Here is a 72,089-nt window from a genome sequence, read left to right as displayed (position 1 = left end):
GGGTCGGATGAATCACGTTTTACATCATGTGGATGGCAAGATGTATGTGCATCATCTGAGGAAGAGCTGGCACCAAGGAAGAAGACAAGACATCAAAGGGAATGTGATGAGGCTGTGTTCTGCTGGTGAACCATGGCTCCTAACATTCATGTGGATGTGTCACGTACCACCAAAAATAAAATCCCCGCTATAGCAGTGGTATTCCCTAATGGCAGTGCCCTTTCCCAGCAGGATAATGCCCTTCCACATTGCTGCAGAAATTGTCAGGGATGGCAAGGGGAACATGATAGAGAGACCAAGATGATGGCTTTGTAATGGTTGCATGGGCCGAGATGTTTTGCTTGATACATGTGAAATGGGTTCCTCTTGGTGTATGACTAGAAACAGATGTAACAGGAATCCCAGAAATAATACGATCGACAGGCAGGAATCAGTCCATCTTATAAAACATAGCTTTACCGCTGGTGCTGATGAAATGAATGTACAATAGGAATCAGGCACAAAGCTTGTGTGTGATATCAGAGGGACAATCATAACAGGTTCAGGTGGCCATACATCACTTGTTGGCATTGTTTCAGCAATACTGCAGGAATGGCCTGAATACTCCATTTCCTCTGTCCTTTACTGACCACAGCACACTGCAGTGTAATACCCGTTCCTTAGTGATGGCCATTATGATTCTTTTCAATGACCTGGATCACTTGGCTTCACTCACCAAAAAGAGACAGCTCTTTTGGATTCCAAATGGATCCCTATTAAAAATATGTTCTCCCCAGGTGAAGACACATTAAAGATGAAAATAACGTGACTGAAACCCACCTACCCGCTGCCGCCGAACACAGTCATTTTACACCCAGAGAGATTTTCATTGATGGCTCTCACTGGAGTGCCGTCTCTCGTCGTTTACAGCAGGGTTCGATGTATATACTTGTTCAGAATTTGAGTCCCTCACAAGCTAGAACCTTTCCTTCTGTTTAATTTTTTTTTTAATGAGATTATGTTTCAATAAAAATGTTATTTTTAATATTATCTCACTTCTGATTACTGGGTGGTTTATGTAAACCTGGTTGTGTGGTAGACTCCCATATCTGGCCTACATGTTGCTTCTTCAGCCCCGCTTTGCCCTTGCTGTTTCAGGGTCCCTACAAACCCCCACAACTCCATCTCCTGGGCGCTCGCTGCAGCTGAGATCTCCCTTCTTGGTCGTTCCAATTTCTAGACAAGTATGGCCGTATGAAGATCCAGACTGCCACTTATCCAGTTACGGTTGCAGGCTTGCTACCACAAAACTCTCCTTCCTTGCTGATACACCCAGTTTGCAGATAAACTCTTCTCTTTCTCTGTTCACTCCAAACTTCTAATTCTAACTTCTTACCTCCAAAACTAATCCTACCATCTGGGTTGGCCATCTCCAACACCTTCTTTCCCAGCTGTCTATCCTTCCATACTCCCACAATAAACCATATCCATCAGCATACAGCATTTCTACACATCATACACTTACATAATAGTGGTTTTACTATTATGGCTGCTTTGGAATTATTGAAGTTAAAAGAGAGACCAGAGCAAGAAATATTCATCTCCATCATCATCATCATCATCAACAGAAGAAGACGTCATTGTCTTATTGCATGAGGGCTATGAAATCCCATGCATGGAGTGAGGGAAGACAAATGATCTGTGTTTGGTCTCTCACAATTAGATTTGCAGTTAGGAAATGAGTGAAGCAATGATTCTGGCAGTCAGACGTTCATTTGACAGAACTTCCTCAATCCTCCCTGCGAATCTGGGATCTGTCAGTGACAATGACATGTTGTATGTTACTGCCCTTGGTTCCCTGCCAGAGTCCAACACAGAGACATTTACTAAAACTTGTATACCCAGTGTGACCAGAAAATAAATATACATGCAATACAGGTACATAGGCACTAGAGGGCAGTATACACCAGTCACACAGTGGACAGACATACATAAAGGCCAGGAGTGCAATCAACAATTAGGATCCCTTCAATTGGAATCGGCACATAGAGCAGCATTATTATATAGTCATTGTCCGTAGGATGGATACAATGGGTAATTGCCCGTTTGGTACCAGGGACGCGCGCCACAGATTTTCCACATGTAAGATGAATATTATCTAGGACAAACACATGGGCAGCAATGTGACCGAGACAACAGAGACATGATGAAGAGGACCGTTCGATTTGATTCACCTTTCCGGGAATTATTATGTTATTCTGCATTAGTTTATGCCAACCTATCGCCACTTGAAAACATATTTTCCATCCTCTCGCACTTTTGATGGTGACAGAATGTATTGAGTCTCAATATTTGCGATTCTCGCCTGGGTTAATAGAAGGTGATTGAGAATTTTGATTTGTTCAAGAGAATAGATTATAATGGGCATCCGATCAGAGCAAATATACTATAGGGGCTCGATGCCACATTCTGATTGGGGTCCATCTAGGGAGGGCAAATTACACTGATCTAGGTCACTGGACTCCATGGAAAACTTTGGGTAAGGGATGTCAAGAGCTAAAACAAGAGACCTCACTAAAGAGGATTCTGTACACCAGCTAAAGTTTTGTTGAGGAGATGTGCACATTAAAGGGACTCTGTCAGCACAGCACAGGATGACTCTTCAAACCAAGCGCAGGTGCTCAGCAGAGCACAGAATGACTGTTCAAACCAAGCGCAGGTACTTGGTCGGTCGACCAAGCGCAGGTACTTTGCACTCCCATAAAATGCTCCATAGATTATACCCCCATAAAATGCTCCATAAATTATGGCCCATATGCTGCCCCATAAAATGTCCATAGATTATTCCCCCATAAGATGCCCCATAGTTTATGCCCCCATCTTCTGCTCGATAGATTACGCCACATAGAATATGCTTGTGGCACCCCTGAGGCTCAGTCGCCACAGAGGTACTGCACCTCCTCCTGAAGTGTGGTGCCCCACCATCCAGGTAAGTTGGAGGCTCCTGACCGCGCTCCAACATCTGCATCCCACACAACAGAGTAGTTCAGCAAAGTCACATTGTGGCTCTTTGCTTGTAGTGTAGCAGAGCACCTTTGGTGGTTCCCTGCTTGGAACACTGAACGTGCTGGGAGGCGGGTGGAGTTGAGAATACATAAAAGAGCGGGAAGGTTTAGAATTACAGGTCAGTCAGACAGTAGGGAGTCTGAGAGAGGAAGCCACTCAGAGAGGACTGAGGAAAGAAGATCCCGGAGAGAGGGATGGAGGAAGGAGGTGCTGCAGCAGACCTGAGTGACCCGGGTCTGCTGGCACGGGAAAGGAAAGAAGGAGAAAGACATTGAACTGAAACCTGATCTTCCATAAGAGAGAGAGATTAGTACGGAACAAAGGAGTAAAAGGGAACAGAGAGGACGTGGGTTAGGAGAGAACCCTGCCTAGATGTTCTAAGCGCAAGGCCGGGGCCCGGTCCCCGAGGTTGTATGGATGCTAATAGTCCTGCAGCAGACACCGGTGGAGTAGTGGGCTGTAAATGCACTACTCCCATCTAAGACTTGGGGGCACAACAGCAACTTGGATAGAGAGCCGGGACTCAGGAGTAAGGTGTCATGATCCAAGGTGGATCTGACAAGTAAATGGACAAAGTGAACTTTTTTTCCTTTGGCTTGGTGCCAAAGTGGGTTGATTGCCCCCGGTGGCCATTAGAATTATTACACGTGGTGTTGTTTGTTCTAAGTTGCCCCGGTGGTGGTGAGTGGTATTACACTTTAGTTTTAATGTGCACGTATTACAAATGAGGCTCTATAAAAGAGTTTCAGGTGTGTTTGATGATCGTGGGTGATATTGTGAGTTCGTCATTTGGGAAGCAAGCCTGGGTGATGAAGGAGCTGAACAAGAGTCCTGGGCAGCCCAGCCAGAGGGGTTGAGTCAGCTATGGAGTCTGCAAGGAGTGCTGGCATGGATTGGTGGAGTCCAACGATGGGGTCTGCAGGAAGGGCTGGCATGGCGTGGTGGAGTCGCCGTTTATGGTGTCAGCAGGAAGTGCTTGCATGGCTTGGTGGAGTGGCGACTATGGTGAGAGTTGCACTCAGCATGCTGGACTTGGTTGCTGAAAACTGGACTCAAGCATGCTGGACTTATTGGCAGAAAAGTTGGACTCAAGCATGCTGGACTTTTTGGCAGAAGCTGGACTCATCTTTGGGACTCTGTTTACTGGGCAGCTGCAACTGGTGGTGGACTCTGCTCCAAGGCTGCACTAGGGTGATGGATCTGGTTATGGTGATGGATCCGGTTGGAGGAGAAGATGCACGCAGGTGGTGGGCTCTGTTGCTAGGAGCGTACACAACAGAGCAAAGCTAAGTGGTGTTCCTGTATTGTCATTTTCCCTTATGTGTGTTTAGTGCAGTGGTGGGATTAGTTTCCGCACCGACCAATTCCCTAGTGAGGGTTTAGGTGCAGGGCGAGTCAGGGTTTGAGGTACGCGTGCGTCGCCCGGTGCGGAACTGGCATGGGGAATGTTAGGAGTGCAGGGACACTGGCTCAGGGGAGTACAGGAGGTCTCCACATCCCTATTCCCTATCGCAGGGCCCACCATTGTTATTGTTACCCAAGGTTCCCCTTTATTATTTAAATTCGCCTTACTGGAGGCGGGGTTTCCAGACTACTGTATATATAACGTCTATTACCTAAATTCGCCAGTTGGAGGCGGTGTATCCAGCTGCACGTTTTATTATTTAAATTCGCCCAACTGGAGGCGGTGTATCCAGGGTCACGTGTGTCATATGGGTTTGCCTTGCAGTACTCGCTGCGTCCAGACCCACATGACCGTGACATAAGGAGTCCCCCGAAGCAGGCTACAGCTGTCTGCCGTACAAGTAGAGTTCTTGGGAACATCTGTCAGGAGGCACTCCAGTGTAACTCAGTACTAGGAGTACTTCACACTTAAAGGCGCTATAGAGGAGATGTTCAGAAAGGCACATGTTGGCGGAGTGTTGGAAGGGAGCACTCCATCTTGCTTGGAGGTTGACTGAGTTCCTGACCCGGAGGACACAGCACAGAGGCAGGCACCTGTGTGTACTACAAACTGTGAAGCTTTGGAACTACAAGCCCTGGTGTCCTCCATTCATTCATGCGCCAACGCACCCGGCACCGCTACATCTGGGTACTGGCTTCTACACCGATTGTGCCTCTCCTCTAATTCCACATCTACACTGCCCTGGGGCTACAGCTTCACCTGTGGGGAGCTTCACCATCTTGGCTGCAACACACCACCAGCCCCAGAGGATCTGCACGCAGCGTCGGCTTAACACCTCACTTGCCGAACACCACAGGTGGCATCACAAGCTATTAATTTAACTACATTCCACCACCATTCAACTTCCCCTATTAATTGGGCACCCGGGGCCACGGACCGGGTCACCGCTGCTGTGACACATCCCGCTGACACCGGCCCGGTACCGAGTATCCCCACGGCCCTGGGAGGGCGACCCATGCCCCATATGCTGTTCCATAGATTACGCCTCATATGCTGTTCCATAGTTTATGCCTCCATATGCTGCTCCGTAGTTTATGCCCCCATATGCTGTTCCATAGATTACGCCCCCATATGCCGCTCCAAAATTATGCCCCCATATGCTGCTCCATAGATTATACCCCCATATGCTGCTCCATAGATTACGCCCCCATATGCTGCTCCATAGATTACACCCCCATATGCTGCTCCATAGATTATGCCCCCATATGCAGCTCCTTAGATTATGCCCCCATGTGCTGCTCCATAGATTATGCCCCCATATGCTGCTCCATAGATTATGCCCCCATATGCTGCCCCATAGTTTATGCCCCCATATGATGCTCCACTCCATAGTTTATGCCCCCATTTGCTGCTCCAAAGATTATGCCCCCATATGCTGCTCCATAGTTTATGCCCCCATATACTGCTCCACAGATTACGCCCCCATTTGCTGCTCCATAGTTATGCCCTCATATGCTGCTCCATAGTTTATGCCCCCATATGCTGCTCCATAGTTTATCCCCCCATATATTGCTGCTGCTGACGCTTCAAATAAAAAAAAATGACATACTCAATTCTCGTTGCTGGGGGCCCGATGCCGGTGTCCTGAGCAGGCGGCGACAGGTTCTGATGTCACCACTGGCTCAGGACCCCAGCACTGGCGATATTTACCGATCCCCGCTCCATGGCTGCGTGCTGCTCAGTCCTCTCCTCCTCCGTGTCCTGTCAGTGACGTTCAGGCAGAGGGTGCGGCGCGCACTAACTACATCACGGTCACGTGGTACCCCTCATTAAAGTCATAAATATGCACATATTTATGACTTTAATAAGCGGTACCATGTGACCGCTGCAGGAAGGAGCTTGAGACCGGGAGAAGCAGGGGGGCTGCAGAGACCACACCAGGAGGAGGTAAGTATGACCTGACACCACCGCCCCACCTCGACCCCCTGGTATATGACTCACGTATAAGCCGAGAGGGAAACTTTCAGCCCAAAAAATGGGCTGAAAATCTCGGCTTATACGCGAGTATATACGGTAATTTATGTTTTAAGAGGGTGCAATCACTTTTTCACAGATGGCCCTGTATGTTTGTATTTTTTTCCCTTAGTAATAAAAATCTTCATTTAAAAACTGCATTTTGTGATTACTTGTGTTATCTTTGTTCAATATTTCAATTTGTTTGGTGATCTGAAACATTTAAGTGTGAGAAACATGCAAAGGAATAGGAAATCAGAAAGGGGGCAAACACTTTTTAACACAATTGTACCTTTAAGTAAGTACTCAGAGGCATTTGCCAATAGTTATTTCTGAGCGTATGTAGGGATGTGGACTATCTTACCCTGTTTCTCTGTGTCGACCCCTGAAGACAACAGACGCACTATGTGAATACCGTCATGCGCTTTTATATGTAAGAGTGAATTTAATCTAATGTAATGTATTATGGTGATATACAGAATATAAAGTGTTAGAGCATAATGTGAATATAGCATAAGACAAGCTTAGGACAGCATAGGATATAGAATAAGGGTAATAGCTTAGCAGGTAGATAGGAAATGGTTAAGGTTAGGATTAGCCCAGTGGGAGGGTACTAGTGCTAATAAGGAGGGGGCACTTAATGGTTAGAGCAAGTACAGTGTCAGCCAGTGAAGTGTGGAGTGGGTTCAAGTTCAGGTGGGCTGGTGGGTTGCTAGGGGCATCATGTGTTGCTTGTTCCAAGCAGTAGGAGTCATTACTGGGATCCCGTATGGTCGCTCCTATCATGCCCAGAGTCTAAGGTCTGGCATAGGAGCTGCTGGACACATCGTGCTCTCTGGATCACAGGGGAAGATGGACAAGGACCCGCATAATAATTTAAAAAAATAGCGTGGGGTCGCCCTATATTTGTTAACCAGCCAAAGTAAAGCAGACTACTGCGACTAGTATTTCAGGCTAGTAAGGATCCTATATCCATGAACCTTACCAGACTGATAATACCAGGCCACAGCAGTCTGCTTACCTTGGATGGTTAGCAAAAATAGTGGGATCCCCTCCAAAAAAAATAGCATGGGGTCACACTATTTTTGTTAACCAGCCAAGGAAAAAGCAGACAGCTGTGGCCTGGTATTCTCAAGCTGGTGAGACCCATGGATTTTGGTCCTCACCAGTCTAAAAATAGCAGCCTGTAGCTGCCCCACAATTGGCACATCCAAAGATGCGCCAGTTGTGACACTTTACCTGGCTCTTCCCACTTGCCCTGTAGCGGTGGCAAGTGGGGTTCATATTTGTGGGGTTGCTGTCACCTTTGTATTGTGGAGTGACATCAAGCCCATGGCTCAGTAATGGAGAGTCGTCTGTAAGACACCTATCCATAACTAATCCTATAGTTACATGGGAAATAAAGACAAAGCCAGAATAAAGTCCTTTAATTGAAATAGTGACACAGACTCCTTCAATAGATCTTAATTAAACCATACTTACCACATCGTCTATTCCACCGACGCCCTCGTTCTCCTGGAAGAGAAATAAAATAAAAAAGCAAGAATATACCATACCTGTCCGCCGAGAAGATATACATACTGTCCCACGACGAGTCCAGCTCTGCTACATCTGGATGCCTTTGACTGAACGGTGGCATTATGCCACCATTTAGTCCCCAGAGGTCATGTGTGCTGCAGTTCTTGTGAGCAACTGATCGTGAGAACTTGGCTAGTGACCGGAGATAACCCCGTCACCGGCGGTTACGTGCATGGCAGTTCTCGCGGTCAGCTCAGCTCATCGCGAGAACTGCAGTGTAGCTGTACTGCTGGCCGAAACAACGTACACCTTTATTTAAATTAGTACACATTATTATTATTTATTTATATAGCACCATTGATTCCATGCTGCTGTACATGACAAGGGGTTACATACAAAGTACAGTTATCACTTACAGTAAACAAACTAACAATCACAGACTGATATAGAAGGAAGAGAGGACCCTGCCCTTTCAGGCTTACATTCTACAGGATGGTGGGGAAGGAGACAGTAGGTTGGGGGGTTGCAGCAGCTCCGGTGTTGGTGAGGCGGTAGCTCCGGTAGTGGTGAGGAGGCAGCAGGGTCATTGCAGGCTGTAATCTTTCTTGAAGAGGTGGGTTTTCAGGTTCCGTCTGAAGGATCTGAATGTGGTTGATAGTCGGACGTGTTGAGGCTCAGAATTCCAGATGGGGGATATTTGGGAGCAGTCTTAGGTGAGGAGCGAATAAGTGTGGAGGAGAGAAGGAGGTCTTGGGATTACCGGAGATTATGTGAGGGAAGATATCATGAGATTAGTTCAGAGATATATGGAGGAGACAGGTTATTGATGGCTTTCTAGGTCAGTATTAGTAATTTGAACTGGATACGCTGAGGGAATGAGAGCCAGTGAAGAGATTTGCAGAGGGGAGAAGTGTAGGTGTAGCAAGGAGAGAGATGAATTAGTAGGGTAGCAGAGTTAATGATGGACTGGAGAGGTGCAAGAATGTTAGCAGGGAGGCAACAGAAAAGAATGTTGCAGTAGTCGAGGCGGGAGATGATGAGGGAATGCACAAGCATTTTAGTAGAATGAGGGTCAAGGAAAGGACGGATTCTGGAGATATTTTTGAGCTGAAGGGGACAGGAGGTGGAAAGAACTTGGTTGTGCGGTTTGAAGGACAGGGCAGAGTCAAGGGTTACTCCGAGGCAGCAGACCTCCGGTATGGGGGAAAGCGTGATATCTTTAATTGTGATAGATAGATCACATGCATAGTAAGCTGCGTTCCCACACTTACAATGCATGTGACTAGAAAGAAAATGCAGTTTTACCGCATCTAATGATAGTAAATGGGTAATTTATGCATAAATTGACATGCTGCAGTCTGGAAAGACGCGCCGCATGTGCATCTCCGCAGGGAAGCTGGAGGCGTCTCAGGAAGTATAGTGGAGATGGGAATTTATGAAATCCCATCCACTATCCTGTAACACCTGGACGCTGCAGGTTCAATGCTGTGGATGTATGGAGCATCCAACCCGCAGGGTTTACTGACTATAGGAACATACCCTTAAAAGGAGGAACCTGTGAATTGCTGTGTCCTATCCCATTTGTACCCACTTGATGATCTTGGATAGTTTAGTAAAAGTTTGACTGTTTCAAAGTTCCTAGCGTCCCATGCATTATGTTCGGCGGCTCCTGAAGATGGAAGCCTGGAAGCAGCAGAGGACTGCAGACTATAAGGCTATGTGCCCACAGTAGTGTGGTGCCCCTGATGCTCAGTCGCCACAGAGGTACTGCACCTCCTCCTGAGTTGTGGTATCCCACCATCCAGGTAAGGTGGAGACTCCTGACCACGCTCCAACACCTGCACCCCACACCACAAAGTAGTGTAGCAAAGCACCTTCGGCGGCTCTCTGCTTGGAGTATAGCAAAGCACCCATTGGTGGCTCCCTGCTTGGAACACGAAACGTGCTGGGAGGTGGGTGGAGTTAGATTGCATTACAAGGAGCGGGAAGAGTTTAGGATAACAAGTCAGTTGGTTTGAGAGTTGGAGAGAAGAAGATCCCTGAAGAGAGGGATAGATGGATGGAAGTACTGCAGCAGATCCCAGTGATCTGGGTCTGCTGGCACGGGAAAGGAAGAGAGAGGGAGCAACATAGACTGAAAGCCTGATTCTCCATAGAGGGAAAGATCAGTACGGAACGTGAGGAGTAAAAGGGAACAGAGGACGTGGGTTAGAAGTTCCAAGCGCAAGGCCGGGGCCCGAGGTTGTATGGATACTAATGGTCCTGCAGCAGACACCGGAGGAATGGAAGTAGTGACCACTTTATTTCCACACAAGACTTGGGGGCACAACAGCAACATATTAGTGAGCCGGGACTTAGTAGCAAGAAGTCCCCGAAGCAGGCTACAGCTGTCTGCCGTACAAGTAGAGTTCATAACATCAGACAGGAGGAACTCCAGTGTAACTCAGTACTAGGAGTACTTCACTCAAAGGCGCTATAAGAGATGTTCAGAAAGGCACATGTTGGCGGAGTGTTGGAAGGGAGTATTCCATTTGGCCTGGAGGTTGACTGAGTCCCTGACCCGGAGGACACGGCATGGAGGCGGGCACCTGTGTGCACAGCAGACTGTGAGTAAAGCTTTGGAACTACATTCCCTGGTGTCCTCCACTTATTCCTGCGCCAATGCGCCAGCACGGCTACATCCTTTGCGCCCGACACTACACCATCTAAGTGTCACTTCACCTACTCTGCCCTGGGACTACAGCCCTGCCTGTGGAGGGCTATAACATCACTGCTGCACCACACCATCTGTCCCAGAGGATCTGTCTGCAGCATCAGCTTACATCTTCATTGCCGAACACCACAGATGGCGTCACAAATCACTTATAAACTTTCATCACTATAAGCACACTGCAACAACCCCCTTTACAATGGGCGCCCAGGGTCACGGGCCGGGCTACAGCTGCCGTGACATCTCCCATTGGAGCTCATCGGGCCCGGTACCGAGTATCCCCCAGCCCTGGGTGTGAGGGCGACCCAGTAGCGTTTTTAAACGTTCAGGAAACGGGTCTCCTTCCCAGAAAACGCGCATTTTTTTCCGCGCGTTTTTGATGCGTTTTTTTCCGCGCGTCTTTTGGACTATTGGAAATAGCCAAAAACGCAGACCTAAGCGGAAATTAATGAACATGCTGCGTTTTTTACCGCTAAGCGTTTCCTTAGCAGTAAAAAACGCATCCATTGGCACAAAAAGGCCAAAATGCATTAAAATGAATGGGATGCTCCTTTTAAGTGTTTTTGATGCGGTTTGACTCTGAAAAACACATCAAAAATGCTTAAAAAAACGCAACGTGGGCACACAGCCTAAGTGGGTGTGATGCACCCCACGCCCTACAGCACACTAGAACTGGCACACCTATTGTCTGTAATGTGCCACACTTTACACATACATGGACGAAGCTGTATGTTTGCACTGGGGTTTGCATGTGTGCAGGAAGCTCAAGAGCTGTTGATACTCAAGAAAAAAGAAGCGTGTACAAAAAATGGACATGATCACCATGAATAAATTTCAAATATTAGAAACAATACATTTTATTAAAGCATGATTACACAGGATCACACAAACAAGGTACAGACCACATGTTAAAAAAAATTAAAAAAAACATTGAAGGTAGAAACCATAACACTAGTGATGAGCGAGTATACTCGTTGCTTGGGTTTTCCCGAGCATGCTCGGGTGGTCTCCGAGTATTTTGTCGTGCTTGGAGATTTCGTTTCTGTCGATGCAGCTGTATGATTTGTGGCTGCTGGACAGGCTGAATACGTATGAGGAATGCCTGTTTGTTAGGGAATTCCCACGTATATTCAGGCTTACTAGCAGCCGCAAATCATGCAGCTGAGGCGATGAAAAACTAAATCTCAGAGCACATCAAAATACTCAGAGATCACCCGAGCATGCTCGGAGAAATCCGATCAACGAGTATACTTGCTCATCAGTACATAACACTAGTGACAAGTGAGTATACTCGTTGCTCGGGTGTCCTCTGAGTATTTTGGCGTGCTCGGGGATTTAGATTTCGTCCTCTCATCTGCATGATTTGCGACTTGTAGACAGGCTGAATACATGTGGGAATTCCCTAACAAACAGGCATTCCTCACATGTGTATTCAAGCTGTCTAGCAGTCGCAAATCATGCAGCTGAGACGACGAAAACTAAATCTCCGAGCACGCCAAAATACTCGGAGGACACCCGAGTAACGAGTATACTCGCTCAACACCTGAAGGACCGGTTAGGTACCTTGCAGCTATCTCCACTGTGTGTGCACCAGACGTATCAAAAATAACGCAACGTTGAACAAATGACAATCAGCCAATAGTTTAAATGAAGTAAATTACCCAAAAACAGACAAAATATTCAAGTCCAGTTGATAAAGCTGTACTGAGAGAACCCCAATAGAGCAAATGCAAAAGACCCTAAACAATGGGGTCAGTTGAGCTATAGGTTTAAATATAAGGACTATAGCATATGGTTAGAAATGGCCCAGAAATAGACCTGCAGTCGAAAGTAATGGCATTGACCTTACTGATTCCAAACAGGTACATATTTTACAGTATACGTTGCATTTCTGTTGCTTTCAACAGTCGCCCTCAGTAGATATTTTTATACATTATATAAGGTATACACAGCACATTTCTAAATACAACCTTAAAAATACAGCCCCTGGATGATTATTGTGCCTGCCAATAAATGGGAAAAGGATTTGAAATATCTGCAATTATTCTCCATCAGCGACTAAAGTCTCTATAGTGGTCAGGAAGAGATGTGGCCACCTGACCTTTACAGATCCGAGTCCTGGTAATGGACTGTCACTAGCAAGAATTGCTATACTAGATGCACAACATTTTACTTCGAGGTCTTTACTCTCAATTTTCCATAAAAACAAAAAAAATGGTACTAAATCCTATATGTTTCAGTGAAAGACAACTAATGGATTTTCCATTAAATAATATAAGAAAATATAATAAGTCTTAGTAATTCCCTAAGTAAAAACGCGTGGGGACATGGGGCACAGATTCGCATATTGCAGGGCCTAGAGTCTTTCTAAGATTAGTATGGCTATGTGTATTGCACTTTATCCTGGTAGTTTTTGATAGACATTGATTTTGTCTCTTTTGAAAATATTTCCTGAATTTATAAGCTACCATCTGTCTATAGAATTGATTTTAGGGATATAAGTTTTGTTGGACGTATACGACTATATAGTATTTTGGTGTATCTTATTATTCCTTGTGTGGGCAATGTCCCGGGTGCTTCATATATTTCTGATTTTGGTATGCATCCAGGATACCTGTGCTGTACTTTAATTATAGGATTGTAGTAGTGTCTTTAGGGTGTTCCGATGTTGAGCGGAGGCGCCACATCGCAAATATTAGGGTGCCAACCTCCGCAGATACGTAGGGACATGTTAGGGGTTATCAGGGAATTTTAGTTTCCCCACACCTTGCCTTGATATTTTCTGCACCATATTGAGCATATATATACCGTATACTTATATCATTTATAAAATTATATATATATATACATAACTCTATAATTTATTGTTAGAGTGTCTGTGGAAAATTTTCCAAGATATCATTAAAAGTTATATTTTAGGGGTCTATTTTTCGCTTTTTGATTTTCTGTTAAGTTATTGAGGCCCCACTCTATATTATATTATGTATTTTCCCTATCTCCTTATGTAATAGGCATACCGTGCCTCATATACCAGCAAAAGCATTTTCTGTAGCTGAAATGGAGTCAACCAAGTTCTAGTCATTAGCCCGGAGGCTCAGAGCAGAGGGAATGGTATATGTGCCCAATGCATCTCTCCAAGATGACCCTCCTACCAACCCCTGGACTACCAGTGGTCCTACAGAGCTGAATATAGATGGGCTTTTTGGGTACCTCCATAATTAGCAAAATCAATTGAGTATCAATCTGTTCAAAATCGAATTGTTACAAGTTTCCCCCAAATTTTTCGGAGTTTGGTTGATTCTGAATTTTTGGGGGATTCACTCCACCAAAATCCATCACAGCGGTAGCTAGCATTTTTTTTGTCTTCCTTCGAGGGCCCGAAATAGTTTAAAATAATATAATGCATTATCTTAACCACTCCTACGTTCTCACCTGTCCTTACGTTGCCTTTGCCAGCTCTTCCAGCTCCGACGCTCCAGTCTCCGGTTCTTCCAATGCTCCTGTCTGGTGCTGATGCTAGTGATTGGACTCACAAGGTCACGAGGAGGAAGATGGCCCACATATTTGACGATTGAAGTCTATTCCCCCATCATGTGTCCACATCTGCCCTCAGCACAAGAAAGAAGCATTAGAAGAAGCGCGAAGACGGCATAAGGACTTCATTTGGACCGAATCGAATCTGCTGATAAAGTTAAGCGAATTTTGAGAGATTTGGTCATCTCTAATTCTGAATGTGTCTGAAGTTGCCTGATACATAGATAACTCGGAATTTATAATACATACAAAAAATGTTCTATATGAAGTCTGCACTTATCCCAAGAGGGACTTACACCCCGAATATGTGTGATCCACATTTGATGACGATCCTATCCTGTCACTAGACTTCATTGTTCATCGCATTACCACCTTGTCACACACTGTCCTTCATTCATTTTCAGGCTTGGAGTTGACTGCTGACCTTTAAATGTCACCTATGTTAAATTACATGTTGATGAGGTGACAAATGTGACCTTTGAGCAATGGTTTTCTAGGGTTGTGGAACTGAGCAGGTTAATAGTGCGATGCCCTGCAGGTTTCATCGAGTGGATGAAAATCGTGTTGCTGGAAATCGTGTGGGTGGACAATGCATGAGCACGAAGGTTAAATGGCTGATACTATGCACTATACCATTTTTTAGAATACAGTGCGATGCTCTGCAAGGTTATTGTACGAAGGACTGATGCTCTGTAAGATTGCTACATGAATTTTTTTGATTAAAGGTGGCCAAGATGGCTGTTTTCGGAAATGGGTACAATGACTACTTCAAAGCAAAAAAGTGTTAGTGGAAAGCTTAGTGCAATCTACAGTGTTCAGGGAGGAATAGTGATGCTCTGCAAAAGCAGCGTTAATATTGAGATGTGCTGCAGGCAGGCAGAGCAATGTCTTTTTAATGTAGGTAATTATTGAGATGAATATGGTGAGGTGGTTCCCAGTCATCGGAGCGTAGACATTGATCTGTGATTGGGGCATTGATCGGGATATTATACGAGAGCAGCTTAGTCATAAACTCAACATAATGAGACAAGCTTCGCTGCAGCTCTCTATACCATCCCGCATTGTCATATATCATGATGAGAGGCACAGACCGCAGATGGAATGGAGGCAAATTTACGTCAGGATTTTTTAAAATGCTTCTAAATACTTGTTATAGCTATGTTATAGACATAGAGGCTGCAGTTGCATCCAGACCCACTGACTAAAGGGGTCTAAACACCCCTCGAACACATAAGAACACTCCAGCATTGTAAGTGACATTTGGTAGGAGGAAAATCTTTTAAAAATTGTGCACTGAATCCCAGATACTTCAAGTTACACCTTCAGAAAATTAATCAATATTTTCAACCACAAAAATCTGAACATTTTTGCCATGCCCCTGAGGAGCCAAGCTTTGGGAGATGTTTTGAAAAGCCATGCATCTTTGCACACTAGATGATCGTATTGTGTTGTCAAAATCAGGACAATTAGCAAGAATGCTCTGGTTATAGGAAAAGGTTAGGTGGTGGAATGGAAGAATAGACAAAAGCTAGATTTGTCTAGGAAGGTAATCTCTATAGGACATGTCATGTGTCTTTGAGCATTAGCAGTAGGAAGTTCTGACCTTTGACCTGGAGATACCTATACCAGAAACTGTCAAGCTGTCTCACGAACACAGTAACTGCTCAACATTCAAACACACAGTGTGGACAGTAGTGTGAGCAGCCTCTTCTTACCTCAGCATCCCTGGTGTCTCCAGTATTAGATCAGATAGACATGGTGGACAGCAGTGAGCAGCCTCTTCTTACCTCAGCACCCCTGGTATCTCCAATATTAGATCAGATAGTCAGGGTCGACAGCAGTGTGAGCAGCCTCTTCTTACCTCAGCACCCCTGGTGTCTCCAGTATTAGATTAGATAGACAGGGTGGACAGCAGTGAGCAGCCTCTTCTTACCTCGGCACCCCTGATATCTCCAGTATTAGATCAGATAAACAGGTTGGACAGCGGTGTGAGCAGCCTCTTCTTACCTCAGTACTCCTGGTATCTCCATTTTTAGATCAGATAGACAGGATGAACAACAGTGTGAGCAGCCTCTTCTTATGTTAGTGAATCGCCCGCCAGGGCAGTGGGGTTACTCGGTATCGGGCCATTGTCTCAGAGGAAGGTGTCACAGTGGCGGTGACCCGGTCCGTGGCCCTGGGCGTCCATGCAAAAGGGGTGAAATGTGGCTGAATAAAGTTTATAGGTGGATGATACGTGACGCCACCTGTGGTGCTCGGCAATGAAGGGGTTAAGCCAACACTGCAGGCAGATCCTCTGGGACAGATGGTAAAAGGCAGCAAGATGAAAGAGCTGTAGTCCCAGGGCAGTAGTAATATGTGTTGAGGAAGAGGGTGCAGTGTTAGGCATAGAGATATAGCAGTGCTGAAGGGGTTGCAGGAAGAAGGCAATGACACAACAGGGTGCAGTTTCCATTACCTTTACTTTGCTTTGTAAGTGCAGTCCAGGATCCAGATTACAGATGGTACAGGAGTTGATCAGCCTGGGAGCAACTTAGGAATCTCTCTATGCAGATGGGTTTTGTAGTCTCCTTTCTAGTGCTTATCTGAGGCACTTGCAGTACTGAGTTACACTGAAGTTCCCCTTGCTTGCTCTCTTTAGAACTCCCCTCGTATGGCAGGCAGCTGTAGCCTCCTATTTCTTCTGGCTCACACACGTTACTGCTGTGCCTCAGAGTCTTAGTTGGGAACAGAGCATTTACAGCTTCTCGTTCCTCCGGTTTCTGCTGCAGGACCATCAGCATCCATACAACCTCGGGTACCGGACTCCGGACCATGCGCTACAGCTAGAAGTGAGCCTGAATTCTGCTCAATCCTCCAGCTCCTCTCTCCCACATCCACACTCTTTGCCTTCTTAACACGAACTGAACTAACTTCCCTTTCCTGGCCAAAGAGAGCAGCTCCTCAGCAGTTAGGTTCAGAGTTCCCTCTGCTGGCCTGGAGTGGGAACTGTGCTGTGTGCTGGATTTACCTGATAGAGAGACCCTTTTATTGCTTCCAAGCATGACATCACACTCCCTAGGAGGAAGGTAATGCCACTGTGGCGACCATACTCCTGGGGGTGCCACATTAGCACCTCTGGAATCTACACTATTAGTCAGATAGACATTAAGCACATCAGTGTCAGATGCTTCTTCTCATCTAAGCACTCTTGGTATCTCCAGTGTTAGATAAGATAGGCAGAGTTGACAGCAGTGTGAGCAGCCTCTTCTTACCTCAGCACCACCGATATTTCCATTATTGGGTCAGATAGATATGGTGCAAAGCAATGTGACCTGCCTTTTATTACCTCAGCAACTCTAGTATCTCCAGTATTAGGTCAGAAAGACAGTGTGGAAATCAGTGTGAGCAGTTTCATTTTACCTCAGCACTCCTGGTATCTCCAATATTGGGTCAGATAGACAGGGTGTATGAAGAGCTGTTCTATCTAACATCCAATAATGGAAGGAGTATGTAACACAGGGATACCACGACACATAGTGGTTTCTCCTATTTCAGAAGTCAGATGATCCCAGCATTTGTCTATACACATGGCTGCACTAGTTGGATCTGCTTTTCTGATTTTTTCCATTCCCCTTCTCATCTCTTAGGTTGAGTAGTTGCTTGCTATACCTTGGAATTGGTTTTGGAGCTGTGAACCGTGGAAAGAGAAGTCATTTAGGAGTCATCTCCAGAGATTTCTGTTTGAAAGTTTGTTTGGTGTCTTCCTTCTCATTATCTCCCTTTTAGTTTGCTTCTCCCTTCCTCTCCCTATATGTACCATTCCTTAGCCTGGATGCGCTGAGAGTGATTTCAGTTTCCCTTTGTGTCTGTATTATAGAGCAGGACTAGCATTCCTGCTGCCCCACACACTAGCCAGGGCCATGCTCAGGGCAAGATAGGGATGGGAACACTATCATCGCACGGGGTGAAAGAACACATCTAGGGATGGCAGGGAGTTCAGGGTTGTGCAGGGCAAGGTTCAGGGGTGTCCCTCTAATCTTTCCTTACTTGCAGTACTTCCCTTCCCATCTGTCTCGTAGTGCACGGTTTGGCTCCTTGATTGAGCGTAACAATATGGCACAGCTGCAAACCTACCAAGACATGGCCGTCCACCTAAACTGGCATCCCAAGCAAGGAGCGTACTAATTAGAGAGGCGGCTAAGTGGCCCATGGTCACTCTGTAGGAGCTGCAGAGATCCATAGTTCCAGACGGAAAATCTGTCCACAGGACGGCTATTGTTATTATTATTATTTATTATAGCGCCATTTATTCCATGGCACTTTACATGTGAAAAGGGGTATACATAATAAAAACAAATACAATAATCTTGAACAAAACGAGTCACCAACTGTTACAGGAGGAGAGGGGACCCTGTCCGCGAGGGCTCACAGTCTACAAGGGATGGGTGAGGATACAGTAGGTGAGGGTAGAGCTGGTCATGCAGCGGTTTAGTGAAACGAGGGTTACTGCAAGTTTTAGGCGTGCCAGAAGAGGTAGGTTTTCAGGTTCCTTTTGAAGGTTTCCACTGTAGGCGAGAGTTGGATTTTCGGGTAGAGAGTTCCAGAGTAGGGGGGATGCACAGGAGAAAGCTTGTATGTGATTGTGGGAAGAAGAGATAAGAGGGGAGTAGAGCAGGAGATGTGAGGATCGGAGGTTGCGTGTAGGTAAGTACCAGGAGACGAGGTCACAGATGTATGGAGGAGACAGGTTGTAGATGGCTTTGTAAGCTATGGTTAGGGTTTTGAACTGGAATCTCTAGGCAATTGGGAGCCAGTGAAGGGATTGACAGAGAATAGGTGGATTAGTCGTATACTGCACAAATCTTACCTTTAAGGAAGAGTGGCAAGAATAAAGCCATTGGTAAAAGAAAGCCATAACAAGTCCTGTTTGCAGTTTACAAACATCCACATAGGGGGACGCAGCTAGCAATGTATGTGAAATATAGGAGAGGATATATAAAGTAACAGGAGGAGATATAGAGAGGATATATGGACCATTTCCTTAAAGGGGTTGGCTTCTCACTGTTTTGTACAGCAGAATGTCTTGGAATGCTGCTAGCTTTGCAATGTACATGGAAGTGGTAGAGGGGATATATACTTGCCATGTACTACGAGATATTGGGGAGTTTGGGTGAAGTAATCAGACAATAAGTCATTACACATATGTGGCGCCCCTGAGGGTTCAGTCGCCACAGAGGTACTGCACCTCCTCCTGAGGTGTGGTACCCCAGCATCCAGGTAAGGTGGAGACACCTGACCACACTCCAACACCTACACCCCACACCACAAAGTAGTGTAGCAAAGTACCTTCGGCGGCTCCCTGCTTAGAGTGTAGCATAGCACCCCTTGGTGGCTCCCTACTTGGAATACAAAATGTGCTGGGAGGTGGGTGGAGTTTAGTATACATAAAAGAGTGGGAAGAGTTGAGTTCAAGTCAGTCAGTCATTCATTCATTCAGTCAGTGAGTGAGGATGTAGAAGGACAGAGAGTGAGACAGAGAAGATCCCCGGGAGAGGGATGGAAGAGGGAAGTGCTGCAGCAGGCCACAGTGATCTGGGTCTGCTGGCACAGGAAAGAGACAAAGAAAGGAAGCTTGATTCTCCATTGGAAAGAAGGATTAGCACGGAACGAAAGGAAAATAGAGGCACTAAGGAATAGGGTTGGAAGAGAGAACCCTTCCCAAGTTCACAGCGCAAGGCCGGGGTCCGGTCCCCGAGGTTGTATGGATACTAATGGTCCTGCAGCAGACACCGGAGGAATAGAAGTAGTGACCACTTTATTCCCACACAAGACTTGGGGGCACAACAGCAACATAATAGTGAGCCGGGACTTAGTAGCAAGGAGTTCCCGAAGCAGGCTACAGTTGTCTGCCGTACAAGTAGAGTTCATAAAAACATCTGACAGGAGGAACTCCAGTGTAACTCAGTACTAGGAGTACTTCATTCAAAGGCACTATAAGAGGAGACGTTCAGAAAAGTCACATATGTTGGCGGAGTGGTGGAACGGAGTACTTTATCTTGCCTGGAAGTTGGCTGAGCTCCTGACCCGGAGGACACGGCACGGATGCGGGCACCTGTACCTGCAACAGACTGTGAGTAAAGCTTTGGAACTACATGCCCTCGTGTCCTCCACTTATTCCTGCTCCAACCTGCCCAGCACTGCTACATCCCTTGCGCCTGACGCTACACCATCTACATGTCACTTCACCTACATTCCCCTGGGACTACAGCCCTGCCTGTGGAGGGCTATAACATCACTGCTGCACCACACCATCTGTCCCAGAGGATCTGTCTGCAGCGTCGGCTTAACATCTTCATTGCCGAACACCACAGGTAACATAGTAACATAGTAACATAGTTATTAAGGATGAAGGGAGACTTTGAGTCCATCTAGTTCAACCCATATCCTATCTTAACCTGCCCTAACATGTTGATCCAGAGGAAGGGAAAAAAAACCCATGTGGCAAACAGTAAGCTTCACATTGGGGAAAAAAATTCCTTCCCGACTCCACATACGGCAATCAGACTAGCTCCCTGGATCAATGCAATATTAAGAAAACTAGTGTATATACCCTGTAATATTATACTTTTCAAGAAAGGCATCCAGTCCCTTCTTAAATTTTAGTAGGGAATCACTCATTACAACATCATATGGCAGAGAGTTCCATAGTCAAACGGCTCTTACAGTAAAGAATCCGCGTCTGTGAGTATGCTTAAACCTTCTTTCCTCCAGACGTAGAGGATGCTCCCTTGTCCCCGTCACAGGTCTAAGAGTAAAAAGATCATTAGAAAGGTCTTGGTATTGTCCCCGCATATATTTATACATTGTAATAAGATCACCCCTAAGCCTTCGATTCTCCAAACTAAATAACCCCAAGTGTAATAACCTGACTTGGTATTGCAGACCCCCCAGTTCCCTAATAACCTTGGTCGCTCTTCTCTGCACCCGCTCCAGTTCAGCTATGTCTTTCTTATAGACCGGAGGCCAGAACTGTACACAATATTCTAAGTGTGGTCGCACTAGTGACTTATATAGAGGTAAAATTATGTTCTCCTCATGAGCATCTATGCCTCTTTTAATGCATCCCATTATTTTATTTGCCTTTGCAGCAGCTGCCTGACACTGGCCGCTAAATGTGAGTTTGTCGTCCACCCATACACCCAGGTCTTTTTCAGTGACTGTTTTGCCCAGTGTTTTACGATTAATCACATAATTATACATCTTGTTCGTTCTACCCAAGTGCATGACCTTACATTTATCCCCATTAAAGCTCATTTGCCATTTATCAGCCCAAGCTTCTAGTTTACATAAATCCTCCTGTAATATAAAATTGTCCTCCTCTGTATTGAATACCCTGCAGAGTTTAGTGTCATCTGCAGATATTGAAATTCTACTCTCTATGCCCCCTACAAGGTCATTAATAAATATGTTAAAAAGAAGCGGGCCCAAAACTGACCCCTGTGGTACCCCACTGCTAACCGTGACCCAGTCCGAGTGTGCTCCATTAATAACCACCCTTTGTTTCCTATTCCTGAGCCAGCTCTTAACCCACCTACACATATTTTCCCCTATCCCCATTGTTCTCATTTTATGTATCAACCTTTTGTGTGGCACCGTATCAAAAGCTTTTGAAAAGTCCATGTACACCACGTCCACTGCATTCCCATGGTCCAGTCTTGAACTTACCTCTTCATAAAAGCTTATCAGATTAGTCTGACAGGAACGGACCCTTGTAAACCCATGTTGATATTGGGTCATAAGATTATTCTTCTCCAGATACTCCAGTATAGTATCTCTTAGAAAACCCTCCAGGATTTTACCCACAGTTGAGGTTAAACTTTGGGTAAAATCCTGGAGGGTGGCATCACGAATCACTTATAAACTTTCACACTGCAACAACTCCCTTTTACAATGGGCGCCCAGGGCCACGGACCGGGTCCCAGCTGCCGTGACATCTCCCATTGAAGCTCATTGGGTCCGGTACCGAGTACTCCACAGCTCTGGGAGGGCGACCCACATATTCAAAGGATGAGCTTTGCTGGTCCGTAAAAAAAAAATGAACATTGAAATTTATATAATGCATAAATACTGAGAACGAAAGTGAACCTGTCAGCTGATACATGTATCAGGCACTGGCTGTATTATTTCAGCCAGGTATGCATTGCGGAATTTCAGAAAAAAAGCATTTTAAATGCCGCCGGGGAACGAGCCACAGAGGAAACTAGTTGAACAGGAAGATCTCCAGTGTCTCCTCAACAACTGGGGAGAAGCAGGCAGAGAGAAGCAGGTGGGGAGAAGCTGGTGGGGAGAAGCAGGCAGGGAGAAGCTGGTGGGGAGAAGCAGGCAGGGAGAAGCAGGTGGGGAGATGTAGGCAGGGAGAAGCAGGTGGGGAGATGTAGGCAGGGAGAAGTAGGTGGGGATAAGCAGGAGGGGAGAAGTAGGTGGGGAGAGGCAGGTGGGGAGAAGCAGGTGAGGAGAAGCAGGCAGGGAGAAGTAGGTGGGGGTAGGCAGGTGGGAAGAATCAGGAGAGGAGAATCAGGTGGGGAGAAGCTGGTGGGGAGATGCAGGCTGCGAAAAGCTGGTAAAAAGATGCAGGGGGGAGAAGTAGGTGGGTATAAGCAGGCGGGGAGAGGCAGGTGGGGAGAACAGGAGATGAAAAGCAGGCGGGGAGAAGTAGGCAGTGTAACGAATGGAAGCGGAGGCAGAGATGGTGAAGTTCACATTCGTTTTTATTTTTTAAGTGGAACCTCGGGACCACGGTCCGGGGGGCTCCGAAGGGGGCGTGACTAGTGAGCCCCGGGCACCTGTAGTAAAGCCCCTCAGGCAGGGCCAGAATGGAATACCCGGAGTAGATATTAGGGATGGTTAGCACTCGACTGGAGGGTTGAGTTTTCGGTGCTAGTGAAAAGGAGCCAGTAGCCCCATAGACATGAGTTCAATGTAAAATCACTGCACACGAGGAATATGCTCAAAGTGAACTTTTTATTTATTTTGACGGTGATGAAGCGACAGCTGACGTTTCGGCCTACCAAAGGCCTTTATCACATAGTCGCCCTTTTAAGGTAGAGTTTCGGTGGTCACCGGCTAGAAATGGTCACTGCTAGGCAATGTTGCAGAGGGAAGTGAATTGTCACTGCAGAGGCACGGCGGTGCCTGCTCCCACCACTGCGCCACCAATCTCTCCTGGTTATTCCCACTGCGCCACCAATCATTGACAATTCACTTCCCTCTGCAACATTGCCTAGCAGTGACCATTTCTAGCCGGTGACCACCGAAACTCTACCTTAAAAGGGCGACTATGTGATAAAGGCCTTTGGTAGGCCGAAACGTCAGCTGTCGCTTCATCACCGTCAAAATAAATAAAAAGTTCACTTTGAGCATATTCCACGTGTGCAGTGATTTTACATTGAACTCTGGAATACCCGGAGGACACAGGTGCTACCTCCAGTTAGACCCCGAACACATGGCAGCTGTCCCAGCAGGACCAAAAGGGATAACAAAAGTTACAGCAGAGTCCGTAATGCGCTGGGTCCTGGATCCGGTTAGTTGGTAAGGAGTCGATTCCAGTGACCTTCACACAGTCCTTGGACTCGGATGGCTGTAGGCGGAATGGGATGGCTTAGACCCAGATGGTTGTTGATATAACCAGGTAACACAGGATACTGATATGCTGTGGAAACAGAGAGCATTAGACAATGCACAGAGACTGCAGGTGCAGCGTAGACAGGTTAGCATGAGAACCGGATTTAGCAATGATAGATACTCGTTGCTCTGGCGCTCTCCCTATGGAGGAGAGGCCAGAAATAGCAGCCAGTGAGCTGCCATTGGTTAATTGTATTTTTTGAATAATGCGCGCCGCCCCTTTAAGAAGGCAAGAGAGCGGGTGGGCGTGCCCTAATAGTCTTAGCTACAGATCTCCTCACATGGCGCCAGGAGGAGGAGGCAGGAGGGAGGACAGAACGCTGAGCAGCAGCATGAGATCCACAGGAGGCCGGCTGCTGCCTATGTGAGGCTCGAAGTGAGTGCCCTGAACGGAAAGCAGCGGCAGGCCTGGACGCAGCGCCAGGATGGGGGCCAGGTGTAACAGCGACAGACTTGGGCGCAGCGCCAGGATGGGGACTGGGTGTAACAGGCAGGGAGAAGTAGATTGGGAGAGGCAGGTGGGGAGAATCAGGCAGGGAGAAGCAGGCGGGGAGAAGCAGGCAGGGAGAAGAATGCAGAAACATGCAGGGAGAAGCAGGTGGGGAGAAGCAGGCAGGGAGAAGAATGCAGAAACAGGCAGGGAGAAGCAGGTGGGGAGAAGTAGGTGAGGAGAGACAGGTCGGAAGAAACAGGCAAGGAGAAGCAGGTGGGGAGAAGCAGGCAGGGAGAAGCAGGAATGGAGAAGCAGGCAGAAGCAGGCAGGGAGAAGCAGGTGGGGAGAAGCAGGTGGGGAGAAGCAGGCGACGAGAAGTAGGTGGGGAGAGGCAGGTCGGGAGAAGCAGGCGGGGGAGAAACAGGTGGGGAGAAGCAGGAATGGAGAAGCAGGCAGGGAGAAGCAGGTGAGAAGAAGCAACTGGGGAGAAACAGGTGGGGAGAAGCAGGTGAGGAGAAGCAGGAATGGAGAAGCAGGCAGGGAGAAGCAGGTGAGAAGAGGCAACTGGGGAGAAGCAGACGGGGATCCTCCTGTTTTAAAAATATGTTTTTCTCTGAAACGGCACAGCGCTTCAGGGTCAAACGTACCTGGTTGAGGACATACAGCCAGTGCCTGATACATGTGGCCATAAGGCTGTGTTCACTTGACCATCAGTTATTTCTCCTTTTTAATCCATTTAGGGATGAAAAAAGTTGAAATAAAATGTTCCAGTACAGCATCCAGTCATTTAAATGGGAACAGAAAATGTCAGGAAGTGTCCTATGTCTTCCGTTTTCCTCCTTTCCACCTACTAATCATCTTTTACCTGGATCAAAACAAAAAAAAGTGGTCTTTACTAGAGTTGAGCGAAACGGGTCGAAAAAATTCAAAAGTCGCCGACTTTTGGCAAAGTCGGGTTTCATGAAACGAAACCCGACCCTAGGATGAGGTCGGCCACGAGGTCGGCGACTTACGCACCAAAGTCGCGTTTCAAAAGTTTGTTTTGCGCTCTTTTTCAGCCAATCAGGATCCACGGACACTGTGGGCAACGTGATGACATAGGCACGGGTCACCACCATCTTTCAGAAGGGCATGCAAGTGATTGGCTTGCTTTGGTGGGCGTCACAGGGGGTATAAAAGGGCGTGCACGCCGACCGCCATCTTACTTCTGCCGATCTCAGTATAGGGAGAGGTTGCTGCTGATTCTGTAGGGAGAGCGTTAGGCAGGGAAGAAGACCAAAAAACTGCTTCTGCTGCTAGCGATTTGGCCTGCACAACACACCAGTCACTGTGTGTGCAGTGCAAGGGGAGGCTATCAGTATATGTGTTGGTAGTGTATGTGTTGTGTTGGTAGTGTATGTGTTGGGAGTGTATCAGTGGTGTTGGTTGTTGGGCTGCCTTCTAAGGCTTCCTGACAGGCTGGCATTGCTGTTTACCCACTGCTCCGCAAACTGCTTTTTTAAAAGTAATCCAATCTCCCTTATCCTCTAGTCACTTTGGTCACAGCTGTGCCATCGAGCCTGTCACATAGCGCTCAGATATTCATTGGGCCTCAAACTGCTTTTTTAAAAGCAATCCCAATTTTTTTTTTTTGTCCTGCTGAGAAGAAAAAAAAACTGCTTCTGCTGCTGATAGCAATTTGGCCTGCACAACACACCAGTCACTGTGTGCAGTGCAAGGGGAGGCTATATAGTGGTGTATCAGTGGTGTTGGTTGTTGGGCTGCCTTTTAAGGCTTCCTGACAGGCTGGCATTGCTGTTTACCCACTGCTCCGCAAACTGCTTTTTTAAAAGCAATCCAATCTCCCTTATCCTCTAGTCACTTAGGTCACAGCTGTGCCATCGAGCTTGTCACATAGCGCTCAGATATTCATTGGGCCTTTCACAATCCAAAAGTGTCCAGTGTCCAAAAGTGTGTGCAGAGATTCAAACTCTCACTTATCCTCTAGTGACTTAGGTCACAGCTGTGCCATCGAGCTTGTCACATAGCGCTCAGATATTCATTGGGCCTCACACAATCCAAAAGTGTCCAGTGTCCAAAAGTGTGTGCAGAGATTCAAACTCTCACTTATCCTCTAGTCACTTAGGTCACAGCTGTGCCATCGAGCTTGTCACATAGCGCTCAGATATTCATTGGGCCTCACACAATCCAAAAGTGTCCAGTGTCCAAAAGTGTGTGCAGAGATTCAAAATCTCACTTATTCTCTAGTCACTTAGGTCACAGCTGTGCCATCGAGCCTGTCACATAGCGCTCAGATATTCATTGGGCCTCACACAATCCAAAAGTGTCCAGTGTCCAAAAGTGTGTGCAGAGATTCAAAATCTCACTTAATCTCTAGTCACTTAGGTCACAGCTGTGCCATCGAGCTTGTCACATAGCGCTCAGATATTCATTGGGCCTCACACAATCCAAAAGTGTCCAGTGTCCAAAAGTGTGTGCAGAGATTCAAACTCTCACTTATCCTCTAGTCACTTAGGTCACAGCTGTGCCATCGAGCTTGTCACATAGCGCTCAGATATTCATTGGGCCTCACACAATCCAAAAGTGTCCAGTGTCCAAAAGTGTGTGCAGAGATTCAAACTCTCACTTATCCTCTAGTCACTTAGGTCACAGCTGTGCCATCGAGCTTGTCACATAGCGCTCAGATATTCATTGGGCCTCACACAATCCAAAAGTGTCCAGTGTCCAAAAGTGTGCAGAGATTCAAACTCTCACTTATCCTCTAGTCACTTAGGTCACAGCTGTGCCATCGAGCTTGTCACATAGCGCTCAGATATTCATTGGGCCTCACACAATCCAAAAGTGTCCAGTGTCCAAAAGTGTGTGCAGAGATTCAAAATCTCACTTATTCTCTAGTCACTTAGGTCACAGCTGTGCCATCGAGCTTGTCACATAGCGCTCAGATATTCATTGGGCCTCACACAATCCAAAAGTGTCCAGTGTCCAAAAGTGTGTGCAGAGATTCAAACTCTCACTTATCCTCTAGTCACTTAGGTCACAGCTGTGCCATCGAGCTTGTCACATAGCGCTCAGATATTCATTGGGCCTCACACAATCCAAAAGTGTCCAGTGTCCAAAAGTGTGTGCAGAGATTCAAAATCTCACTTATTCTCTAGTCACTTAGGTCACAGCTGTGCCATCGAGCCTGTCACATAGCGCTCAGATATTCATTGGGCCTCACACAATCCAAAAGTGTCCAGTGTCCAAAAGTGTGTGCAGAGATTCAAAATCTCACTTATTCTCTAGTCACTTAGGTCACAGCTGTGCCATCGAGCTTGTCACATAGCGCTCAGATATTCATTGGGCCTCACACAATCCGAAAGTGTCCAGTGTCCAAAAGTGTGTGCAGAGATTCAAACTCTCACTTATCCTCTAGTCACTTAGGTCACAGCTGTGCCATCGAGCTTGTCACATAGCGCTCAGATATTCATTGGGCCTCACACAATCCAAAAGTGTCCAGTGTCCAAAAGTGTGTGCAGAGATTCAAACTCTCACTTATCCTCTAGTCACTTAGGTCACAGCTGTGCCATCGAGCTTGTCACATAGCGCTCAGATATTCATTGGGCCTCACACAATCCAAAAGTGTCCAGTGTCCAAAAGTGTGTGCAGAGATTCAAACTCTCACTTATCCTCTAGTCACTTAGGTCACAGCTGTGCCATCGAGCTTGTCACATAGCGCTCAGATATTCATTGGGCCTCACACAATCCAAAAGTGTCCAGTGTCCAAAAGTTTGTGCAGAGATTCAAACTCTCACTTATCCTCTAGTCACTTAGGTCACAGCTGTGCCATCGAGCTTGTCACATAGCGCTCAGATATTCATTGGGCCTCACACAATCCAAAAGTGTCCAGTGTCCAAAAGTGTGTGCAGAGATTCAAACTCTCACTTATCCTCTAGTCACTTAGGTCACAGCTGTGCCATCGAGCTTGTCACATAGCGCTCAGATATTCATTGGGCCTCACACAATCCAAAAGTGTCCAGTGTCCAAAAGTGTGTGCAGAGATTCAAACTCTCACTTATCCTCTAGTCACTTAGGTCACAGCTGTGCCATCGAGCTTGTCACATAGCGCTCAGATATTCATTGGGCCTCACACAATCCAAAAGTGTCCAGTGTCCAAAAGTGTGTGCAGAGATTCAAACTCTCACTTATCCTCTAGTCACTTAGGTCACAGCTGTGCCATCGAGCTTGTCACATAGCGCTCAGATATTCATTGGGCCTCACACAATCCAAAAGTGTCCAGTGTCCAAAAGTGTGTGCAGAGATTCAAAATCTCACTTATTCTCTAGTCACTTAGGTCACAGCTGTGCCATCGAGCCTGTCACATAGCGCTCAGATATCAGTGGGCCTCACACAATCCAAAAGTGTCCAGTGTCCAAAAGTGTGTGCAGAGATTCAAAATCTCACTTAATCTCTAGTCACTTAGGTCACAGCTGTGCCATCGAGCCTGTCACATAGCGCTCAGATATCAGTGGGCCTCACACAATCCAAAAGTGTCCAGTGTCCAAAAGTGTGTGCAGAAATTCAAAATCTCCCCTGTCCTATAGACACCTTGTTTTACATACTATATAGTTTGTTGGATTTTGTCTACATTTCTACCAAAAATGAGGAAGGCTGGTGGAAGAGGCCGTGGAATTGGGCGGGGGTTGGCAGCTGGTAATGATGGTGTTGGTGGTGGATCTGATGGTAGTGGCAAGAGCAAAATAGGACTGAATGCAGGAGGTGTTGAGCCTGCGTCATCGTCTGGCTACATAAGGCCTCGAACGCTTAGTTTTCTAGGAGTTGGCAAACCGCTTTTAAAGCCAGAGCATCAGGAAAAAGTTTTGTCTTACATTGCTGACTCAGCCTCCAGCTCTATCGCCTCCTCTTCTTCAGTTGTAAAAAGTAAAAGCACTGAGTCGTCATTGGAGGCTCATGTTCATGAACCACACCTTTCCTTGTGTCCTTCACCCCAACCAAGATTGAAGGATGACGCAGGCCATACTACTGATTACTCCATGGAGCTGTTTTCACATACCATGCCTGGATTATCAAGTGAAATGGTGAATTACCCAGGCCAAGATGAATCTGACATGGAGTGCACTGATGCACAGCCGCTGATGGATGATTCTGCTGGTACATTCACTCAGAGCACTACATTGTCCTCGCAGTGTACAGAGCCAGATTCTGACCCTGATGAGACTCAGGTGCCCCTTCCCGCACACTATACCACCATACACGGTGACACAGAGGAAGGTGCACATGACATAGAAGAGGAGGTGATGGATGACCCAGTTGTTGACCCAGATTGGCATCCATTGGGGGAAGAGGGTGCTGCTTCCAATAGCTCAGATGAGAGCATCCACAGCAGACATCGACATCGCAACAGCTGTTATCTGGCAGGCCCGGAGCACTCCAAAGACAGGTTCCAAACATCAAAAGAGTTGCTGGACAGCTTGTCCAGAGGGTCAAAAGATCACAGCGTGCTAGGCCGCAAAATGTCTGCCAAAGTAGGAAGAGTGCAGTGTGGCACTTTTTTGACCAAAATCCTCATGATCAGGCCAAGGTTATCTGTAAGAAGTGCGCAAAGACCTTTAGCCGAGGGAAAAATCTGAAAAATTTGAATACCAGTTGCATGCTTAGACATTTAACCAGCATGCACTTGCAAGCGTGGACACAACACCAAACCTCAAGTGCCACATGTGCAACTGATCACAACGAAGGTAGTCAGCAACGCTACATTGTTTCCCCCACTGTAAGCCCACCGGTTAGCACAGCAGCAAATGTTGAGGTGTCGTTGCAAGGCCACAGCAGTCAGGGAATCCCACTGTTATATCAACGAAAGACTGATTCTAGGCCATCAGAAAGAACACCAACTCCATCACCATCATCAACCCTCTCTCAGTCCGCCCTGTCCACCGCTACTTCCACCATATGCAGCTCTCAAGTCCAGCTCACCCTCCCAGACACTATGAGTAGGTCAAGAAAGTACTCAGTCTCTCATCCGCGTACACTGGGTTTGAACGCCCACATTGCCAAACTAATCTCGTTTGAGATGATGCCCTTTCGGTTGGTGGAAAGCACAGCTTTCCGCGAACTCATGGCCTATGCAGTACCACGCTATGACCTACCCAGTCGCCACTTCTTCTCTCGCAAAGCCATCCCAGCCCTCCACCATCATGTGAAAGACCGCATTGTCCATGCACTCAAGCAGTCAGTGAGCGAAAGGTGCACCTCACAACTGATGCATGGTCCAGTCGGCATGGCCAGGGCCGTTACGTGTCCATCACTGCGCACTGGGTTAATGTGGTGGATGCAGGGTCCACAGGGGACAGCGGTGGTGGGACAGTGCTGCCTAGCCCACGGTATAGGAAACAGTTGGCTGTAGGCGTTCGACCCTCCTCCTCCTCCACCTCCTCCAGAAGCGAAAGCTCGTCCACAGAGCGCAGTCGTACGAGCACTCCATCTGCAGCTGCCACTGTTGCACACGATGTGTCCCCCTATCAAGCAGCTAGTGGAAAGCGTCAGCAGGCTGTGTTGCAGATGATGTGTTTGGGCGACAGACACCGCCGAGGTGCTGGCCGAGTACTTGAAGCGACAAACTGAGTCATGGCTGGGCAGTGTACATCTTGAGGCAGGCAAGGTAGTTAGTGATAACGGCCGTAATTTTGTGGCAGCCATAGCCCTTTCAAAACTCAGCCACATACCTTGCTTGGCTCACACCTTGAACCTGGTGGTGCAGTGCTTCCTCAAAAATTATCCGGAGTTAACAGCCCTGCTCCAGAAGGTGCGAAGACTGTGCGCGCACATCCGCCGGTCGCCTGTACACTCCGTTCGTATGCAGAAGCTGCAGCGATTGCTCCACCTTCCCAACCACCGCCTCATTATCGACATTGCAACAAGGTGGAACTCCACCCTGCACATGGTGGAGCGGCTGTGCGAGCAGAGGCAGGCCATAATGCATTTGTGGGAGGATACACGGCCAGGCACTTTGAGAGCAGACATGGAGTTGACAGGTGTGCAGTGGTCGAAGCTGAAAGACCTTTGTAAAGTCATTCAGTGTTTTGAGGAATGCACACGGCTGGTAAGCGCAGACGACGCCATCCTAAGCATGAGCATCCCACTTATGCGTCTGCTCATGCAAACTTTGACGCACCTTAAGGAGCAGGCGTCTGCAGCCAATGTTGATGAGGAGGAAGAGGAGGAGGGAATCCTTGATGACATTCAGCCATTGTCTGCTCAGGGACCTCTCCTGGACGAGGTGGAGGAAGAAGAGGAGGAGGAGGAGGATGATGGGGATGATTACTTAGGGGAGGAGGATGCATCTCGTGGGGCAAGTGAAAATGTTGGCGTGGCAAGGTCTGGTACAGGGTTTGTGCGTGACTGGAGGGATGTGGATTTGCCAGAAAGTGCTCCTCCACCCAGCACTCGCAGTGCATCATTGACACCGGGAACATTGGCCCACATGTCAGATTATGCCTTGCAGATCCTAAAAAGGGACCCCCGCATTGCCAAAATGATGAACGATGACGACTACTGGTTGGCCAGCATCCTGGATCCACGCTATAAAGGCAAATTACAGAACATCATGCCACAGGAGAACCTTGACCTAATATTGGCTAATAAACAAGCAACTCTGGTAAATCGGTTGCTTGAGGCATTCCCAGCACACAGCAGCGGTGATGGTTCTCACACGAGCCGTACGGGCCAGGGGCAGCTTGGCAGAGGTGTTCGTGGTGCACACAGCAGAAGTGGCGTTGGAGACAGGGGTTTCATGACAATGTTGTGGACTGATTTTTCAAATACCGCTCACACAACTGGTAATACTGCATCGATGGAAAGTGACAGGAGACAGCAGTTGTCAACTATGGTAACAAACTACTTTTCCTCCCATATCGATGTTCTCCCACACAGGTCATTCCCCTTTGACTATTGGGCCGCTAAACTGGACACCTGGCCTGAATTGGCCCAATATGCCTTACAGGAGCTCGCTTGCCCAGCTGCAAGTGTGCTATCGGAAAGAGTCTTGAGTGCAGCTGGATCAATCCTGACAGAAAAAAGGACCCGTCTGTCAACCCAAAATGTGGATGATCTAACCTTCATTAAAATGAACCACGCATGGGTTTCCAAGGATTTTGTCCCACCTTCCCCTGATGACACATAGGGTGACAGAAAAATGGCTTGCTTTGGTCCACCTCTTCCTGGTACTTCACCTATTTCGCCTTTTGCATCAGCTGAATGTCCAACATCAACATATGCCACTTTCTAAAACTCCCTAACTGTGCTGCCTCCCCCCCCATGGCCGGGGTCACCACCTACCGCACGACACCGTGCGAGTGCCGTTGCCCTGGACAGGTGGGTAGGCCGACTCTTGGGCGCGGGCACTGGCACAGGGTCCCTCATAGTGCAATCAAGTGTCTCTGACGGTGGTGGTGCACACCCGCCGTCAGACACACCGCTGTACTATGAGGGGCCCAGTGCCAGTACCGACGCCCACGAGTGGACCCCCTTGCTTGGGCAGGGCCCCAGCATTTGCAATCTTTACCTCTCCCTGCTCCTCCGCTGTGTAATCTGGGCCGTCAAATCCATACTGTGCCTGACACCGTCTGAGCCTGCCTCCTGAGACATATATTTTGAATGTGTACGCTATCCATACATGTAATCCAGGGATACGGTACCCTTTCTAACCTTTGTGCAATCACGTGCAATCCATACTGGGCCTAACACCGTCTGAGCCTGCCTCATGCTGTATAGACATATATTTTGAATGTGTACGCTATCCATACATGTTATCCAGGGATACGGTACCCTTTCTAACCTTTGTGCAATCACGTGCAATCCATACTGGGCCTAACACCGTCTGAGCCTGCCTCATGCTGTATAGACATATATTTTGAATGTGTACGCTATCCATACATGTTATCCAGGGATACGGTACCCTTTCTAACCTTTGTGCAATCACGTGCAATCCATACTGGGCCTAACACCGTCTGAGCCTGCCTCATGCTGTATAGACATATATTTTGAATGTGTACGCTATCCATACATGTTATCCAGGGATACGGTACCCTTTCTAACCTTTGTGCAATCACGTGCAATCCATACTGGGCCTAACACCGTCTGAGCCTGCCTCATGCTGTATAGACATATATTTTGAATGTGTACGCTATCCATACATGTTATCCGGGGATACGGTACCCTTTCTAACCTTTGTGCAATCACGTGCAATCCATACTGGGCCTAACACCGTATGAGCCTGCCTCATGCTGTATAGACATATATTTTGAATGTGTACGCTATCCATACATGTTATCCGGGGATACGGTACCCTTTCTAACCTTTGTGCAATCACGTGCAATCCATACTGGGCCTAACACCGTCTGAGCCTGCCTCCTGAAACGTATATTTTGAATGTGCACGCTATCCATACATGTTATCTGGGGATACGGTACCCTTTCTCACCTTTGTGCAATCACGTGTCATCCATACTGGGCGTGAGAACGGCTGGCGAGCTGTTAAGCAAGCTACAGCACCTGTCCAGACAAGTACAGGGATTCCCTAGCGAGGAGACTTATTTGATTGTTTTCAATGTTGGGACAGCAATTTTTGGGGAGCACTATACTCTGGAGAATGATAGATGGGGCCCACCATACACTGGAACATTCCAAAGGTGGACATCAGACACTGGAGCAGCATTTACAGGGCCCATTATACACTAGAGCATTAGAAATGGGGCCCATTATGTTTGGAGCATTATTTGGGCCCATAAGACAGTGGAGCTTCATCCATGGGGACCAACATATACTGTAGCATTATGTGGAGCTCATCATATACTGTTTCAAACATTATATGGGACCAATGATTCTGTATGGAGAAATAGATGGGCCTCGTCATGAGATGTGAAAAGTGAGGTATTTTTCATTGGACTATACCGCTATTTCTCTGCCGTATCGGAGCATGATGAGTTGTGGTATGTGTTAAAGGGGCGCTCTTTCGCCCAGGGCACATGAAAACCTGGAGCCAGCCCTCCCCCCCCACAGTTTGTAGCCAAATAACCCCCATGTTTCAGTGCGTAACTTGTATTATGAAGTTAATTAAGGTTGACAAGCTTAAGAAAGAAGAATTGATGCTTTTGGCATTCAAATGGGCACTGTAGGTGTGCTTCCTGTCCTCCTCTCACTGCCGACTTTTATTCCCCATTGACTTACATTGGGTTTCGTGTTTCGGGACGACCCCGACTTTTCCCTATAATCGGACGATCTTGCTCGACCCGACTTTTGGAAAAGTCGGGTTTCACGAAACGAAACGCGACCCTAAAAAACCAAAAGTCGCTCAACTCTAGTCTTTACACCTTTTTTGCCTGGGCAAAAAGAAAATAACGAATAGCGACTGGATTTATTCCATGGGAATCGGATCATAACGGGTATTCATCTGTCATCCATTATGCAATCTTTTTCAAGCAATGCACATACCCAAAACAATAGAGGTGTTTAGAAACACTTGTAGTAAAAATAAAAAAGGATGCCAAATGGAAACCAAATTGTGCATCTACTTTTGCTCTATTTGTGATGAATCCAGTTTTAATTTTTTAATACTGAATCTTTTAGAAGTGGATGACAACTGGACTGGTAAATATAAAGTTATGTTGTAGTATGTCACGTATAGTAACAGCACAATTGCATAAGAGATACAGTAGGTACGGAAAGCATTCAGACCCATTTACATTTTTCACTCTTTGTTTCATTGCAGCCATTTGGTAAATTAAAAAAAAGTTTATTTTTTTCTCATTAATGTACACTCTGCACCCCATCTTGACTGAAAAAAAACAGAAATGTAGAAATTTTTTGCAAATTTATTAAAAAAGAAAAACTGAAATATCACATGGTCATAAGTATTCAGACCCTTTGCTCAGACACTCATATTTAAGTCACATGCTGTCCATTTCCTTGTGATCGTCTTTCAGATGGTTCTACTCCTTCTTGGTGATAATTCTAAGCGGTATGTGTAGAGAAAACCAGGCACTGCTTATAACCTGCCCAATACAACCCCAACAGTGAAACATGGTGGTGGCAGCATCATGCTATGAGGGTGTTTTTCAGCTGCAGGGACAGGACAACTGGTTGCAATTGAAGGAAACGTAAATGCGGCCAAGTACAGAGATATCCTGGATGAAAACTTCTTCCAGAGTGCTCTGGACCTCAGACTTGGCCGAAGGTTCACCATCCAACAAGACAATGACCCTAAGCACACAAATAAAATAACAAAGGAGTGGCTTCAGAACAACTCTGTGACCATTCTTGACTGACCCAGCCAGAGCCCTGACCTAAACCCAATTGAGCATCTCTGGAGAGACCTGAAAATGGCTGTCCACCAACGTTCACCATCCAACCTGACGGAACTGGAGAGGATCTGCAAGGAAGAATGGCAGAGGATCCCCAAATGCAGGTGTGAAAAACTTGTTGCATCATTCCCAAGAAGTCTCATGGTTGTACTAGCTCAAAAGCGTGCTTCTGCTCAATACTGAGCAAAGGGTCTGAATACTAACTTTTTTAATAAAGTTGCAAAATTTCTTCATTTCTGTTTTTTCAGTCAAGATGAGGTGCAGAGTGTACATTAATGAGAAAAAAAAGAACTTTTTTGAATTTACCAAATGGCTGCAATGAAACAAAGAGTAAAAATGTAAAGGGGTCTGAATACTTTCCGTACCCACTGTACATAAGAGACAGAAAATTCCAAAGTCATTAATGCCAATTATTCATATACTGTAAAATTCAGATTGTAATTTTTTTGCCTTCTGGTCTCCTGGATCCCTCTTTGCCCTGCCGTAATTAGAGTAAAAAATATAGAGCATTTCTCGTTAGATTCCAAAGATGATCCAGATGTAAATGTGGCAAGAAGCACATCTCCCATATTCTCCAGTCTCCGAGGTGTTCAAAGATGGCCCGAGGCAGCTTATTAAATAGAAACACTCATGCAGACGTAAGAGATGAGTCCAACCAGGAAAGTAGCACAACTTCTCTGCTTATCACCGCCCACCTTACATGACCATCGTCAACCCATAGTGGACACCTCATATCCACCCGATCCATCTGCTGCCCTGTCTACGTATCACTCATGACTCCAGTTAAAGAATTAGAAGGCTCCTTGAGGCCTAATCATCTATTATGGCATGCATAGCCTCAGAGTCACTGTGTGGCATGGACAAATGTAGATAATAAGGGATGATGGGGATGAGGCTCCTTGGTGCACACTTACATAAGTACACACACTGATTAGGGTCTGGGTGTCTCACTGCTTCTCTCTGCTGCTCCCTAACTGGATTATCTTGCTCCAGATGCCTTTATGATGCAGCTCATTAGAATCCTAATGTGATCAGCCTGCGATGTGCTGACAAGAGCCCACTGACATGTCTGGAGCCTCCTGCATCCCGTCTTCGCATAGCTCAGAGTCTGCAGCATTAAGGGTGCAATAGTCTGTCTTTAAATAATATTTCATGCAGGGTACATTTAATATTTCAAGTATTTTCTCCTGTATAAGAGAAAACAAGGGCGGGGGCGCAGACATAGGGCTTCACCTGGTATAAATCAATTAAAATATAAAAGTACTCTGAAGTACTCACCCTTTATGGGTTGTGTTCAGACACAACCACTCTCAACGTTTGTTGCAGTCATATAGCTGCTGCAGAGCTCGTGCAGGTGGACAGCGTCCACTAGGTATCATAAGTTGAGGATCCAAGAAAAGCACTTCTGAGCATCCGCGCAGTATTTTCTCCTGTAGGCTGATGCTCGGCTGGCGTCTCTCCTGAATGATTTCTTGAAGCAATATTCTATACTTAATTTCCCGTATACCACTGCTACTGTTATCCCTATTGGACCAGTCCTGGTATCAGTGTAGCAGTGCCCAGGTTGGTAGCCGTGGGCTAGTATCCTGAATCTGGCACGTCACAGAAAACAAGACTTGCAGTTGTGACAGTGGACACCTTCTGACTCCTCTGGTCCACTGCGCTTAGCGTGGCTTTGATTCCCTGTGACTCCACGACCGGTAGGCCACAACAGTGTATAAAAACAAATTCAACTTTACTGTTCGTTTTAGTCATCACCAAAGCACGGCAGAAGAAGCAGACATCTTTCGATGGGTGACAGAGAAGTGGCATGTTTTCAACAAACATTTTCGCACAGTTGAAGTAATTTATCACTAGCAGAGTTAGGGACTTGCAAGCTTCCTATACAGCTATGATACTTTAGCTGCTCTTTTCCTGTACTCACTATCTTCAGCAAAATTTTCCGAAACCACATAAATGAAGAGCCAGTGACTAGGGTCCCGTTACACTAAGCGACGCACCAGCGATCCCGACAACGATATAACCTGGTCAGGATCACTGGTGTGTCACTACATGATCGCTAGTGAGCTGTCAAACAGGCAGATCTCACCAGCGATCAGGACCAGCGACGACGCGGGTAACAAGCGCGCGCGTCGCTTAGTTACCCGCAGTGTACCCTGGATACCAGCGTGTTCGCGCTGGGAGATGGTATCCAAGGTAAACAACGGGTAACTAAGCGCACGCGCGTTTAGTTACCCGCTGCTTACCTTGGATACCAGCTCCCAGCGTCTGCTTACAGCGCTGGGAGCTCGCTGATCGATGGTCTCCCGCTGCCACACGCAGCGATGCATGCTGGCCAGCGGGAGACTAACGATCAAAAAATGGCCCAGGACATTAGAGCACCATCAGCGATACCCAGCTGGGGGGCCGGTCGCTGATACGTGTCACACACAGCGAGATCGCTGGCGAGATCGCTGTTGCGTCACAAAACTTGTGACTCAGCAACGATCTCGCTAGCGATCTCGCTTAATGTGACGGGGGCTTAACTCCTTTACTGTATGTGCCGCCGGCCTTGCTGCGTTGTCTCTTCTTGGACCGACAGCTCCAAGGCCTTGGCTGATACTTTCCATTCCTGAAGGCCTGTATGGACTCTCACAAAGTTGCTGGCTCAAATTCTCTTCCCCAACTCGCCTGCTAGAGTATTCCATGGTCACCACTTGAGCTCCATTCTTTAGTAGTTTTGCTTCGCTGTCTGTCAGCTTCTTTGTTCTCCTCTTTCACACACACTCCGGCGAGGATCACTTAGACTAGAGGGGTGTCCTTGCTTCTCTCTTTGTCTGAACCATTTACTAACTGAACTGTTATGATTTAGTAACCGAGGAGGATAGCAGGTGAATAGGCTAGGTTACCAGATAACCAGAAGGGTTGGTAGCTTAGCGGATTGCAGACCCCTAAACTGATGACACAACTAGATTTAGCCTTGGGATGTACCTACGATGCCCTAGACGCCTCGGCACAGCCAAAGAATTAACTAAGCCTAAAGAGAGAAATGGGAAAGCTAAACTGCCCCGGAGTAAAACCCCAAAGGAATAGCTAGCCCCCGAACATATATTGCCGGTGAGACAAGATGAGGCACAACACACAGGCAGAAAATAAAGTGAGCAACTGATGGGGCCCAAACTGTCTAGATGGAACAGTACAGGAAAGGATACTGTCTGGAATCACACAAAAAACCCTAAGAAAAATCCAACACGTCTGATATGCAAAAATACTGAGGCCACACAACCTCTCCCTCACTAAATCATAACTCTGGTGTGAACTGGACATAAGCTGAGGCATATGAAACAGAGTCCAGAACAGGTCCCAGCAGGGAACCAGGCTGAGCTCACACCAGCAAAGCAAAAACCAGAGAAAAGCAAAAATGAGTCAAAATGCAAAAAGATTCAAGAAGACAAATAACTTATCTGAACGATGCAGGACAGAGCTGAGGGAAGGTTGCTCACTTAAATCTCTCCAGTCTGTAACACCTGACCTCCAATCATCATCCTCAGGTGATTGACTTCTGTCAGCCAGACCAGCTCCATTACCAGCAGCAACCACCAGAGGGAGCCCAAACTCAGAAGCCAGGTCAAAAGTGTTCACAACAGTACCCCCCCTTGAGGAGGGGTCACAGAACCTTCACCCAAGCCACCAAGCTGATCAGGATGGGTCCGGTGAAAGGCGCGAACCAATCTCTCGGCATGAATGTCAGAAGCAAACACCCAAGAATTATCCTCCTGACCATAACCTTTCCACTTGACCAAGTACTGGAGTCTCTGTCTAGCCAGACAAGAATCCAATACCTTCTGTACTTCATACTCCAGATTACCCTTAACCAATACAGGATCAGGGGGTGCAGCCACGGGAACTACTGGCTCCACAAACCTTTTCAACAAAGATTTATGAAATACGTAGTGAATCTTGAACGTTCCTGGAAAAGCCAAACGGAAGAAACGGGATTAAGGATTTCCAAAATCTTAAAAGGTCCAATGAACCTTGGCTGAAATTTTGGAGAAGCAACTTTCATAGGAATATTTTTTGAGGACAACCAAACCAAGTCACCCACTTTAAACCAGGGACCAATAGTCCTATGCCGGTTGGCAAACCGTTGGACCTTCTCCTGAGAGTAAGACAACTTATCCACTACTTGATCCCAAATCTGCTACATTCTCTCTACCACAGAATCAACACCTGGACAGGCCGAAGCCTCCACCTGCCCTGAAGAAAACCGAGGATGAAACCCGAAATTGCAGAAAAAAGGGGACATCAAAGTGGCAGAACTAGCCCTATTATTAAGAGCAAATTCAGCCAAGGGCAGAAAAGAGACCCAGTCATTTTGATCAGCAGACACAAAACATCTCAAATAGGTTTCCAAAGTCTGGTTTGCTCTCTTAGTCTGCCTATTGGTCTGAGGGTGAAACGCAGAGGAGAAGGACAACTGAATTCCCAGTTTAGAACAAAAAGCTCTCCAAAATCTGGAAACAAACTGGACTCCTCTGTCAGACACAATGTTCTCCGGAATACCGTGTAAACGAACCACCTGCTGTAAAAACAAGGGCACCAACTCAGAAAAGGATGGCAACTTCGGCAGTGGTACAAAATGGACCATCTTGGAAAATCTATCACAGATCACCCAAATAACAGTCATTCTCTGAGAGACAAGGAGGTCGGAAATAAAATCCATTTAAATAAGGGTCCATGGCCTCCTGGGCACCGGCAGTGGCACTAACAGTCCACTAGAATGAGAGCAGAGTTTGGACCGAGAACAAGTCCCACAGGACTGCACAAAATTCCTGACATCACGAGATAAAGCAGGCCACCAAAAAGACTGACTCACCAAATCTCTCATACCAAAAATACCAGGATGCTCAGCTAACGCGGAGCAATGAATTTCAAACATTACTCTTCTCCTCCACTGGTCGGAGACATACAATTTCCCCATAGGGCATCGATCAGGTTTGTCCTCCTGAAATTCCTCCAGGGCAAGTCTCAAATCGGGTGAAATAGTTGAAAGAACCACACCCACATTTAGAATGGCAGTATGCTCAATCACATCAAGAGATTCCGCAAAGAAACTCCTAGAGAGGGCATCCGCCCTAATATTCTTAGTGCCAGGAAGAAAGGCATGAAAAAAAGGCCCACCTAGCCTGTCTAAGATTCAATCGCTTGGCTGATTCGAGATAGATCAAGTTCTTGTGGTCGGTGAGGACCACAACTTGATGTCTGGCCCCCTCCAACCAATGTCTTCACTATTCAATCACCCACTTCATAGCCAACAATTCTCGATTCCCCACATCATAATTACGTTCAGATGGGGAAAATTTTCGAGAAAAGAAGGCACAAGGATTCATATTAGAGGTTACCGGGTCTCTTTGAGACAAAACGGCTCCTGCACCAATCTCAGAAGCATCTATCTCCACTTGAAATGGGAGCGAAACATCAGGTTGCCGTAGAACAGGTGCAGAAGTGAATCTCCGCTTAAGCGCCTGAAACGCCGAGACTGCTTCTGGAGACCAATTCACCACATCAGTGCCCTTTTTGGTCAAATCCGTCAGTGGTTTAACAATACCAGAAAAATTACTTATGAATTTACAGTAGAAATTAGAAAAACCCAACAATTTCTGGAGAGCCTTCAAGGAAGTGGGCTGAACCCAATCTTAAATGGCCTGGACCTTGACCGGATCCATTTCAATAGCGGATGGGGACAAAATGAATCCCACAAACAAAATTTTTTGTACGCCAAAGAGACATTTCGATCCCTTAACATACAGAGCATTTTCTTTCAAAATCCAGAATACAGTCCGAACATGTTCCACAAGAGAATCTCAATCAATGGAAAAAAATCAAAATATCGTCCAAATAAACGATCAAAAACTTGTCCACAAAATCCCAGAAAATATCACTCAAGAAAGATTGGAAGACGGAAGGGGCATTAGTGAGCCCAAAAGGCATCACTAGGTACTCAAAATGCCCCTCAGGAGTATTAAACGCCATCTTCCATTCATCACCATGCTTGATGCGAATAAGATTTTACGCCCTCCTAAGGTCAAGCTTGGTAAACCAACTAGCACCTTTCACTCTGGAGAATAAATCAGAAATCAGTGGTAACAGATACTGATATTTAACAGTGATTTTATTAAGGAGACGATAGTCAATACATGGCCTCAATGAGCCATCTTTCTTGGCCACAAAGAAAAAGCCGGCACCTAAAGATGAAGAGGACGGTCTAATATGACCCTTCTCCAATGCCTCTTCAATATAAGATCGCATAGCATCATGTTCAGAGAAAACAGGAGTGTCACTAAGAACACATTAACAACCCCAACTAACCACAGACAAAGATTTCCAATCCAGAATAGTATTATGGGTTTGCAACCAAGGAAAACCCAGTACAATAATGTCATGCAAATTATGCAACACCAAAAATTTACAATTCTCTTGGTGGTCCGGGGCTACCCGCATTATCACCTGGGTCCAAAACTGGGGTTTATTCTCAGCCAAAGGGGTAGCATCAATACCCCTCAAAGGAATAGGAGTCCGCAGGGGTATCATGGGAAAACCACAACGTTTGGCAAAGTCAAAATCCATCAGGTTCAGGGCTGCTCCTGAATCAACAAAAGCCTTAACAGAAAATGAAGATAAGGAGCAGATCAAGGAAACTGCCAAAAGGAATTTAGGCTGTACATTGCCCAAAACGTTTCTCTCGCTTAGGGCAGATGGAAATAGTATGAGAGGCATCCCCACAAAAGAAGCACAACTTATTATGCCTTCTAAATTATTGACGTTGCGCCCTAGACAAAACCCTATCACATTGCATGGGCTCAGAAGTTTGTTCAAAAGGCAACACCGCCTCTCGCATAGTTTTACGTTCACGTAAACGTCTGTCAATTTGAATGGCTAATGACATAGAGTCATTGAGACCAGAGGGGACAGGAAATCCCACCATAACATCTTTTACAGTCTCTGCCAGACACTTCCAAAAAAGAGCCGCTATGGCATCATCGTTCCACTTAGTAAGGACCACCCACTTTCGGAATTTCTGACAATATAATTCTGCCAATTCCTGACCCTGGTTCAATGCCAATAAGGTTTTCTCAGCTTGATCAATAGCATTAGGTTCATCACACAACAACTCCAGAGCCTGAAAAAACGCATCCACATTAGCCAGAATAGGATCCCCAGGTGTCAGGGAAAAAGCCCAATCCTGGGGATCGCCCCGCAACAGGGAGATGACAATTTTAACCTGCTGCACTGAGTTCCCCGAGGAATTAGGTTTCAAGGCAAAAGGCAGTTTACAATTATTCTTAAAGTTCAAAAATTTAGACTGATCCCCAGAAAATAAATCAGGAATAGGGACTTTATGTTCTACAGCAGACAACTGAGAGAGATAGGCAGAAATTCTCCGAATTTCAGCATCAAGCTGCTGAACATGATCAGACAATTGCTTAGTATCCATTAAAGAAAAAATCCTCCTACGGCCCCCAGAGAAAAAGAGGAAAAAAATATATAAAAAATTCTAACACACTTTTTTTTTTTTTTTTTTTACTATTCTTTCCTTCTTTAGAGTACCCTAGAATCTACAGTCAGGCCGGTGATTCTGTTATGATTAGGTAAGCGAGGCGGATAGCAGGTGAATAGGATAGGTAACCAGATAACCAGAGAGGTTGGTAGGTTAGCGGATTGCAGACCTCTAAACTGATGACACAATTAGGGTATGTGCACACTTTGCGGTTTCTGCTGCGTTTCTGCAGCGGTTTTGTGCCTGCTGAAACGCAGCAGATTCTGCAGCGTTTTACAATCCCTTTATTTCCTATGAAAACTCAAAAAACCTGTGCACATGCTGCGGATTTTACCGCGCGGTTTACAATCCGCAGCATGTCAATTCTTTGTGCGGTTCTGCTGCGTTTCTGCACCCATTGACTTCCATTGAGTCCTGAAATTCCGCAGCAAAACCGCAGAGATAAAAATATCTGCGGCTATTGCTGCGGAATTGGGTGAAAAAAATGCAGCAGAAGGAAGTGATGTGTGGGGAGGAAGAGGAAGTGCGTGGGCGGAGTGTATGGAAGAAGAAGGAAGTTGCCATAACGTCATGGAAGGATACCGCCGCATGGGGATCGATGTGGGCCGTCTCATAGATTTGGTATGTATGTGTGTGCGTCAGTCTGTGTTTGTCTGTGTGCGTCAGTCTGTGTTTGTCTGTGTGCGTCAGTCTGTGTGCGTCCCCATGCGACAGTAGGCCCACAATTGTGCTCAGTCGCTGTATGGGACTGCTGCTCCCATGCGGCTATAGGATGGGAGAGTAGTCCCTGCGGCGACCGTGCACAATTGTACAGTAAATGGTTAAAAAAAAAAAGACACATACAACACATGTAGCATACAATAAACGACATACAACATACAACATAAACATACTCACCATATAGCGATGCTCCTGCACTTTTTCTCTGAGTTTACCGGTGTTCGGGCGCTCCGGGACCTCGCTTTATGGCAATGTAGCTGCGTGTGACCTTTCCCACGCAGCATTGCCGTAAAGGAGAGTACTGGAGTCAATGAACGCCAGTAAACTCTTTCGCCCATGCGCAGTAACACACTGCTGGGTCAGTGTGTTTCTGCAGCCATGGAGGACGGTCACATCTCAGGATGTGACTGTTCTCCATGGCAGATCGTCGTGGGACACTCGTTTCGGACTGCGACGGAACAGGGAGTATGAATTTTGTTTGTTTTTTTTTTTTTTCTAGGAGAACGAGGGCGTCGCAGGATTGAGTGTAAAATAAGATTTTTTTTGTCAAAAACTTGTGTGTTCTTATTTCATTAAATGTTTTTTTTCGGTCTCTGTGTTTTTTTTCAAATTTAACTTTTTTGGATTAATAATGGATCGGCGTCTTCTTGACACCTCTCCCTTATTAACCGAGCTTAATGTCACCGATGAAAGGTGACATTAACCCCTTTATTACCCCACATCCCGCCACTGTGCAGGAGTGGGAAGAGAGGGGCTAAGTGCCGGAATTGGCGCATCTGGGGCGGCTACGGGCTGGTATTTGTAGCCGGGGGGGCAAAATCCATGGCCCCTTCCTAGGCTATGAATATCAGCTCGCAGCTGTCTGCGTAGCCTTTCTGGCCCTAAAATATAGGGGGATCCCACGCAAAAATTTTTTTACGTTGGTACCCCTATTTTTAGAGCCAGAAAGGCTACGCAGACAGCTGTGGGCTGATATTCATAGCAAGGCTACAAATATTAACCCTTAGCTGTCTGCGTAGCCTTTCTGGCCCTAAAATATAGGGGGACCCCACGTAATTTTTTTTTTGGGGTCCCTCCCAATAATTTGACAGTCAGAAAGGCTGTGCATACACTACAGCCTGGGAACATTAACCCTTCCCTGCCAACATGTAATTGAGCAACCAAGGACGTATTTTGTATTCTGGAATATTGATTATGGTAGGGACTGTACAAACTGTAGGGATTAGTGTAGGGATTAGTGTAGGGATTGTACAAAGTGTAGGGATTAGTGTAGGGATTACTGTAGGGATTACTGTAGGGATTGTACAAAGTGTAGGGATTACTGTAGGGATTTGTGTAGGGATTTTGGAAAGGGAAGAGATTAGGGTGAAGTTTAGGGGTTGTGATTCCGGCTAAGGGTAGGGTTAGGGATAGGGTTGTTTAGGGGTAGGGTATGGTTAGGTTTTTTTTTTTTTTTTATTGGCGTAAATGCTTGTCCCTTTTTTAAGATTTTGGGTTTACATAGTATCTAATGATTGTAATCTCTACATTGTAGGTCCGTGATTTTCCAGCCATATGGGACCCTTCTGACTAGGCCTACAAGGACCGCTACTACCGGGATCACTGCTGGACCAAAGTGTTACGCCGGCTGTATCCTGACTGGGATTCGTGTACTAATGCAACACAGTTGCAAATTGGTAATTCAAATGTTCTTTGACACTACAAAAATAGGTGTACCTAAATATTTCAATTAATCTTTTTTTTGGTTTTCGTTTAGAGAAAGATGTCAAGCAACGATGGAGATCCGTGAAGGACCGATTCAATAAATATCTTGCAACCTGCAATAAAAGTGGATCGTCTCCTACCCGACACTCGTTTCCTTTTTATGAGGAGTTACAATTTTTGGTAACTGGAAGGACACTGCGTAGGTAAATGTTTTTTTTTTAATAAAAATTATTTTTACGAAATTTATCCTCTGGCAGAATTGGCCGTGTATTCTACGCTGCATACAACTGCACTGTTATTTTAATTTGTTGTGCCCACATAGAACAGGATAGTAGAAGAGATGTGATGAATTTCCCTCTCCACTATGTGTAGAAACAGTGGAGGTTGTATAGCTACGTCCATGGACAGGTGACACGTGTTTTGTCCCCACAGCATGTCACTTGTCTTGCGTTTGCACTCTGTCTCTAAAAGATAAGTATATTAAGATTCTCCTTTTTTTGTCGAAAACAGCTCTCAAGGCAACATTTTTCCTCCGGAAGATGAAGATTCTGAAGACGCTTCTGGACCTTCAAATGTAGCTGCTGTGACCGCTTCTTCAGCTGGTGAAGATGTTGCTGGTGCTGCCCCATTGTCTGCAGATGCTGGGGCATCTGCTTCAACCTCTGCTGAAAATAGTTTGGTAGTGGAAACAGTAAGAGGAAGGGCTGGCGGTCCGGTGTCAGGACAGCCCAACCAAAAAAAAAGAAAAAAAAAAAGCGAGGATAAAACAATCAAAGCCGCTAATGAGACGCTAGCCTTGATAAAGAGGTCTAGCACGGAAGATGAATTTGATTTTTTCGCTCTCCAAATTGCTAATAAGGCTCGCTCCCTGCCACCGGATCGCCAGAACATTTTTACAAGCCTGGTCCAGATGTCGCTTACAGCGTTACATGATCCAACACCAATTTTGCCCTATGATGAAATTTTAATGTCGGTTTTAGGAATTTTCCTTAAAAAAACCCAAGTCCAACCACAAAATGCCCAATCTCAAGGCAGTCGCCCATACACAACTGAGCTGCTTGGTCCCCCAACACATCAGACTTACACTCAGGACGCAGCAACCAACTATGGGTACTACCCACAGTACCATAATTTAAACTAAATAAAGTTTGTGGCTGACATTTTTGTTGTTGGTCCAAAATGTTGTTGGCCATCTGTTCTCTTTCACATTGAAAAATTAATTACAATGTTTGTAATAAAGTTTATTGTTTTTCTAATAAATTTTTATTAGAAAATTTACTTTGTGTTCTTTCTCACAATTCAAAGGGTCCTAAACTACGGCTACATACGGCCAGTGTCATGGGTAAATCACAGTACAGCCAAGGTACTTAGGTTGAAATAGGTGCTATAACCAAAAAGGAATATTTTCCAATAGGCAAGATGAGGCAAACATGGCTCAATGGCCGGTCCCAGCATCCCCAATAGTACATCCTGAGTCCAATCAATAGATCACCTGTATAAAAGCAAAAACAAACATTTCATTATCCATAGTGGTGGTCGTGTGGTCCTGGCGGTGCCCATAGAAATGATGTTATCAATCCACCAAATATAAATTAAAAAACGGGTCCTTCTTTGCTGCCGCTCAACTTCTTCTTCTTGGATCTTTCACTGCTGTTCAGACTGCTCAACACCAGCACAGGAGTATTGCCAGTGCACGGCACCTTGCGGACTCATAAAATAGTCAGTAAAAGTTTCACTCACACGCACACCCGAGTTGGATGGTCTTCCCACATGGCGCACTGGATTACATTGTGGCTGCTGGTACTCCACATCTACCTCGGAGCTGTACTCACGAGCGTAGTTGTGGAGTACACAGCATGCCTTAATCACGGTGTCAATGGTGTTAGGATCCAACTGGATGGCAGTGTGAAAGATCCTCCACTGACTAGTCATGATCCCGAAGGTGCATTCCACATATCTGCGTGCACGACTCAGCCGATAATTAAAAATCCTCCGCCGGGCAGTCAGTCCCCTTCGTGGGTATGGGCGCAGCAGGGTTGTCATTAATGGAAAGGCCTCATCCGATACCATCACAAAGGGCACTGGATGAGTGGAACCCGGCAAAGGTCTTGGGGCTGGGAGCGTTCCGCCATCTCGAAGAATTTGCTGTCCAACAAGTGATGTTCGCAACACCCGAGAATCCCCAGTACTACCATAAGCACCAACGTCGATGGCAACAAATTTGTAATGTGCATCAGCCACCGCCATCAGGACCACCGAAAAATACTTCTTATAATTAAAGAAGCGTGATCCTGATCGTGGTGGCTTCTGCACTCTTACATGTTTACCATCAACTGCACCTATGCAGTTTGGGAAATTGGCCACAGACTGAAAGCCTGCTGCAACCTGCAGCCAAGTCTCCTCGGTTGGGGAAGGCATCACCATGGGCTGCAACTTCTGCCAGATGACAGCACATGTGCACCTCACAATTTGAGAGATGGTCGATTTACCAACTCTAAATTGGAGGTGTAGGGATGTGTAGCTCTCTCCTGTGGCCAAATACCTGAAAAAGAAAAAAAAAAAATTAGAAAAGTCACACAAAAATGTACTATAACGTGTCAGCATGTATGGCCGCTATAAAACGCCTTTGATGTCTTCTATGAAGTATTCTATGTTGTGGCAAACACCCCATTGTAAAAAGAAAGCTGGACAGATACACGCTGACATGTACATAGACCCATTATAGAGTGTGTCTACCTGTGTCAGTGTCTCCGTTACATGTTCCAAATATAATAACCCATAACGGATACACTGATGTGTGAAAGGGCCGTAATGACATTCCAAGCGACAATTATTTACTTACCGCAAAGTGATGAGCAGCCTTTCCTCAGCAGTGAATGCCTTCCTCATGAACGTATCAGCAAATGTAATATGAGGACCCAAGACTTCAAGCAGATGATCAAAGGCGGCGATTGGAAGCCGGCAGAAGGACACAAACTTTTCGGGATATCTGCAAAGGAAATAAAAAGAATAATGATTACATACTTTTATACACAACATAGTAAAATTGCTTGAGTTATTTTGCAACTTACCTCCTCAAATCATTATAAAGAACGTTAAAATGCCCTTTGTCGTTTCGGTCGACTAAGAGTGGGTGCACCCAAAATTTACGTCCTTGCTTTCTCCTTCGCCGCTGCTGCTGCTGATGAGCCTAAAATAAAATTTTTCTTTTAGTAGACAGCACACTCAAAAAACAAAGACATGAACCATTTTCTGATTCATAACCCTAATCACATAAATAGTCGTAATCAAAAACATAATATAAAGTCTGATTTCACAAAAGACACCAATCCAAAATGTCTTCATAATCCAAACAATAATCACAAACATAAACAAACTACAACGCTAATCCAAAACCCCACCCTAACCCTAATCCCACACCCAATCCATAATCCCATACCCAATCCCAAGTCTATATTATCCAAACACTAATCAATAAACTAACCCAATCACAAGCATAATCCTAAATTCCATCCATATAACCCTATTCCCAACAAACCCCAATCCTATCCATAATGGAATCCCAAACATAATCACGGTCCTTATCCGAAAAAATGTCAACTCAAACATCATCAAACCCTGTTACCTGCTCTCTGTGCTGCATCAGGATTTGCAGCAAACACCCCAGAATGAGGATTCTGAACGGCCTGCGGACCATTTGGCGCTGCACGCTGAAATCTTCAGTCCGCTGGGCACTCTGCTGCTCATTTCTGTCAGTCATCATTATTGGTAAAAGCAAAATGGAGGCTGGGGGGGTTGGAGCAGGAAATTACATTTTCTTTTTTTTTTTTTATGAGTCTAGTATTGTCCAACTTTATTAACATTCTTCTAGTAGAAAACCGCAGACAATTCTGCTAAAAAAACCACAGCAAAAACCGCAGCAAAAACGCACATGCGGTTTCTGCAAAGAGGTGCGGTTTTGTCTACAAAAAAAAAGCTGGAAATTTTCCTACGTGTGCACATAGCCTTAGATTTAGCCATGGGATGTACCTACGATGCCCTAGACGCCTCGGAACAGCCAAAGAATTAACTAAGTCTAAAGAGAGAAATGAGAAAGCTAAACTGCCAAACCCCCAACCCCCAAAGGAATAGATAGCCCCCAAACATATAATGCCGGTGAGACAAGATGAGGCACAAAACACAGGCAGAAAATAGAGTAAGCAAATGATGGGGCCCAAACTGTCTAGATAGAACAGGACAGAATCATAGAATCATAGAATCGTAGAGTTGGATGGGACCTCCTGAGCCATCTGGTCCAACCCCCTGCTCAAAATCAGGATTCACTAAATCATCCCAGACAGATGTCTGTCCAGCCTCTGTTTGAAGACTTCTATTGAAGGAGAACTCACCATCTCTCGTGGCAGCCTCTTCCAGTCATTGATCACTCTGTCAAAAAGTTTTTTGTAATATCTAATCTGTGTCTCCTCCCATTCAGTTTCATCCCATTGCTTCTAGTCTTTCTTTGTGTAAATCAGGATAAACATGATCCTTCTACAATCTAAGTGCCCTTGAGATATTTGTAGACAGTTATTAAGTCTCCTCTCAGTCTTCTCTTTTGCAAGCTAAACATTCCCAAATCCTGCAACCTTTCCTCATAAGACAGGGTTTGCAGACCGGTCACCATTCTGGTCGCTCTTTTCTGAACTTGCTCCAGTTTGTTGATGTCTTTTTTAAAATGTGGCGCCCAAAACTGGACACAGTATTCCAGATGAGGTCTGACCAAAGAGGAGTAGAGGGCAATAATGACTTCACGTGATCTAGACTGTATGCTTCTGTTAATACATCCTAGAATTGCATTTGCCTTTTTTGCTGCTGCATCACACTGTTGACTCATATTCAGTCTGTGATCTATTAGTATACCCGTCTTTTTCACATGTGCTGTCACTTAGCCCTATTCCTCCCATTCTGTATATGCTTTTTTCATTTTTATTGCCTAGATGTAGTACTTTGCATTTTTCCCTGTTAAAAACCATTCTGTTAGTTGCTGCCCACTGCGCCAGTTTATTTATATCTTATTGAATCCTCTCTCTTTCTTCTCTAGTATTAGCTATCCCTCCTAGCTTTGTGTCATCAGCAAATTTAATCAGTTTACCCTCAATTCCTTCATCTAAATCATTGATAAAGATGTTGAACAATACAGGGCCCAGGACAAAACCCTGTGGTACCCCACTTGAGACATTCTTCCAACTGGATGTGCAGCCATTTACGACCACTCTTTGGGTCCGATCACTAAGCCAGTTATAAATCCACCTAACAGTAGCCTTGTCCATTCCATACTTAGCCATTTTTTCAATAAGGATTGTGTGAAATACTTTGTCAAATGCTTTGCTGAAGTCAAGATATACTATATCTACAGCATTTCCCTGATCCACCCAATCAGTGATTCTGTCATAGAAGGAAATTAAGTTAGTCTGACATGACTTATTAGTTAAAAACCCATGATGACTCTGTTTAATCACTTCATTCTTATCCAATATAGTACACTATAGGAACAAAAAAGCGCAAATAGGGTCTTATTCGGGTTAATATTAAAAAATATAAAAGAAATTCACTCACCTATTGCAGGAGGGATCAGGCATGTACGATTAGTAGTCAGCTGGTGCACGTCCAAAGGTCAAACAAGTGACCGCTGATATAACAATTCTTATGGAACTAGATTATGGACTTCCATGCGCTGCTTGACAAAATACAGGATTCCAATTATGGTGGAAGATTAATCATTTATGCCCAAAGCGTTTCGAAGAACTACTTCTTCCTCAGGGGATGACAAAACATGTTTTGTCATCCCCTGAGGAAGAAGTAGTTCTTATTTCGAAACGCATTGGGAATAAATGATTAATCTTCCACCATAATTGGAATCCTGTATTTTGTCAAGCAGCGCATGGAAGTCCATAAACTAGTTCCATAAGAATTGTTCATTCTTATCCAGTTACTTCTGTTCTCTAAGAATTTTCAAAGATTATGGAGAGGGGTTCAAAAATTTCTTCTACTATCTCTTTCAGTACTCTGGGGTATAATTCATCTGGACCTGGAGACTTGACTCCATTTAGGTTAGCTAAGTGTTTCCTCACTATATTTCTGTTTATAGATATCCTGGATTCTTCTATTCTTTAATAGGACAGTGAAGAACAGTTGATGTTACATTTCATTTCTGAGAGAAAACAGATGCAAAATAGGAATTTAAAAGTTCGGCCTTCTCAACATTCTGTCTTACCATTTCATCATTTTCATCCTGTAGAAATCCTATAGCATCTTTGACTTTTCTTTTACTTTTGACATATCCCCAAAATCCTTTATTATTGCTTTTGATGTCTCTTGCAAGCCTTAATTCATTGTCAGCTTTTATAATCTGATTTGTGCCCTGCAGGTTCTGCAGACAGCATTATATTCTACTTTAGATATTCCTCCCTCTTTCCATTTCATAAACATTTCTTTTTTCCTTTTTAGCATGTGCTTAAGTTCTGTGTTCATCCACACCTGTTTCCTTAAATGCTTCCTATTCTTCCCTCTTTTCGGAATTGTTAACAATTGTGCTTTGAGAATTTCATTTTTCAAGATTTCCCATCCTTCCTGGACAATTTTGTCCTTAAGAATATCCAGCCATTGGATTCCTCCAATTCTCTTTCTGAATCCCTTAAAATCTGACTTTCTGAAATCTAACCTTGACGTCTGAGTCTTCACAGGTCTTCCTCCTCTAGTTATCCAAAATTCTAAAATAGCATGGTCGCTACCATGGAAGGGATACTGCCTGCAATCATGCAAAAAACCCTAAGAAAAATCCAACACGTCTGATATGCAAAAATACTGAGGCCACACAACCTCTCCCCCACTAAATCAGAACTCTGGTGTGAACAGGACATACACTGTGGCGTATGAAACAGAGTCCAGCACAGGTCCCAGCAGGGAACCAATCTGAACTCACACCAGCAATGCAAAAATCAGAGAAAAGCTAAAATGAATCAAAATGCAAAAAGATTCAAGAAGACAAATAACTTATCTGAACGATGCAGGACAGAGCAGGAGGCTAGCAGACTTCCAAAATGCTCAGGAAGCAAACCAAATCACCGGCAACAACTGAGGGAAGGTTGCTCACTTAAATCTCTCCAGTCGGTAACACCTGATCTCCAATCATCATCCTCAGGTGATTGACTTCTGTCAGCCAGACTAGCTCCATTACTATCAGCAACCACCAGAGGGAGCCCAAACTCAGAAGCCAGATCAAAAGTGTTCGCAACACTGAACACTACTTTCCTATTCCCCACAATAACCAGGAATTTTTAAAACTCCTCCCCACAATGGGCTGGCCCTAACTCTCAGACTATCTCTGTTCCACTGCTGCTGGCAAAACTTAAAGGGAATCTGTCACCGGAAGATGCAGGCCTATGTGAATGGCCTGGGTCCGGTCCGATGGGCGGTGTTTGTTCTTCTTTCTCCACCCCATCCGTGGCCCCCGTCTCCAATCTTCTCTGGTATTAGAGTAGTTCTTCCCCATAGTTTGCGCATGTGCAAAGCAATCTTGCTTCGCGCATGCACAGTATGCTTTGCTCAACTGCGGGCAAAGCCGAAAATCATTACTGCGCATGTGCCGGTACACTATGTCCCGGAAGTATTTCGCTGTGTTCTGCAGCCAGCCAAGCACCTGCCCCAACCGCCTCAGATGGTCCTCGAACGTGGCGGAATAGATGATAATATCGTCCAGGTATATCAACGTGGCTTCAAAGTTGAGGTCTCCTAGATACGGCTCCATCAACCGCTGAAAAGTTCCTGGGGCGTTGGCCAGTCCAAACGGCATCCGATTGAACTCGAACAGTCCCATGGGAAGGATGAATGCCGTCTTGGCTCTGTCTTCCTCCGACATCGGCACCTGCCAGTACCCACTGGCAAGGTCTAGGGATGAAAACTACATTGCGTTCCCCAGGGCTGACAGAGACTCTTCTATGCAGGGCAATGGATACGAATCCTTGATGGTGCAGGCGTTCAACTTCCGATAATCCATGCAAAAACGCAGAGTGCCATCTTTTTCCTGAACCTGGACAATAGGGGCCGCTCAAGGGCTCTGGCTTTCTCGTATGACCCCCTTCCGGAGCATTTGGGCTAATAGGGTTTTCACTTCCTGGTATAGCTGCGGTGGTATTTGCCGATATCGGTCCCGGATGGGGGCTGCTCCTGCCGTGGGGATCCCATGCGTGATGGCCGTGGTACATCTGAAGTCGTCCTCGTGGCTGGCGAAGACACTGTAAAATTGTCCAAGAACTGTCTCTACCTGGAGAAGCTGGGCTGGCACTAGACCGGAAAGTTCAGCCCGCTTTCTCTCCAGGATGACTCGACCTTTCTCCTGGGTCGAGGATACGGCAGTCTGTTGGGTTCGTACCGTTAGTGCCCAAGGATCTTCGGGCTGCACCTTCAACTGGACCGCGGGGTCCGGCAGCATCTCCTCCAAAGGCCTCACTAGTTTGGTCATTTCGGCCCGGGGCTTCGGGGCGATATCTTGTTCTTCCAGGTTGACACAACGCACCAGGATGGTCCCCTCCCGCACCGTGGCCAGGGAGCGGGCTACCAGTATGCCAGGCTGCAGGTGCTCCGAGTAACATGGTTCCACCTGCACCTCCACGCCCTCCAGTGGCATCGGGGCGCGGATCGGCAGAGCTACCACCGTCTGCCCTGGAGGAAGCATGAGCAGGGGGGCTGCCGGCGCGATGACCTTGCTCAGCGCCCCACCCTCCTGGCACTCCTGGAGCACTCGCGCCTCCCGCACCAACCGCTGGAAGACCTGCCCTTGGGCAGTGCGAGAACCCCAGTGGCTCAGAGTCTCTTGTGTGGGTTCGTTGAGGAGGAGGTTGCCGAACTTTCGTAGTATGTTCATACCCAGAAAGACCGGATGTTTGCTGTCTGTGTCTCCCTTGGTCAGGACCACTCCTGAGTGATTTGCCGCTTATCGAAATCTGCATCCAGGCTACTCCGACGACAGGAACTAGTAGCTGGTTGGTGGCTACCAACTTTATCACTGTCCCCCACTGAGGTCTCACTGCTTCGGGAAAATGCTGCCGAAAATAAGTCTCTGGCATGGTCGTAACCTGCGATCCCGTATCCACTAGGCATCGCACGGCACGGCCTTCGATATCTGCACATACCACTGGGCACCGCGCGACCAGGTTTTTGTGACTTCCTCCACCCCGTGTGATGGGCTCCAGCTCCGGGCGGCGTCTTCACGGCTCAGTGTCCTCTGCCCTTCTTGAGCAAGGGGGGCGAGTTTCCCCTGGAACGTGGGCACTCTCGGGCGGAGCGTCCCAATTCTCCACAAGCGTAACAGGCGAATGGTTGTGGGGACCGACTTGGTTGGGGAGCCGCGATGGTTCGTGCCTCCTTTACCCGGCCCTGGCCGACACCTTGTGGCCGCTTTCTTGGCTTCGGCCAGTTCACCTTTAATACTCTGTATCTCTTGCTTTACCTCTTGTACCCAGTGGGGTTCGCTCAGGGCGCTTACGGATGCTTCGATAATCCACGCCATCCCCACGGGGACCGTCACCTCTTGCTCCTGTTCCCGAACCCGTGCCTCCTTCCCTATCTCTGAAAAGGTCAGATGTGGGTCCACTCGCACCCGCTCTCGCAAAGCCTGTCTTGTCAGGGTGTCTTGTAGCCCGGTCACTAACAGGTCACGTAATGTTACGTCCACGGTCCCCACGCCGACTCCATCCTTCCTTTCAATGGCTAAAACAGTTCCTGCAAAACATTCATATACTGGGTCACTGTTTCCCCCTCTTTCTGCATACGTCCAAACTTCTGGGTTCTCAGCTCCCCCACATCAGTCGGGTCCCCATAAGTTCTTCTAAGATCTGTAACACCCTGACGAAGGTGTTTCGCTGCCCCCGGGGCCTCAACATTACGGTATCCCGTGCTTCCCCATCCAACGCCATCAGGGCCACTTCTGCCTCTAGGTCAGGGGTAAGCGGATGCATCCTGAATAACCCACGCATTCGCTCCGTCCAATTCCACAGCATAGTATTGCTGCCGGAGAACCTGGGTAGATTGCTTAGCATAGCCTCAAAGAAATGCTGGGCCGGGGGCCCTCGTTTTCCGCGCTCGGAGACTGCATCCTGCCGACTACGCCAAATGTGGTGTTTGCAGGTACACAGGATGCAGTGACAAGTCGCGAGACAATTTGGTGCTTTCTATAATAACGTTTATAAGACTAGAGGGAACTTTCCTCAGTCACGGCCTGATCACCAAAAGGGGTAACACAGGTTGTCCTCGCAGGGGCTCTATACAAGCAAACACAAACGGGTAGAACACGACTACTTCCGGCAATAGCCGGTCACTATAGGGCCGCAGTATGGCCGACTACGGGTCCTTAAATATATAGTCAACTTAGCCGTCCAGACGTCCCTCGCCGTTCGGGATAGTGGTCTTTCAGCGTAGTAGTTGCTGGGCCCAGTTGCTGAGGCGTTGACGATGTTGTCGCACGCTCCGGTGCGCTGATGACACTGGAGCCCCACAGGCCCCGGCGGAGTCCTTGAACGGATGGGCCGCAGCCCCCAGACTGGGGCCAGTGGCAGTGATGTGTGATGGCGAATGACAGGCCACCTGTGCAGCTAACGGCTGTGACGGGGAGTCCGCGGTCAGCAAAGGCTCGGCCCCTGCTGCGGAATGGAGCGGGACAGTGGTGGCTGCCGACGGCACTGGGCTTGCTGCGACCACGGGTGAGAGTAGAGCGGCTGCGGGCAGCGGGAGACAGGCTGCAGCCCAGCCGCGGGTTGGAGTGAGGCGGCAGCGGCCGCTGGTGTCCGCGGGCAGGCCGCAGCCGCGGGCAGGAGCGAGGCGGCAACGGCCGCTGGTGGCCGCGGGCAGGCCGCAGCCGCGGGCTGGAAGAAGGCGGCGGCGGCCGCTGGTCGACGTGGGGCAGTGGTTCTCGGATGGTCGTCTCGGCACCGTCCGACTGATGTCCAGGGGAAGTATGTCTCCTGTCTCTGGCCTCCTTCCTCGCTCTGGTGAGTCGCTCTGGCTCTCAGTCGCTCCCACAATCTCCTGCTCCTTCTGTCTCGTTCTGCTGACTCACCGTCCCGGGAATTCCCCGCCTTCTTTATACTGGTCCCTCCCCCAGCCCATCTGTCTGTCACAATGGTCCGTCCCCAAACTCTGTCCCCCGGAAACAGTTTTCCCCGGAACCCAGGTGATGGTCCCCTTGGTTCCGAACCGGACACTCGACGGGGACCCTCTCTCCCACAAACGCAGTCAGCCAGCACAAACAGTGAATTCACAAAATGCAGGCAACCAGCACAAAAAGAGAACGCCAAACAGGCAGTCAGACATCACAAACAGTGAACGCAGTCAACCAGCATCCAGCACAAAGAGTGAATGCACTGAATGCAGTCAGCCAGCACAAAATGAGAACACCAAAAATGCAGTCAGACAGCACAAACAGTGAATGCATTGAACTCAGTCAGGCAGAATATTTGTGGTTCCATCTTTGAATCAGAGTAGATGCAGCCAGAGAGAGCAGTCCCTCTTGGACTCTGTGGTCTGGCACAGCTCTATTACCTCCATTACACAGAAACAGCTTTCTTAGCCCTGCTACCCAGGGACAGCTCTCTTAGCCCAAGTACTCAGGAACAGCTCTGTTAGCCCTACCACCCAGGGACAGCTCTCTTAGCCCAAGTACTCAGGTACAGCTCTCTTAGCCCTACCATAAAGGGACAGCTCTCTTAGCCCTACTACCCAGAGACAGCTCTCTTAGCCCTACTACTCAGGGACAGTTCTCTTAGCCCTACTACCCAGAGACAGCTCTCTTAGCCCTACTACCCAGAGACAGCTCTCTTAGCCCAAGTACTCAGGAACAGCTCTCTTAGCCCTACCACCCAGGGACAGCTCTCTTAGCCCTACTACCCAGAGACAGCTCTCTTAGCCCTACTATCCAAGGACAGCTCTCTTAGGCTACTTTCACACATCAGGTTTTCGGCGTCAGGCGCGATCCGGTGTCGTGCCGGAACGCCGGATCCGGCAAATGTTTCGTAAAACCGGATGTGACGGATCCGGTTTTCTGCCGGATCCGTCTTTTTCTTGACAGACAAAACCGGATCCGTCTCATCCGGTTCATCCGTTTTTCTATCCGTTTTTCGACGGATTACGCCGGATCCGGTTTTTAAAATTGACCCTTGTGGCCTTCCGAACGGGATTGGCTACTGGAAAACTATATATAGCATGTTCCTACAGCCCTTCTTTGACAGGTTGTAGAGGAGAAAGTGCAGGTTGGAGAGAAGAGCAAGTTACTGGCGAAGATGGATGTTGTCATTGGAAATATTTTGAAGAATTTGGCGGATTTTATAGCGGAGGCGAATCGTTTGAGGGTGATTGTTCTGGAGAAGGAGAGAGCGAGACAGCAGCGCATCAGGCATCGTAGACGACGTTTGTGGATCCACCCCATCACAGCCAAGAGAATAACGCGTGGGGTCTATTCTACACTCTGCATGGACCTTCGACGAAACCCGGATAAATTTTTTGGATATGTTAGGATGAAAATGGAGAATTTTGATTACTTGGTGGAGCGCATTGCACACCTCATAAGAAAAGCGGACACCTATTGCCGCTTCTCTGTTTCACCCGCAGAGCGTCTGATGGTGACTTTAAGGTAAGCCACATTTATTGGATATGCTCGCATCAGAGCACACTTTCACTGCAATCTTGTTGGTGGTAGTTTGTATCTCCAAGTGTTATAGGTCAGTTTTGGTATGTAATGCTGTGATTTAAAACTAATTTATTGTTTTTTAATTCCCCACAGATTTCTTGCAACTGGAGAATCCCTTTCGTCACTGCATTTCCAGTACAGACTCGGGATTTCCACCATATCTGGAATTGTGAAGTACACATGCCGTGCACTGTGGGACTCCTTAGCTGAAGAGTTTTTACCAGAGCCCACAACAGAGAGGTGGATTGAAATTGCTGACAAGTTTCAACAGATATGTCAGTTTCCAAACTGCTTGGGCGCTGTGGACGGGAAACATATCCGCATTGTAAAGCCAGCTGGATTGGGATCGGAATATTTCAATTACAAGAAATATTTTTCAATTGTCCTCATGGCCATCGCTGACGCGGAATACAAATTTATTGCGGTTGATATTGGGGCCTATGGCCGCTCCAATGACTCTCAAGTTTTCAAACTGTCTGCCATGGGGCGTAAACTGTATGGAAACACCTTCCAGTTCCCACCACCTAGACCGCTGCCGCAAACATCTGGTCCACCTATGCCATTTGTCTGTGTAGGGGATGAAGCCTTCCAGCTGTCAGAACACCTTTTGAAACCGTACTCTAGCAGAGGATTGACAAGACCAAAACGCATTTTTAATTACCGCCTCACAAGAGCAAGAAGAATGGTTGAATGTACCTTTGGTATTCTGACAGCCAAATGGCGGGTCCTATTGACTGCGATCAACCTCAAGACAGAAACTGTGGACGAGGTGATCTACGCGTGCGTGGTACTCCACAATTTTGTTATCTGCAAGGAACCCATTTCCATTGAGGACACCTCTGAAGAAACCACCTTGCAAGATTACCATGACATTACCACTAGAAGTTCTGTGACGGTTTCAGTAATGAGGGACAATTTTGCACTATACTTTATGTCACCTCAAGGCAGAGTACACTGGCAGGATGACAGAGTGTGAAAGATTTGTGCCCAACCAAACTTGTGTACCTTCTGTACCAACAGTATATACCTTTGCCAACCAAAGTTGGCTATCTTGTCATGGTCTCTATTTTTAGCTTTAGGCCACAGGTGTGTACCTGGTTGTGTTTTATGCAAAGTATTTCACCTTTTAACAAAAGTTGTGTACATTGTTAGGAAATCACCAACAATAAACACAACTTTTTAGGTGAAATACTTTGCTTCAAACACAACCAGGAACACAACTGTGGCAAAAAGCTAAAATTTACCCACAGTTATATACCTAGTTTTGAATACCATTTCACCTTTTAAATACCCTGTATTTAACCTTTTTCGCCGCAGAAAGAAATGACAGACAACCAGTGTAAAATAATTTAACTTTTATTGAAAAATGTTTTTTTTAGTAAACTTTTTTAAAATTTTAATAAACTTGTTTAATAAAGCTTTGAAACTATAAAACTGAAACCATAAAACTGGTCATTTTTATTTAAATACACACATTATAAATCTGTGTAGTGTGTGGTGGAAATACTGCTGTAGGGGCTGCGGGACACTTCGACACTGGGAGTGTGGAGAGAGGACTGAGATCGTGGTGGGGAAGGAACAGTTAGAGGTGAAGGTGTGGAAAAAACTACAGAATGGGTGGACATGTGGGAAGCAGAAGAGGTGGTGGGTGGTGGAGTGGAGGGTTGGGCAGGGACTGTAGGAGCAGATGATGTTGATGGCAAGTTGTATGGGGAAGGAGTTTGGTACGGGGCAGGTTGCTGGAAGTGGGGAGATGTCTGGTACGGGGCAGGTTGCTGGAAGTGGGGAGATGTCTGGTACGGGGCAGGTTGCTGGAAGTGGGGAGATGTCTGGTACTGGGGAGGTTGCTGGTACTGGGGAGTTTGCAGGTACTGGGGAGGTTGCTGGTACTGGGGAGGTTGCTGGTGCTGGGGAGATTGCTGGTACTGGGGAGGTTGCTGGTGCTGGGGAGGTTGCTGGTACTGGGGAGGTTGCTGGTGCTGGGGAGGTTGCTGGTGCTGGGGAGGTTGCTGGTGCTGGGGAGGTTGCTGGTGCTGGGGAGGTGGATGGTGCTGGGGAGGTGGATGGTATGTAATAGGAGGGGGAGGATGGAAAGTGGCTGGAGGGGGTGTAGATGTAATAGGAGGGGGAGGATGGAAAGTGGCTGGAGGGGGTGTAGATGTAATAGGAGGGGGAGGATGGAAAGTGGCTGGAGGGGGTGCAGGTGGAGGAACTACTGTGGTGGGAGGAGGAGGTTGGGAGTAACGTGCTGGAGAGCACCGTGGCATGAATGCATTACATGCATCTGCTGGGCAGGAGAGAGCGTTTCCATGCGCTCCACAACAGACCTGAAAAAGGTGTGGTTTGGCGAAGATCTTGCTTCTGAATGCATGGTTTGCAGAAGTGTCTTCACCTCCAGAATGCTGGAGTTGATCTGCTGATAGCCTGCGGAGATTTGCTCTGACAAGACTTTTAGACAGTTCTGGAAAGATGCATTCAGATGCAAGAACTCTGGCGCATAAGTCTTTTCCTGACCCCTCTGCCGCTGCCGCCCAGTACCCGCAGGTGTACTAGAGGTGGCAGGGGCAGAAGGGTGGGGTAAAGGGAAAGCGATCTCCTCACCAGCAGCTTCATGTAATGTAGGCGGCCACGATGCTCCTGTGCTGGTGGATGGGACAGATGGGTCGAATGTGTGGGAAGGCTGGGAAGGTGCAGATGTACCGGGGCGGTCGAAGTGTCCCTCGGTGCCGGTCTCCTCAGGGATCGCCTCAGAAGGGTCCAATCGTGCAGGCTCCCGAGTGCTGCTCACCGTGCTGTGGAATAAAGAGAAAAAAAAACAATTAAAATACTGACATGGTATGGCCCTGGCTGAAAAAAAAAATTTACATCTAACATTTTTTTTCACATGTGGTGTGTAATATTTACCTTCTAGTGACCATTGTTTCCCGGAGGAACGACAGGGCTTCTGAGTACTTGTACTTGCTCCTGCGTCCTCCAGATCCACTCGGGGCCCGCATCTCTTTATTGAACTCCTTCTTGAAACGATCCCTCACAGACCGCCACCGATTCACAATTCTGTTCCCTGAAACGAGAAAGGACAAAGTGGTTAGTATACAACATCAGTGTTTCCCAAACTCCAGTCCTCATGGTCCCCAGGGGTCATGTTTTCAGGATTTCCATAATAAATAGAAATCCTGAACACATGATCCGTGGGGACCACGAGGACTGGAGTTCGGGAAACACTGGTTTACATCAAGCAACCGGTACTGTATATACTTACGCTCTTTAATCTGGGCCCGAACATCGAGGTCCTCCCAGCGGCCCACAAGGAGCGAACAGATTTCCTCCCAGAGTCGTCGGGTAACGATAAGGTCAGCGTGGCGGCGGTCAGCCATATTCCAGAGCGGCTCCCTTTCTCTGACGAGATCGATGAGGTGGTCCACATCGAGTCCTCCATCCTCACCGTCAGAGTCGGGAGCACGCTGTGAAGGCTGTTAAAGAAAAAGACAAAAATAACATAATTAGCCTCCACAAAAGAAATGAAATAAAAAGTGCAAAAAAACAAAGCAAAAATATTTATACTTACACGCTGGTGACCGCCGCGTTGCTGTCGCCGACGACCCTGGGAGGCACTGCGAGGACCTCTTGGCCGAGCACCAGATTGGGAAGACTAGAGAAGAAAACAAAAAATGTTATGTCTTCGGATGTAGGCATTTGTTTGCTGTGTGTGGTCTGCAGAACATTGTTTTCTATGTGTTGTGTGTAGTGTGATGTTGTGTTTCTGCGTTTGATGCAAAAAACTTACCAATTCTGAGCCCACTCCAAGTGTCTGTCCACCCCTTCCTTCTTCTTCTGGGAGCTCCTCTTCATCTTGTGAATCCTGTTTTGAAATAAAAGGCAATGAATAGACATATATTACAGAGATGATGGATTTTGGAAATAAAAACTTACCGTCAAACGCTGACGATGCGAGGGAGGGCTCCCAGAAGATGATGTGCTGTCTTCCTCATGGCCAGACTCCATGCCTGTGGGTGGTGTTCCAGCTGCTGCCATTGCTGCTGCTGCTGCATCTATTGGGCGGCTGTTGAATAAAGAGAAACAAAGGGCCAATGAATATCTTGATATTCAATAGCCCTAGTTTGGAGGAATGGGGGATTTGATAATTACCGTCTCTCATCTGCTGCTGGCCTCCCCTCCTCAGCATGTTCCATTTGCTGCTCCATTTGGGGTGGTGGTGGTGCTGATGGTGCTGCAGTGGTCTCCTGCCTTCTCCTGCTTCGCTTGGTTGCTTTCTTGGGTGGCATGTTGGGTGTGGCTGTGGGTCCCACTGTCTTGCTTTTATATATGTCTTGTGGGCAGAGCTACTGAGCATGCTCAGACCAAAAAAAACGGATCCGGCCACCGGATCCGGCTTTCGCCGGATCAGGCGCATTGCGGCGCTCATAGGCTTTCATTGTGTGAAAAAGCCGGACGTGCCGGATCCGGCGTGTCCGGCTTTTTCGCCGGAGACAAAAAACGTTACAGTAGCCGTTTTTTCCAGATGCCGGATCGCGACACATTGCCGGATCCGGCGAAAACCGGATGAAACGCATGGCCATACGGCGCGATCCGGCGCAAATGCAAGTCAATGGGGGGGAAACCGGATCCGGCATTGCATTTCGCCGGATCCGGTTTCTGTCAAAAGCGCCGGATCGCGCCTGACGGCAAAAACCTGATGTGTGAAAGAGGCCTTAGCCCTACTACCCAGAGACAGCTCTCTTAGCCCTACCATCCAGGGACAGTTCTCTTAGCCCTACTACCCAGAGACAGCTCTCTTAGCTCAAGTACTCATGAACAGCTCTCTTAGCCCTACCACCCAGGGACAGCTCTCTTAGCCCTACTACCCAGAGACAGCTCTCTTAGCCCTACTACTCAGGGACAGCTGTCTTAGCCCTACCACCCAGGGACAGCTCTCTTAGCCCAAGTACTCAGGTACAGCTCTCTTAGCCCTACCATAAAGGAACAGCTTTCTTAGCCCTACTACCCAGAGACAGCTCTCTTAGCCCTACTACTCAGGGACAGTTCTCTTAGCCCTACTACCCAGAGACAGCTCTCTTAGCCCTACTACCCAGAGACAGCTCTCTTAGCCCAAGTACTCAGGAACAGCTCTCTTAGCCCTACCACCCAGGGACAGCTCTCTTAGCCCTACTACCCAGAGACAGCTCTCTTAGCCCTACTACTCAGGGACAGCTCTCTTGGCCCTACTACCCAGAGACAGCTCTCTTAGCCCTACTATCCAAGGACAGCTCTCTTAGCCCTACTACCCAGAGACAGCTCTCTTAGCCCTACCATCCAGGGACAGTTCTTTAGCCCTACTACCCAGAGACAGCTCTCTTAGCCCTACTACCCAGAGACAGCTCTCTTAGCCCAAGTACTCATGAACAGCTCTCTTAGCCCTACCACCCAGGGACAGCTCTCTTAGCCCTACTACCCAGAGACAGCTCTCTTAGCCCTACTACTCAGGGACAGCTGTCTTAGCCCTACTACCCAGAGACAGCTCTCTTAGCCCTACTATCCAAGGACAGCTCTCTTAGCCCTACTACCCAGAGACAGCTCTCTTAGCCCTACTACTCAGGGACAGCTCTCTTAGCCCTACTACCCTGGGACAACTCTCTTAGCCCTACCACTCAGGCACAGCTCTCTTAGACCTACTTCTCAGGGTCAACTCTCTTAGACTTACTACTCAGGGTCAGCTCTCTTAGCCCTACTACTCAGGTACAGCTTCAAAGCTCTACTACCTAGGGACAACTCTCTTAACCCTACTACTCAGGGTCAGCTCTCTTACCCTACTACACAGGGGCAGCTCTCTTAGCCCTACTACTCAGAGACAGCTCTCTTAGCCTTACTACCCAGGGACAGCTCTCTTAGCACTACTACTCAGGGTCAGCTCTCTTAGCCCTACTACCCAGGGTCAGCTCTCTTAGCCCTACTACTCAGGGACAGCTATCTTAGCCCTCCTACCCAGGAACAGCTCTCTTAGAACTATTACTCAGGGTCAGCTCTCTTAACTCTACTACCCAGGGACAGCTCTCTTAGCCCTACTTCTCAAGGACAGCTTTCTTATCCCTATTACCCAGGGACAGTTCTCTTAGCCCTACTACCCAGAGGCAGCTCTCTCTAAGCCCTACTACACATGAACTGCTCTCTTAGCCCTACTACCCAGAGACAGCTCTCTTATCCCCAATACACAGGGACTGCTCTCTTAGCCCTACTACCCAGGGACAGCTCTCTTATCCCTACTACTCAGGGAAAGCTCTCTTAGCCCTACTACTCAGGGACAGCTCTCTTAGCTCCACTACTCAGGGACAGCTTTTTAGCTCTACTACTCAGGGACAGCTCTCTTAGCCCTACTACTCAGGGACAGCTCTTTAGCCCTACTACCCAGGAACAGCTCTCTTAGCCCTACTACCCAGGAACAGCTCTCTTAGCCCTACTACCCAGGAACAGCTCTCTTAGCCCTACTACTCAGGGACAGCTCTCTTAGCCTTAGCCCTACTACTCAAGGACAGCTTTCTTATCCCTATTACCCAGGGACAGTTCTCTTAGCCCTACTACCCCGAGGCAGCTCTCTCTAAGCCCTACTACTCATAAACTGCTCTCTTAGCCCTACTACCCAGAGACAGCTCTCTTATCCCTAATACACAGGGACTGCTCTCTTAGCCCAACTATGCAGGTACAGCTCTCTTATAGCACTACTACCCAGGGACAGCTCTTAGTCCAACTATGTAGGTACAGCTATCTTATAGCACTACTACCCAGGGACAGCTCTCTTAGTCCAACTATGTAGGTACAGCTATCTTATAGCACTACTACCCAGGGACAGCTCTCTAATAGCCCCTGGCCAGTCTGTTCATTGAAGTCTGTACTAGTACCATGTTACACAGATGTCTGCATGAGCCTGAACAATTACATGCAACTCTTTGAAGGCATCCATAATGTTGAACATAGCCTATGTTAAAAATGAGATTGACACCTCTGACCTAATGTGTCCGATCTACTGGCCATAGAAAAAAACTGAAATATGTAAAGCTTTAAATTAAAAACTTTTATTGACTACAAAAACCTGTTGTAAATTATGATTTTTTTATCTGTAAGTACATAGATTTATAGTGACAAGAATAAGGTGAAATCTCACGATACGGCATTAATACTGCACACAGCACTTCTTCCCCCAGACCTGGCACAGAAATCAGTGTTGAGCTCGAATTCCTTTCATTACACTGGGATTTACACCTAATGCGATCCGACCGGGGTAATGTCTCCTGTCACCACACGTTTACTGTCGTTTTGTCACTAAGTGTTTGCCCGAGGCTCTGACAAACTGAATACCAAAATCTCACTAATAGTGTTGAGCGATACCACCCGATACTGAAAATTATCGGATCGGAATGGATCGGCCGATCAAAAAAAATATCGGGTATCGCCAATTCCGATCCCGGAAGTCCCATTCAAGTCAATGGATCAGAAATATCAGAATTAAAAAAAACCCTTTCTTTCCCTGTTGGTTAATTCTACATGAAGAAAAACAACTAATAATAATGTAGAATGAATTGTGGGAGGTGTAGGAGACATTAAAGCCATAGAGGTTTAGCCCAATCAAATGGAATAGAAGGAATTTTTTTTTTTTTTTTTAAAGACGTTCGTAGTTACAAAGATATTGACTATGTTAAAGTCTTGAATTTTTTGTCAGATATGTATGTTTCACTACTTCCATGCTCTTCACCTTCTTTTTTACTTCTCCCACACTTTCTCCTTCATCATCTTCAGCAGCAGCAGTATCTTCTTCTTCTTCTTCTTCTTCTTCTATTCTTCTTCATATTCTACTTCTTCTTCTTCTTCTTCTTCTTCTTCTTCTTCTTCTTCTTCTTCTTTTATTCTTCTTCATATTCTACTTCTTCATCTTCTTCCTATTCTTCTTCATCATATTCTTATTTGTGTCAGGCATTCCTGTAGTTGTTATCTATAAAAGTTTGAAGATTACACCTTCTGTTCAGCCTGTCACAAAAGATTTACAACAGGATTTGTCCGCGTTCAGTTTGGCCTGCAGCAGCAGGCCTTTTCCAGGGGCACCACGAGGAGGACCGGACTCACCCCCATACACTGCTTAGCCTTCTTCTGCTTATAAATTTGATAATCTCATTTGCTCAGATTTTTAGTCTTATGCTTAATGTTCTTCTGCTTTTGGTTTTTATGCTTCTTGGTCTTCTGTCTCTTATTGTTCTGCATCTTGGTGGCTGTCTTCCTGTTCTTTGTCCTCTTGGTCATCTTCTTCAGGGTCATCTTTTAGGTATTCTTCTGTGTGGTCTTCAGGGTCGTCGTCTTCAGGGTCATTGTCAGGGAGATCCAGAGTGAGAATCAAAAACCATTTCCACAAGTTTGAACTTTGAAAAGTAGCAGAAGTTACAAGAAGGCTGAGGAACTGGCGAGAACCAGCTGATGGTACTGGAACCCGGAGTGGCAGCAGAATGAACAAGAGCCAATGGCACAACCGTGGACCAGCTGACGGTGCTGGAACACGGTTACTAAGCAGGAGGTACCTGTGCTCCAAAGCACTACCAAGGACCAGCAGACGTTGGTGGAACTCGGATACCGACAAGGAGGCACCTAGGCCAAAGGCACTGCCGAGAACCAGCTGACGGTGCAGGAACCCGGATGGGTAGCAGAAGCTGCAAGAGCAAATGAAGCTAGCGAGGACCAGCTGACGGTGCTGGAACCCGGAGGGGCAGCAGAAGGAACAAGAGCCAATGGACAACCGTGGACCAGCTGATGGTGCTGGAACACGGTTACTAAGCAGGAGGTACCTGTGCTCCAAAGCACTACCAAGGACCAGCAGACGTTGGTGGAACTCGGATACCGACAAGGAGGCACCTAGGCCAAAGGCTCTGCCGGGAACCAGCTGACATTGCTGGAACCCGGATGGGTAGCAGAAGGTGTTACAGAACCACTCAGCACCCAGAATATGTTGTGCAGTTATATGTATAATAGGTTCCATGTGAGATGCATGTCCCTAATGTATCAGCAGTGTCCGCCCTCCCCCCACCTTTGTAATTCCCACAGTAAACATCCGCAGGCTCCGGCCACCTGCGGCTTTTGTAATGCATTTCTGGCCTGACGCTTGTCTATTGGCCGGCCCTCTGTATCTGTGTGATATACTCTGTGGCCTGTGAGTAAAGTGTTGTCAGACTGGAAATACATGGAGAAACAGTGATCTTTTATATGCACCCATGCACTCAGAGGAATTCCAGCCAGCGTCCTTCATTCAGACTCCAGCCAACGCAGAGCGGACCTCCGAAAACACGGGGTGGTACTGAAAGAGGTACCCCAGCTTGGAAGACCCTGTTACAATCACCTTTCCGCCGTAGTCCAGATAATAACGAGGGTCCCACAACGATCTCCCTTGGAGAGCTGCCACATCAGCTGATGTGACCGCTCTCCAGGGGCTCCAGCACTGAAATGACAGGCGGAGGATTCCTTCGCCGCCAGGAAAGAAGTCCCGTAACCCTAATTCTCCTGCAGCATTGCCATAAAGTGAGATCCTGAACTCAGGTAACCTCAGTGATGGACTGCAGGAGCCATTGTCTCCTGTCAGTCCCCCTATTTTAATAGCCAGTAAAGGCTAGTCAGAAAGCTGCTGGCTGATATTCATAGCCTGGGAAGGGGCCATGGGTGTTACCCCCTTCCCAGGTTACAAATATTGGCCCCCGGCATTCCCCCTCTGGCACAAAATGGCGTGGAAGCCCATGCCATTTTTTTTTTTTAAATATATGGTTCATTAATAAACATGGATATGCATATATCTATGGAAATATCTATGGATATACAGTGTATCTATAGGTAGATCTATCTATATCTATCTGTCTATCTGTGTGTGTAATGGAGTGTGGTTTAGACAAATGTAAAAGAGGAGGTTGAACAGAAATGACATCACAAATGTTTTTTTTTGGTTAAATAACATATCTTTATTTAGGTTACAAAAACGCATACAAATCCGCCTGAAAAAAAATGCATGAAAAATCGCATAAAAAATGCACCAACGTTTTCTGCCAAAGATATGCGGATTCTGTGAGGAAAAATCCGCAACGTGTGCTAGTAGCCTTATAGCTTTCAGCACTATAAAGGTATGTACATGGGTACATATTCATCATTTTATTAAAAAAACATTGTCTGTGTTTGTGCACACTCGCTCGTGTGTGTGTGTGCTCATGATGCTTGCAATGTGTTTTAGGGTATGTGCACAGTTCCGCAGCGGATTTTGCCCTGCGGATCTGCAGCAGAACTGCAAGTGATGTACAGTACCATTAAAGGCAATGTAAATCAAAATCCGCAGTGCACATGCTGCGGTTTTTTCCTCACAGATTTGCTGCAGATTGAAATCTGCAGCACGTCACTTCCTTTGTGCGGATCTGCTGCAGTTTTTCACCTGCTCCATTCTAGAAATCCGCAGGTGTAAGGCTGAGTGCAGACGGACTTTTTATCCCTGCGGATTTTTCCGCGCAGAATGGAAGAAATCCGCAGGTCAAATGACCTGCATTTTTCCTGCGGATTTCTTCCATTTTTCCTGCGGTTTTATTGCGGTTTTCCATCGCGGTTTCCCCCCTGCGGATTTGGTGACAGGGGAGATGGAAAACCGCACAAAAGAAGTAACATGCTGCGGATTTTGTACCGCGGGAAAACCGTGCAGAAAAATCCGCAGCATCTGCACAGCAGTTTTTTTTTTTCATTGATTTTAAGGCTACTGTACATCACAATGCGGATATGCAACGTTTCTGCGCGGTAAAATCCGCTGCGGATCCGCTGCAAATCTGCATCGTGTGCACACAGCCTAAAACTGCAGGGGAAAACCGCACAAAAACTGCAGTAAATCCGCAGTACATCTGCACTAAATCTGCAGGTAAAATGACCTGCGGATTTAGTAAAATCTGCGCGGAAAATTCCTCAGCAGATTCCGCACTGTGTACACATAGCCTTAGGGTATGTGCACACGTTGCGGATGGTGCTGCATATTTTGCTAAATTCGCAGGTAAAATGACCTTCATTTTACCCGCGGATTTAGTGCAGATTTCCTGCAGTTTTTGTGTGGATTTGGCCTGCGTTTTTACACCTGCGGATTCCTATAATGGAGCAGGTGTAAAAACGCAGCGGAATCCGCACAAAGAATTGACATGCTGCAAAAATGAACTCGCAGTGTTTATGCTGTGGAGTTTCCGCAGCATGTGCACAGCGGTTTTTGTTGTACATTGAAAATAATGGTACTGTACAACGCAGCAGAATCTGCTGCAGATCCACAGGGCCAAATCCGCTGCGGATCCGTAGTACACGTTGAGGATTCTACTGTGGATCTGCAGCAGAATCTCCTGCGTTGTACAGTACCATTCTATCCAATGTAAAACAAAAAACAATGTGCACATGCTGCGGAAAAATCCACAGCATAAACGCTACAGGTTAATTTCCCCAGCATGTCAATTCTTTGTGCGTATTCCACTGCGTTTTTACACCTCTTCCATTCTAGGAATCTGCAGGTGTAAAAACGCAGGTGAAATCCGCACAAAATCTGCAGAAAATCCGCACTAAATCCGCAGGTAAAACGCAGGTCACTTTGCCTGCGGAGTCAGCAAAATCCGCGATGAAAAATCCATAGCTGAATCCGCAACGTGTGCAGATACCCTTACAATAAGATCCTTCAGCTTGAAGATAGAGGAGGGAGGGGTTTGGGTGTGGTTTGGAGTGGGTGTGATAAGTGCTGGCTTACAGGGCAGTGCAATGCATCATGGAACTTGTAGTATTAGAGCACAGTAAGTCAGGAGAAAGGAAGTTGTCGATTAACCCCATGAGAGCTGGAGCCAGCACTGAGGATGTGCTGCTAGAGCATGATAAAAGGTAATATTGCTAAAATAAACACAGTGGATGTTTTTAGTGGCACATAATAGCAAGATTTATGAAAAAAAAAGTTATGGTAGTGGACAACTTATTTAAACCTTCAGGTGCTTCACAGGAATTTTTTGAATGTTTTAAAAAAAAAATGAACATTTAACTTTTTTCACAAAAAAAATACTTCAGGTCCAATTTTTTTTTATTTTACCAAGAGTAACAGGAGAAATTGGACACAAAAGTTATTCTGCCGTTTGACTTTTTCAGTGCAAAATTGGCTGAAATTCAGATCGGACGCCATGTCACGTTTGGAAAGCCCCTGATGTGCCTAAACAGTGGAAACCCCCCACAAATGACACCATTTTGGAAACTAGACCCCAAGGAACGTAACTAGATATGTGGAGAGAACTTTGAACCCCCAAGGGCTTCACAAAAGTTTATAACATACAGCCGTACAATTCAAAAAATTAAATTTTTTCCACAAAAATGATCTTTTCACCCCTAATTTTTATTTTCCCAGGGGTAACAGGACCCCAAAACTTATTGGGCAATTTGTCCTGAGTACGCTGATACCCCACATGTGGGGGTAAATGACTATTTGGAGGCATGGCAGAGCTCGGAAGGGAAGCAGCGCCATTTGACTTTTTGGCTGGAATTGAGATTGGACGCCACGTCGCGTTTGGAAAGCCCCTGATGTACCTAAACAGTGGAAACCCCCCACAAATAACACCATTTTGGAAACTAGACCCCCCAAGGAACTTATCTAGATGTGTGGTGAGTACTTTGAACCCCCAAGTGCTTCACAGAAGTTTATAACTAGAGTTGAGCGAAACGGGTCGAAAAATTTCAAAAGTCGCCGACTTTTGGCAAAGTCGGGTTTCATGAAACGAAACCCGACCCTAGGATGAGGTCGGCCACGAGGTCGGCGACTTACGCGCCAAAGTCGCGTTTCAAAAGTTTGTTTTGCACTCTTTTTCAGCCAATCAGGATCCACGGACACTGTGGGCAACGTGATGACATAGACACGGGTCACCACCATCTTTCAGAAGGGCATGCAAGTGATTGGCTTGCTTTGGTGGGCGTCACAGGGGGTATAAAAGGGCGTGCACGCCGACCGCCATCTTACTTCTGCCGATCTTAGCATAGGGAGAGGTTGCTGCTGATTCTGTAGGGAGAGCGTTAGGCAGGGAAGAAGACAAAAAAACTGCTTCTGCTGCTAGCGATTGTGCCTGTACAACACACCAGTCACTGTGTGTGCAGTGCAAGGGGAGGCTATATAGTGGTGTATCAGTGGTGTTGGTTGTTGGGCTGCCTTCTAAGGCTTCCTGACATTCCTGCATTGCTGTTTACCCACTGCTCCGCAAACTGCTTTTGTAAAAGCAATCCCAATTTTTTTTTTTTGTCCTGCTGAGAAGAAAAAAAAACTGCTTCTGCTGCTAGCGATTTTGCCTGTACAACACACCAGTCACTGTGTGTGCAGTGCAAGGGGAGGCTATATTGTGGTGTATCAGTGGTGTTGGTTGTTGGGCTGCCTTTTAAGGCTTCCTGACAGGCTGGCATTGCTGTTCACCCACTGCTCTGCAAACTGCTTTTTTAATAGCAATCCAATCTCCCTTATCCTCTAGTCACTTTTGTCACAGCTGTGCCATCGAGCCTGGGACATAGCGCTCAGATATCAGTGGGCCTCACACAATCCAAAAGTGTTCAGTGTCCACAAGTGTCTGCAGAAATTCAAAATCTCCCTTATCCTCTCGTCACTTTTGTCACAGCTGTGCCATCGAACCTGTCACATAGCGCTCAGATATCAGTGGGCCTCACACAATCCAAAAGTGTCCAGTGTCCACAAG

The sequence above is a fragment of the Dendrobates tinctorius genome, unplaced genomic scaffold (genome assembly GCF_039654945.1).
Source record: "Dendrobates tinctorius isolate UK_male_01 unplaced genomic scaffold, ASM3965494v1 ptg000245l, whole genome shotgun sequence".
In the NCBI taxonomy this organism is placed as follows: domain Eukaryota; kingdom Metazoa; phylum Chordata; class Amphibia; order Anura; family Dendrobatidae; genus Dendrobates; species Dendrobates tinctorius.
The sequence above is the reverse complement of the archived record's forward strand: the minus strand, read 5'-3'. Positions refer to the sequence as shown.